Genomic DNA, 72,089 nt, shown 5'->3' on the forward strand with positions numbered 1-72,089 from the left:
TAAAATGAAATCATTCAACTCACCATAGTGCCGAATCAGTGGGAGCCCTGAGTATGTCACCTGCCACGTCGACTGCCACCAGATGCCATCAAGTGCCCCCAGCAGAGTCCGTCCTTGCATCAGGTGTCCCCAGTGGAGACCATCCTTACATCAGGTGCCCTCATCAGTGGAGCCTTTCTCACATCTGTGTCCCCAATAGCGGAGTCACTCCTTACATCTGGTATCCCCATCAGCAGAGGCCCTCCTTACATCTCGTGTCCCCATCAGCGGAGCCCTCTTTACATCTGTGTTCCCATCAGCGGAGCCCCTCCTTACATCTGATGACCCCATCAGCGGAGTTCCTCTTTACATCTGGTGTCCCCATCAGCGGAGCCAGCCCTTACATCTGGTGTCCCCATCAGCGGTGCCCTCCTTACATCGGTGTCCCCATCAGCAGAGCCCTCCCTACATCTGGTGTCCCCATCAGTGGAGCCCCTCCTTACATCTGGTGTCCCCATCAGCAGAGTCCTCCTTACATCTGTGTCCCCATCAGTCCTCCTTACATCTGTGTCCCCATCAGTCTGCCTTACATCTGGTGTCCCCATCAGTCCTCCTTACATGTGGTGTCCCCATCAGTCCTCCTTATATCTGGTGTCCCCATCAGTCCTCCGTACATGTGGTGTTCCCATCAGTCCTCCTTACATCTGGTGTCCCCATCAGTCCTCCTTACATCTGGTGCCCCCATCAGTCCTCCTTATATCTGGTGTCCCCATCAGTCCTCCTTACATGTGGTGTTCCCATCAGTCCTCTTTACATATGGTGTCCCCATCAGTCCTCCTTACATCTGGTGCCCCCATCAGTCCTCCTTACATCTGGTGTCCCCATCAGTCCTCCTTACATGTTGTGGTGTCCCCATCAGTCCTCTTTACATGTTGCGGTTTCCCCATCTATCAGTCCTCCTTACATGTCGTGGTGTCCCCGTCAGTCCTCCTTAAATGTTGTGATGTCCCCATCAGTCCTCATTACATGTTGTAGTGTCCCCATCTATCAGTCCTCCTTACATGTCGTGGTGTCCCCATCAGTCCTCCTTACATGCCGTGGCGTCCCCATCCATCAGTCCTCCTTACATGTTGTGGTGTCCCCATTCTTCAGTCCTCCTTACATCTGGTGTCCCCATAAGCCCTCCTTACATCTGGTATCCCCATCAGTCCTCCTTACATGTGGTATGCCCATCAGACCTCCTTACATGTGGTGTCCCCATCAGTCCTCCTTACATGTCCTGGTGTCCCCATCAGTCCTCCTTACATGTTACGGTGTACCCATCCATCAGCCCTCTTTACATGTCGTGGTGTCCCCACCAGTCCTCCTTACATGTCGTGGTCTCTCCATCAGTGCTCCTTACATGTCATGGTGTCCCCATCAGTCCTCCTTACATGTCATGGTGTCCCTATCAGTCCTCCTTACATGTTGTGGTGTCCCCATCAGTCCTCCTTACATGTTGCGGTGTACCCATCCATCAGTCCTCTTTACATGTCATGGTGTCCCCATCAATCCTCCTTACATGTCGTGGTCTCTCCATCAGTGCTCCTTACATGTCATGGTGTCCCCATCAGTCCTCCTTACATGTTGTGGTGTCCCCATCAGTCCTTCTTACATGTTGTGGTGTCCCCATTAGTCTTCCTTACATCTGGTGTCCCCATCAGTCCTCCTTACATGTCATGGTGTCCCCATCACTCCTCCTTACATGTCGTGGTGTCCCTATCAGTCCTCCTTAAATGTTGCAGTGTCCCCATCAGTCCTCCTTACATGATTCGGTGTCCCCATCAGTCCTCCTTGCAGGTTGTGGTGTCCCCATTATTCCTCCTTACATGTCATGGTGTCCCCATCAGTCCTCCTTACATGTTGCGGTGTCCCCATCAGTTCTCCTTACATCTGGTGTCCCCATCATTCCTCCTTACATGTCGTGGTGTCCCCATCCATCTATCCTCCTTACATGTCATGGTGTCATTCTTACATCTGGTGTACTCATCAGTCCTCCTTACATCTGGTGTCCCCATCAGTCTTTACATCTGGTGTCCCCATCAGTCCTCCTTACATGCCCATGGTGTCCCCATTAGCGGAGTCCTCCTCACATCAGCGTCAGTCCATCAGCGGAGCCAGCCTCACATCAATGTCCCCATCAGCAGAGTCCTCCTGTGTGTCCCTGGCAACAGAGCCCTCCTTCATGCCGCGTCGTCATGTCCCCTTCAGCGGCAGCTAGTGCATTCCCGGGTTTCTCTGTGTGTTCAGTGGAGAGGGGAGGGGGCCTACCCTCTCCCCTGAACACAGGGGCATTACTCCTCCCGGCAGCGACGGCCACATTTCCGACTTTCCCGGGACAAAAAGCAAAATCCCGGGAATTTAATCGGGACGAGCTCCGATCAGGACGAGGGTCCCAAAGTCAGGATTGGCCTGGGAAAATCGGGACTGTTGGCAAATATGAAGATGAGAGGACAATGATGTCTGTATACAGTGTCCCAGAAATGGATAGCCTTATCCCATATCCCTGTGGCACTACAAGTATCAGCAAGATGACTACCAGCAACAATGTCGGTATACCGTGTTCATACTCCTTCTATGGTGCAGTGTCTCTGTTCCCTGCAATTGGGCAAAATCCCCTCTCACCAAATCCTGTGGTCAAGGCCCAAAAGATTGTCCTGGAAAAGCAGGCTTTCCTTGTGATCTGACTAGTCACCTCACACTGGAACGCTTCACCGTCTGTGCAAGTGCGCCTCGATATGCTGGCTGTGGATTTCCTGATCCTGACCCTTATGTTGGTGGAGCCTAGGGTGGGTTGCAAAAGGCCTTTTAAGCCAGGCCAAGCATTCTCTGGAGTCAGGCTATCTCCCTGGGATCCTGGGAGAGGTATACCCAGCTAGAGGTGTCTGCAGTGATCCCATCTCAGTGAAACTACTAGCAAGGAACAACAAGTAGACAGACAGCCTAATGCCGCGTACACACGATCAAACAATCGGGTGGAAAAGTCCGGCAAACTCAAGTCCGCAGGACAATCCCCCCGTGTGTAGCCTCCAGCGGACTTTTTTTACCCGAAAGTACGGCAGACTTAGAAAGTAGTTTTGCACGCCAATCTTCCCGCCGGACTTGCATTTCGGCGGACAATCCGGCCGTACGTATGCCAGTCTGCCGTACTTTTGAAATGAACGGACTTTTCCCGCCCCGGAGAAAAGTCCGCTCATTTGGAGCGCGTCTCTAGGTAGGCGGGGCATGCGAAGGAGACGTCGCTGGCCCCGCCACCTGGAATGGACTTAAAGGGGAACCCCAACGGCGAAAAAATCGGCGTGGGCGTTCCCCCCAGGTCCACATAAGACCCTTGTCCGAGCACGCTACCAGGCCGGCCAGGAAAGGGGGGGACGAGCGAGCACCCCCCCTCCTGAGCCGTACCAGGCCGCGTGCTCTCAACATGGGGGGGTGCCACCCCAAAGCACCTTGTCCCCATGTTGATGAGGACAAGGGCCTCTTCCCGACAACCCTGGCCGTTGGTAGTCGGGGTCTGCGGGCAGGGGGCTTATCGGAATCCGGGAGCCCCCTTTAATAAGGGGGCCCCCGGATACCGGGACTGTGACATCATAATAGGCGGGGACATCATCCGGTGATGTCCCTATATAAGTCGCCGCGCGTCGGGTCTGTGCCATTGTGAGCGGAGGATGCGACGAGGCAACATCTGAAGAGAAGAAGAGAAGAACAGAAGAACAGAAGGCGGTGATGACAGCGGCGACAGAAGACCGGGCCACCGCCTGTAAAAGAGCTAGAAGAAGGCGCGGTGGCCCGACAAGAAGAACCGAAGAGGGGGACAAGACCCCCGAAGTCGGAAGAAGAGGGCGGCGACGAGGAAGAAAGCCGGGCTCCTCCGCTAGTAAAAGAGCTAGAAGAAGATAGCGGAGGGGCCGGCGAGAAGACCCCCAAAGACGGAAGACCCCTGGAGCTGTGCAATAAACTATTTTAACCCTTGTGTGTTGTGTTTTTTTGTACTTTATTTTACAGGTGAATGGGTAGGGGTACATTGTACCCCATACTCATTCACATAGGGTGGGGGGCCGGTATCCGGGGGCCCCCTTATTAAAGGGGGCTCCCAGATTCCGATAAGCCCCCTGCCCGCAGACCCCGACAACCAACGGCCAGGGTTGTCGGGAAGAGGCCCTTGTCCTCATCAACATGGGGACAAGGTGCTTTGGGGTAGGGGGGCCACGCGGCCTCCCCTTTCCCAAGGCACCCCCCATGTTGAGGGCACGCGGCCTGGTACGGCTCAGGAGGGGGGGTGCTCACTTGTCCCCCCCCTTTCCTGGCCGGCCGGGTAGCGTGCTCAGACAAGGGTCTGATGTGGACCTGGGGGGACCCCCACGCCGATTTTTTTGGCGTTGGGGTTCCCCTTTAAGTCCATACCAGGTGGCGGGGCCAGCAACGTCTCCTTCGCGGGCCCCGCCTACCTGGAGACGCGCTCAAAATGAGCGGACTTTCCTCCGCGTGTGTGGGCGAGTCCGTTCATTTAAAAAGTAGGACGGATAGTACGGCGGACTTAGTACGCGTATTAGTCCGCTGAAAAAGTGCCGTGTGTGGGCAAGTAGCCCGTTCGGAAAGTCCGGCGGACAGTCCGGCGGGAAGTTTTTCAGGTGCTTTAGCGTTAAAAAAGCGCATGTAAAGCGCTTGAAAGAAGCCACAACTGCAATCCCAATGTAAAAGCCCGAGTGCTTTCACACTGAGATCCCTTGTGAATACACCGCTCCTAAAGTGGCCCTTCCCATTGAAATCAATAGGAAGCGCCTGCAAAACGCCTGAAAAGCGCTTTTGGCAGCAGCGTTTTGTGGGCGTTTTAACCCTTTATTTGGCCACTAGCAGGGGTTAAAATCGCCCCAATAGCGCTTTAAAAATGCTGGTAAAGCGCTGCTAGTTTAAGCGGCGCTTTACGAGTGTTTTTTGGGCGCTGGCATTGTGAAAGGGCTCTTAAAGCACTTGAGCTTTCACATTGGGATTGCAGATGAGGCTTCTTTCAAGCGCTTCACAGGCTCTTTTTTAAACGCCTGAAAAACGCCCCAGTGTGAAAGGGGTCTTAAGGGGGCATGGCTGGGTGTGTGTCCTATGCCTACATACTTCTGCTAATAGGTGTCCCTTGTTCCTATCTCAAAAAGTTGGGAAGTATGTAACTGTGAATGTCAATAACATCAGAAAAGTGCAGAAGTTCTATCTTTGTGTGGGCATTCCTTCCTTTAGGATATGAAGGTTAATGGCCAGTGAAGGAGATGAGGGTACAAGATGTCAGAGGGTTACAGCCTTAAGCAGGTGGGTTTGTTCTGTAAGGCAAAATGTGGGGCAGTGACTTGTGCTCTTGGCCCCATTACTAGGCATTTGCAAGCCCCCTTACATAGTGGTTATGGAAAATGAATTTAACTATCTTAAACCTTTCTCATAGGTCCCGACTGTTCCTGATTTCGAGGGACTGTCCCTGATTTGGAGCAATGTCCCTCTGTCCCTCTTTCCTCCTCATTTGTCCCTCATTTTCTGATCCATATAGATGTATATAAAATGCACTTTTTATCTTTCAAAAGTGTTTCCCAGTGCTAAACCTGATTTCTAAATTGCTGCATTTGTGAATTCCAAAAGGCAATATAAAGGAATAGTAGTGGTAAAAAAAAGTCCTTCTGAATTTAATTAACCCTTTTTTTGGTTAATTTTCCTTTAAGGAGGTGTGGCAGGGGGCGTGTCCTATGCCTGCATACGTTTGTTAGTAGGAGTCCCTCATTCCCATCTCAAAATGTTGGGAGGTATGCCTTTCTTGTGATAAAAATTGGCACCTGATTAGCCCCATTATTTTATGCTTTATTCACAGTATTGTTTGGCAGATACAAACATAGGTATAGTACAGTATGTACTGAGAGAAGCAAAGTGTTGACTTTATTTTCAGGGATTGTATACAGCGACTTCCCCGTCATTATCCTTCTCTGCGCTGTGATTAATGCCTTCCTGTCACTGTGTGATTGCTGAGCACACGCAACTCTCTTCCCTTCTTGTGCAATAGAAACGTCTAAACCACAAACTTCTGCAAACTGACGCACGGCATATGGACTACCAAGGCGTGCACGGTTCTTTTTTTTTTGTACTTTGTGAGAGTATAAAGAGACTCAATGCTTTAACTACATAAAATGGTGCAATGAGCAAGACATACAGTATATATACAGTGCCTTAAAAAAGTATTCAATCCCCTTGAAATTTTCCACATTTTGTCATGTTACAAGCAAAATTGTAAATGTATTTTATTGGGATTTTATGTGATAGACCAACACAAAGTGGAACATAATTGTGAAGTGGAAGGAGAATGATGCTTTTCAACATTTTTTTACAAATAAATATCTGAAAAGTGTGGTGTGCATTTGTATTCATCCCCCTTTTACTCCGATACCCCTAATTACAATCTAGTGGAACCAATTGCCTTCAGAAGTCACCTAATTAGTAAATAGAGTCCACCTGTGTGTAATTTAATCTCAGTATAAATACAGCTGTTCTGTGAAGCCCTCGGAGGTTTGTTAGAGAATCTTAGTGAACAAACAGCATCATGAAGGCCAAGAAACACACCAGACAGGTCAGTGATAAAGTTGTGGAGAAGTTTAAAGCAGGGTTAGGTTATAAAAAAATATCCCAAGCTTTGAACATCTCACGGAGCAAAGTTCAATACATAATCTGAAAATGGAAAGAGTATGGCACAACTGCAAACCTACCAAGACATGGCCGTCCACCTAAACTGACAGGCCAGGCAAGGAGAGTTTTAATCAGAGAAGCAGCCAAGATGTCAATGGTGACTCTGGAGAAGCTACAGAGATCCACAACTCAGGTGAGAGAATCTGTCCACAGGACAACTATTAGTCATGCACTCCACAAATCTGGCTTTTATGGAAGAGTGGCAAGAAGAAAACCATTGTTGAAAGAAAGCCATAAAAGGTCTCGTTTGCAGTTTGCGAGTTGCCATGTGGGGGACACAGCAAACATGTGGAAGAAGGTGCTCTGGTTAGATGGGACTAAAATGTAACTATTTGGCCTAAAATCAAAATGCAATGCATGGTGGAAATCTACTACACTGCACATCACCCTGAACACACCATCCCCACCGTGAAACATGGTGGTGGTAGCTGTCAGGGCTGGCTTAGCCCTTCCTCCTCTGGGCTGGCTGCTCAGCTGTCGGCTAATTGCCAGCTCTCTCCACAGCTACCAGCTGTTCCTGATCATGCTCGTCTGATCTGCCTACTTAAAGCTGTCCAGCTCACTTCACCTCTGCCTTCGCCTTGGTCACATCATAAGAAACCATCTCCTGCGGTTCTGTTTAAAGACTGGCTCCTTATCCTGCTTGCTATTGCTCTACTTGAATCCCTGACTTCTGGCCTGGCTGATTACCCGATCTGGTTATTGAACTCTGGCCTGGCTGACTACTCTATCTGGTTACTGGACTCTGGCTATGCTTTGACTATGCTTTTTCTATTTACCTTTTTGTTTTTATTTAATAAACAAGTGTGATTTAATTGTACTTCTGTCTCGGTCTGATTCATGGTTTCTGACAGGTAGCATCATGTTGTGAGGATGCTTTTCTTCAGCAGGGACAGAGAAGCTGGTCAGAGTTGATGGGAAGATGGATGAAGCCAAATGCAGGGCAATCTTAGAAGAAAACTTGTTATGCCGCATACACAGGATCGGACGGAGTTCTGACGGAATTCCGCTGAAATGGACTTGCGCGCACACGATCACACCAAAGTCCGATCGGTTAGAACGCGGTGACGTACAACACGTATGACGGGACTAGAAAAAGGAAGTTAAATAGCCAGTAGCCAATAGCTGCCCTTGCGTCGTTTTTGGTCCGTCGGAATAGCATACAGATGAACGGTTTTCCTGATAGGAAAAGATTTAAAACATGTTCTATTTCTAGGTCAGTCAGAATTTTCAAAAGAAAAAGTCAGACGAAGCCCACACACGAAAATGTGAATGATTCTGTCAGACCTTTTCTGCCGGAAAGTCAGACCATGTGTAGCCGGCATTTGAGTCTGCAAAAGACTTGAGACTGGGTCAGAGATTCACCTACCAGCAGGGCAGCGACCCTAAACATACAGCCTGAGCTACAATGGAATAGTTTAGAACAAAGCATATTCATGTGTTAGAATGGCCCGGTCAAAGTCCAGACCTAAATCCAATTGAGAATCTGTGGACACAAAGACTTGAAAATTTCTGTTCACAGACGCTCCCCATCCAATCTGACAGAATTTAAGCTATTTTTCAAAGAAGAATGGGCAAAAATGTTACTCTCTAGATGTGCAAAGCTGGTAGAGACATCCCCAAAAAGACTTGCAGCTGTAATTGCAGTGAAAGGCGGTTCTACAAAGTATTGACTCAGGGGGGCTGAATACAAATTTACATCACCCTTTTCACATATTTATTTGCAAAAAAATGTAAAAACCATTTATCATTCTCCTTCCACTTCACAATTATGTGCCACTTTGTGTTGGTCTATCACATAAAATCCGAATTAAATTCCTTTTATGTTTTTGGTTTTAACATGACAAAATGTGGAAAATTGCAAGGGGTATGAATACTTTTTCAAGGCACTGTATAAGAAGAAATAAAAGAATAAGGAACATGGCATGCTTGACAGCCAAGGCTATCCTGTACAAAAAAATCTATTTCAGTAATAATAATGAAATTAAAGAAATGGTAATAATGGTGAGAAAAGGAGGAGGCTGAGAGCATTAGAAGGTACCTTTCTAATTTAAGAATACATACAGGAATAGATAAATTTTTTTCTGACCAGAGTTTAGTGTCACTTTAAGAACAGAGAAAAATAAATCAATAATCCATACTTGTGAGAGTTCTGTAAAATATATTGTTTCAGTAATTATAGTGTGTTTACATTATCAGTCGCTCTCCATGTACGGTAAGTAAAATTATTCACACCCCTTGACATTTTTCACATTTTGCCATGTCACAACCAGAAACCTAAATGCATTTTATTGGGATTTTATGTGATAGACTAACACAAAGTGGCACATAATTGTGATGTGAATGGAAAATGATAAATGCTTTTCAATTTTTTTTACAAATAAATATCTTAAAAGTGTGGCGTGCATTTGTATTCAGCCCCCTTTACTATGATACCCCTAACTAAAAGCTAGTGGAGCCAATTAAGGTCACCTAATTAGTAAACAGAGTGCACCTGTGTGTAATTTAATCTCAGTATAAATACAGCTGTTCTGTGCAGCCCTCAGAGGTTTGTTAGGAACCTTAGTGAACAAACAGCATGATGAAGGCCAAGGAACACACCAGACAGGTCAGGGATAAAGTTGTGGAGAAGTATAAAGCAGGGTTAGGTTATAAAAAAAATATCCCAAGCTTTGAACATCTCACGGAGCAAAGTTCAATACATAATCTGAAAATGGAAAGAGTATGGCACAACTGCAAACCTACCAAGACATGGCCGTCCACCTAAACTGACAGGCCAGGCAAGGAGAGCATTAATCAGAGAAGCAGCCAAGAGGCCCATGGGAACGCTGGAGGTGCTGCAGAGATCCACAGCTCAGGTGGAAGAATCTGTCCACAGGACAACCATTAGTCGTGCCCTCTACAAATCTGGCCGTTATGGAAGAGTGACAAAAAAAGCCATTGTTGTAAGAAAGCCATAAGCCATTTTCAGTTTGTGAGAAGCCATGTGGGGGACACAGCAGACATGTGGAAGAAGGTGCTCTGGTCAGATGAGACCAAAATTTAACTTTTTGGCCTAAAAGCAAAACGCTATGTGTGGAGGAAAACTAACGCTGCACATCACCCTGAACACACCATCCCCACCGTGAAACACGGTGGTGGCAGCATCATGTTGTGGGGATGCTTTTCTTCAGCAGGGACAGAGAAGCTGGTCAGAGTTAATAGGAAGATGGATGGAGACAAATACAGGGCAATCTAAAGCCGCATACACACGGGCGGACTGTATGGCCTACTTAGTCCGTCAAAACACATTTCAGCGGACAGTCCGCTCGTGTGTGGGCTTCAGCTGACTTTTTCAGCGTGCAGTCTGGCGTACTAAGTATTTCGGATTTTTCGAAATACTGTCCGTCATACTTTGGTTTCAGCGGACAATCCGCTCGTCAGTAGGCTAGTTCGACGGACTAAGAATGGCGCATGCTCAGAAAGGATTTACACGGCGAAAGGTTGCATTGCTGTGTATTGGACTTCCTATTTCTAGTCCCGTCGTACGTGCTGTACACGTCATCACGCAAGCTTTCGACGGACTGTTTGTGCATCCGTGTGTGGTCAAGTCCGTTCATTCGAAAATAGGACGGACTGTCCGTCGGATTGTATGGCGGACTAAGTAGGCCATACAATCCGCCCGTGTGTACGCGGCTTTAGAAGAAAACCTGTTAGCATCGGCAAAAGTCTTAAGACTGGGGCAGAGGTTCACCTTCCAGCAGGACAACGATCCTAAACATACAGCCAGAGCTACAATGGAATGGTTTAGATCAAAGCATATTCATGTGTTAGAATGGCCCAGTCAAAGTCCAGACTTAAATCCAATTGAGATTCTGTGGCAAGACTTGAAAATTGCTGTTCATAGACCCTCTCCATCCAATCTGACAGAGTTTGAGCTATTTTGAAAGATGTGTAAAGCTGGAAGAAACATACCCAAAAAGACTTGCAGCTGCAATTGCAGCCAAAGGTGGTTGTACAAAGTATTGACTCAGGGGGGCTGACTACAAATGCACACCACACTTTTCACATATTTATTTGTAAAAGATGTTGAAAATCATTCATCATTTTCCTTTCACTTCACAATTATTTGCCACTTTGTGTTGGTCTATCACAAAAAATCCCAATAAAATACATTTACGTATTTGGTTGTAACATGACAAAATGTGGAAAGTTTCAAGGGGTATGAATACTTTTTTCCGGGGGAATGTATATGGTCAAAAAGTTTTGGATATCTGAACATGACACCAACATATTTGGCCAAAAGTATGTGGACAGTTCTCCAAATGATTGCCTTTAGGTATTTTCAGTGAAAGTTATTTGTAATAATAAAGCATTCAAAGATATTTTAGACCAGGCTTAACTAAATTACTGACCATGGTCCGGATGCAGACAGAGTGAAAGTCCCTTCTAGACCACTGCCATTTAGGAGCCGGGTTTCTCTTTCATTCTGTCCTGGCCTCCATGTACATCCCTCTCCTGCTCCTTTCCCCACAGCCATCGCACTAGTATCACTGGAGTAAAGGACAGGAGAGGCAGCAGGTCTGGATGGAGAGCTTCAAGTGGCTGATTGGTTGCTAGGATGCTGGGCAGTCCTAGCAACCAATCACCAGCTTATTAACAAGAAATGTTTGACAGCTACCACCCTCTATCCAGACCTTCCCTGTGTAAGGTAGGCCTGAAAATGCTGCTGTGAAAAGAACAGGGGGCACTGCTATAAAGGTGGCTGTGGACACTGCTTTAAAAGGGCGAGGGCTGAGGACACTGGTATAAAGGGGGGCTGCAATAAAGAAGGAGGCTGAAGACACTGCTATAAAGAAGGGGGGTTGAGGGCACTGCTATAAAGTGGGCATGAGGACACTGCAATAAAGAGGGGCTGAGGAAACTGCTATACAGAAGGGGGCTGAGGACACACTATAAAAAGAGGGGGGGGGGGGCATTGCTCTAAAGGGGGCTGGACAGTGCTATAAGGGGGAGATAAGGACGATGCTATAAAGAGAGGGGGTGAGGACACTGCTATAAAGCGGGTTGGACAGTAGACATGTGCAGTTTGTTTTGTTCCGAATCGAATATCAGGCAAATTATTCAGAAATTCAGATGTTTCGTAATTTACGGAATTCAGTAGTGTAAATTTATAAGAATCCGAAATAACGAAACAAACTTTCGGACACAATTCAAACTGTTTTCAAATTATATTCAAATTGTTTTCTAATTTGAATTATTTTTGAATTCGAATCAAATAGTTTTTGAATTTGATTTAAATTTGAATTTCTGAACAAAATATAATAGAAAATAAAGGAATACAGGCATACCCCACTTTTAAGTACACAATGGGGTTTATTTACTAAAGCTTGAAAGTGCAAAATCAGGCTCACTTCTGCATAGAAACCAACAAGCTTCTAACCCCAGCTTGTTCAATTAAGCTTTGGTAATAAAACCTAGAAGTTCGTTGGTTTCTATGCAGAAGTGAGACTGATTTTGCACTTTCCATCTTTAGTAAATCAACCCTTATTGTGTACATAAAAGTGGGGTATGCCTGTAGAATACAAAATAATAGAATAGAATAGATTCAAATAGAACAAAAAATAAAGGAATAGAATAGAAAATAAAGCAATAGAATAGAACAGAGTAAAACAGAACAAAATTTAATTTAAAATAAAAGAACAGAATAAAATAGAAAATAAAGGAATATAATAGAATACAAAAGAATAAAGTAGAATAAAACAGAAAAGAATATAATCCTCTTCTGAAATTCGAATTACAAATAGAATACATTTGAATTGGAATATAATAGAAAATAATAGATTAAGATAGAATATGATGTACTAATTTTGATTCTGCTTTTAAATTTGAATTGATTGGAATTAGTAACAATTGGAATATTGGATTGTTATTCCAGTCAGCTCATTTAAACATTAACCTGAATACTGGATAATACTTTACTGCTCGGGGCATTTTTCAGCTTCCACAACAGATGATGCTGGGTCACTAGTATTACAGAGGTTTTGTGCAATGGTACACCGTGACCAGGGGCGTAACTATAGGGGGTGCAGCAGTAGCGACCGCAACCGGGCCCTGTGATGCAGGGGGCCCATGCAGCCCCCTCTACATATAGCTGGCAGCAGCATAGGCAGCTAGGGGTACCAGTTCACCATGCACACGGGTGGCTGGAGGTGGAGGGTGGCTAGCAGAGCTCCATGCTCGACTACCGCACTGGCTGCTCTTTAGTTGTGCATTCCCCGCATGACCTGTGTCCTCGGCCGGCTCCTCAGAGTACCCCTCTCCTGCTCCATGCATTGCCGCTCAGTCCGATGTCTGTTCTCCCCAACCAGAGTCCCGCCCCCCCGAGTCCGGCCCACACTGCACTGCATACTTCTCCCAGGTAAACAAACTTTAAACACACAGATGCAGTGCAGCCCTATGAGAGCCGGCTCCCCGGAGGACACTGCAGGCTTGTCTGCCAGCCCCCCTCCTCCCCTGTCATACACAGATGATGAAAGGTCTTTCTGGGAGATATGCTGATCACCTGTCCAGCACACTGGATGGAGCCCAGGCCAACATAGATGAGTGCGTGGCCTACAGCTTGGTCATGGTGAGTGAGAGGACCCCATCCCCCAAACACCATTACATACCCCCTCCATCTCCCCCTGGGGACAGGGACCCCTTCTCACGTGGAGACAGGGGCCCCCACCTCCCCTGGGGACGGGGACCCCTTCTCACCTGGGGGCAGTAACTTCATCTGCCCTGGAGAAAGGGACTTCATCTCTTCTGGGGATGGGGACCCCAATGGGGCACCTAAAAATGTAAAAAATATAATAAAAAAAAAAATACTGATACGAGTGGTGGAACTACATGGCTCACAAAGGTCATACCTGTGACCACGCCATGGAGTTCCACCGCCGGACTCGGAGGGAAGGGCCCTGGCTGGGGTTCAGGGGGGCCCTTCATGGTTTCTTGCATCGGGGCCCTGAAGGTTCTAGTTACGCCACTGACCGTGACATATGTTTTGGTGTGCGCTGGTACACATCGAGACAGATGTTGATGGGACACTAGTTGTACAGATGTTTTTGTACAGTATTATTAGTAGTAGTATTTATAGTTTTTTTTTATATTCTATTAATTTCTATTCTACTCCATGCTTTTTATTTTCTATTCTTGCTGATGAAAAAAATGATGGTCATTCTTCCTTTCTTAAAAGTCTTATCTCTAGGTCAGGTGTACTACGTGTGTCCCATCAACATCTGTCACAGTGCCCAAAAACATCTGTGGTAGTAGTAGTAGTGTGTGTCCAGTCAACATCCGTCAGAGCTTGCCAGTGCAGGCATGCTCCAGTGTACAAAAACATCTGTACAACTAGTGTCCCATCAACATCTGTCTCGATGTGTACCAGCGCACACCAAAACATCTGTCACCAGGGGCGTAACTATAGGGGGTGCAGCAGTCGCGACCGCAACCGGGCCCTGTGATGCAGGGGGCCCATGCAGCCCCCTCTACATATGACCAGCAGCAGCATAGGCAGCTAGGGGTACCAGTGCACCATGCACACAGGTGGTGGAGGTGGAGGGTGACTAGCAGAGCTCCATGCTCGACTATCGCACTGGCTGCTCTTTAGTTGTGCATTCCCCGCATGACCTGTGTCCTCGGCCGGCTCCTCAGAGTACCCCTCTCCTGCTCCATGCATTGCCGCTCAGTCCGATGTCTGTTATCCCCAGCCAGAGTCCCGCCCCCCCTGAGTCCGGCCCACACTGCACTGCATACTTCTCCCGGGTAAACAAACTTTAAGCACACAGATGCAGTGCAGCCCTATGAGAGCCCCCCAGAGGACACTGCAGGCTTGTCTGCCAGCCCCCCTCCTCCCCCGTCATACACAGATGATGAAAGGTCTTTCTGGGAGATATGCTGATCACCCGTTCAGCACACTGGATGGAGCCCAGGCCAACATGGATGAGTGTGCGAGCTACAGCTTGGTCATGGTGAGTGAGAAGACCTCATCCCCCACACACTATTACATACCCCCTCCATCTCCCCCTGGGTACAGGGACCCCTTCTCACGTGGGGACAGGGACCCCCTCCTCCCCTGGGGACAGGGACCCCTTCTCATCTGGGGTCAGTAACTTCATCTGCCCTGGAGAAAAGGACCTCATCTTTTCTGGGGACGGGGACCCCATCCTGCCTAAGGACTGTCCCCCAATGGGGCACCTAAAAATTTAAAAAATAATAGGCAAAAAACTACTGATACCAGTGGTGGAACTACAGGGCTCACAAAGGTCATACCTGGTACCACGCCCTGGAGTTCCACCGTCGGACTCGGAGGGAAGGGCCCTGGCTGGGGTTCAGGGGGGCCCTTTATGGTTTCTTGCATCGGGGCCCTGAAGGTTCTAGTTACGCCACTGTCTGTCACACACAGATTCGGTGCATAACTTTACATTTATGAACATTAAACCTCATTTGCCACTTAGTTTCCCAATTAGACAGAGCATTGAGGTCGGCTTGTAAGTTGGAGACATCCTGTAAGGACGTTATTTCACTGCAAAGCTTGGCATCACCTGCAAAGACTGAAATGTTACTTTTAATCTTAAACCCTACATCATTTATAAAGATATTAAAAAGTAAGGGTTCTAGCACTGAACCTTGGGGTACACCACTGATAACCTTAGACCATTCCGAGTAAGAATCATTAACCACTACTCCCTGAATTCTGCCTGTTTGCCCGTTTTCTATCCATTTACAAATTGATCTTTCCAAGCCTGTAGACTTTAGCTTACACATTAGCTGTCTGTGGGGAACTGTGTCAAAACCAGTGGCGTTGCTAGGGGGTGCAGGGGGTGCGGTCTGCACCCGGGTGCCATCCACTACAGGGGTCACACCATCCCGAGGGTGACAGAAGCCCTGGCTCTCTTTTGCAGTTTTTTTTTTCAGCCTGAAAACCCTCTTTCAGCACCGCGGCCATGCCTGGCCTGTGTTCTCCTACTTCTCCTCCCCTCCGTCTCTCACTACCGCGCTGTTGCCCAATCCTGTCACGGTCGATTCTCCACGTGGGCAGCACGGCTGCACACTGTCTTCTCCTCTCCAGCTGCCGCCCGGGTGTTCCATGTACCTGAGCCGCCCGAGCTCTGGTGCGGTAACGGGGGGGGAGCTGAGTGTCAGTTTGCGATGGGGGATTATTAATAGAGGGGTCTTTGCTCTGGGAGGTCTGTACTAATGGAGGGGGGGTGCTATGTCCTGGGGGTCTGTACTTATGGAGGGGGTTCTATGCCTTGGGTGGGGTCTGTACTAATAGAGGGGGTTCTTTGTCCTGGGGTCTGTACTAATAGAGGGGGGTGCTATGTCCTGGGGGTCTGTACTTATGGAGGGGGTGCTATGTCCTGGGGGGGTCTGTACTAATGGAGGGGGGTGCTATGTCCTGGGGGCGTCTGTACTAATGGAGGGGGGTACTATGTCCTGGGGGGTCTGTACTAATGGAGGGGGGTACTATGTCCTGGGGATCTGTACTAATGAAGGGGGTGCATTGTCCTGGGGGAGGTCTATACTTGGAAGGGCGTCTGTACTGATCGAGGTGGGGTCTATACTTATTGGCGGGGTCTGTACTGAGGGAGGACTATAATTGGTGAAGGGGGGCTTTACTGATGGAGGGGGTCTATACTTAGTGGAGGGGGGTCTACTGAAGGAAGGGGGTCTGTACTAAGGGGCAACTATATTTGGTGGAGGGGGTGACACCATGTTTTACCACACTGGGTGACACCAACCCTAGTGATGCCACTGGTCAAAACGCTTTTGAAAAAGCCATGTATACCACGTCCACAGCCGCCCCTCTATCCAAGGTTTTACTTACCTCCTCATAAAAATAAATCAGGTTTGTTTGACAACTTCTGTCTTTCATGAATCCATGCTGTCTGTTGCCTAAAATATTTTTTTTCCAGCAAGAACTCATCTATGTGGACTTTTATTAAACTCTCCGGTATCTTCCCGAATATAGAAGTTAAACTAACAGGTCTATAGTTACTTGATAAAGACTTTGATCTTTACTTGAAAAAGACTTTGATCTCACAGGGGCTGTGTGTGACACATCACTGATCACCGCTCCCGACAGTGTCACTAGGCAGAACAAGCATCTGAACAAGTGTAAACAAGTGTAAACAAGCATCTCCCCATTCTTCTTCACCGTGAGATGATCGCGGGTATGCCCACAGACATCGAGTTCGCGGGACCCACGACCACAGTCACGGAGGTCCCGGCGGGCGCGCACATGCCCACAAGCCGCCTCTTAAAGGGCAATGTACAGGTACGTTAATCTGCCTGTATGTGCCCTTCTGCCACAGTATATCTGCGTGAGGCGGTCGGGAAGTGATTAATGGGGTTGAAATGTTTTCTAATGCGGTTGAAATGTTTATTAATGCGGTTGAAATGTTTATTAATGCGGTTGAAATTTTTCTAGTGCTGTTAAAATGTTTTCGAATGCAGTTGAAGTAGAATACAAATAATCAAAATGAACTCGGAAACTAATTAAACAAATTAACAAATCTAAATGAAATTGTTTAAATAACTAATTGAAACTAAACACATCAAAGGGTTGGGATTTTAAAGGTACAAAAACACAAAACCATATTAGAAAAGTTTAGTGGGCACTTATCTACCTCGCTCTATGGTTTTACCAAATGATTATTCCCTTTGACTCTGGAGCTGTTAGATTCCTTCAAAATGTATCCATTGACTATAAAGGTAACTAACTGACCCAGGATTTGCAGCCTCTTTGTCGATTCAGGAAATTAAATTAAAGGTGTATCTATATGTTAAAGTTATGGTTGATGTGTTTTTTTATTTTTCAAAAAAAAATACTTTTTTATCTCTTTTTTATCTCTTGACCTTCAGTGACCATATGTACAGTGCCTGATAACAATTCTCCTGAAGAAGCCATGGGTGTGGCGAAACATGTAGAGATTCAATCAGTCTGCAACTGTCTATGTTTTGTATGGTCATTTGGACATCTTTATTAGGGATGAGCTTCGTGTTCGAGTCGAACGTACGTTCGACTCGAACATTGGCTGTTCGTCCGTTCGGCGAAATCTGAACTCTTGGTCCGTTCGCGTCAAAATTCGTGTGGCGCGCACAGCCCACAATGCACTGCGATGGCGCAGTGCATTGCTGGCTCATGATTGGCCAAGCATGCACTGTGACCCCGCATGCTTGGCCAATCGCAGCGCCAGCAGCGAGGAGAGCCATGATTGGCCACAGGCAGGATGCCTGTGGCCAATCATAGCTCAGGCTGTGTAGTGCACGCCCCACACTATATAAGGCCGCCTTTGAGGCGGCCTCGTGTAGTGTGTTGGCATCTGAAGCAGTGGGTGTTCTGTGTACCTTCAACACAGTTACACACCGATCGTTTTTGGCTGATTTCCTATCTTGCTCTTGTGTAGTGGTTATTGTCTGTGCCCTGACCGCAGTATACACCACTATATTCACCTCACCTATATAGCTAGTGATCTATCTTTAATAATAGAGCTTGCAGTCAGTAGTGTTAGGAGATAGTGCGTGCTGTCTGCGTGCTCTGTACCCAGTACATACCGCTATAATCCACCTACATAGCTGTTCTCTATTTGAGCCCAATTGCCATCTGCAGGAGTTATTGGAAGTTGTGTGTGCCTCCAGCACAGCACAGTATACATCTGTATATACCCCTTTATCTCTGCTGTTTTCTGGTTATTGTCTGCGTGCCCTGACCGCAGTATACACCGCGATATTCACCTCAGCCTAAGGCCCAATTTTTCTGCCCCTGTTTAACAGGGGCGTTTAAGTACAATTTTTGATGCAATGCTTTGCAGCAGGGCTAATTCCAGCAAAAAAACTAGAGTATATGGAAGAGGTTGCAGTGTGGTGGCACCAGCACCAGTGCCTAAGGCCAAATTTTTCTGCCCCTGTTTAACAGGGACATGTAATTACAATTCTTGATATAATATTTCACAGGAGGGCCCCTTCCTGTGCCCACCCAGAGTAACGGTGAGGACTTATAGTGTTGTGGCACCAGCACCACAACCACCAAAGGTCAATTTTTCTACCACTGTTCAACAATGGCATGTAATTACAATTCTTGATATAATCGTTCACAGCAGGGCGCTCCAGCGCCCACCAAGAGTCACTTTGAGGGCTTACAATGTTGTGGCAAAACCAACACCTTGTTCCGCCATTTCTGCAGAGCATATAGGGCAGGCCCCTACTTTCAAACATCCAACTTACAAACATCAGACAGCAGCAAGTGAGATGAAAAAAGATGGACGACAAAACAATATATACAGGGTGATAACCCTTCCCTATGTTTTCCAAAAAGCTTAAAAATAGTTTTTTTGACTGGAGCTACACTTTAAAAATGTACCAGTTGAAAATTACAAACAGATTCAACTTAACACAACAAACCTACACAGTCCCTGTCTTGTTTGCACCGCCTGTATACTGCTGTTCTGAGTATATAGGGCCTGGGGGCCACACGCATTTCCTTTTTTTAATATGGGTACAGGGTTCCCCTTAATATGCGTACAAGACCCAAATAGGCTGGTAATGGGAAGGGAGGGCTACCCATGCCATTTTTCTCAATGATTTTCAACCATATTGCAGGAACCAGATATAACATTAAAACCGCAAGCAGTTTTAAATGACGTTATTTCCGTTTAATGTCATTTTGTGCAGGGACTGTTCTAAACACGGGAAACACGTGGCACTTCACAGGCATACTACAGACACCCCCCAGGCACCATATTTAAAGGAATATTTCACTTTTTTTTTTCACTTTAATCGTCATTTAAATCAGTGCTCCCGCCAAAACGGCCGTTTTTAACACTTTTTTTTGCATTGACCCATGTCCCCTGAGGCAGGAGTCAGGTCCCCAAACCCTTTTTAGGACAGTATCTTGCATATTAGCCGTTAAAATTAGCACTTTCCATTTCGAACGTTCGAGTCCCATAGACTTCAATGGGGTTCTAACGTTCGTAACGAACGCGGGGTCCGTTCGAAAGTTCTGGTGCTAACCGAACCGGGGGGTGTTCGGCTCATCCCTAATCTTTATGTCTCTATATTGATTTTAATGTTTCTTAAATAAAATTATATATTTTTCTAATATGGTTTTGTGTTTTTGCACCTTTAAAATCCCAACCCTTTGATCTCTGATGTCCTATTCTTTAATGTGGTTGAAATGTTTTCTAATGTGGTTGAAATTTTTTCTAATGAGATTGAAATGTTTATTATAGCGATTAAAATGTTTATTAATGCGGTTGAAATGTTTTCTAATGCGGTTGAAATGTTTATTAATGTGGTTGAAATGTTTTCGAATGCAGTCGAATTTGAATATGAATAATCAAAATAAACTCAGAAACGAATTTAAACAATTTAACGAATCTAAATGAAATTGGTTAAATAACGAATCAAAACGAAGCGAAACTAAACATTTTTTTTTGCACATGTCTATAATGGACACTGCTATAAATGGGGATGAGGACACTGCTATAAATGGGGGTGAGGACACTGCTATAAAGGAGGGGCCGAGGACACTGCTATAAAGACACTGATATAAAGAGGGGCTGATAAAACTGCTTTACAGAAGGGGGCTGAGGACACTGCTATAAAGTGGGGGTGAGGACATTGCTCTAAAGGGGGCTGGACAGTGCTATAAGGGGGGCTGAGGACAATGCTAAAAAGAGAGGGGATGAGGACACTGCTCTAAAGGGGGCTGAGGACACTGCTGTAAAGGGGGTTTAGGACACTGCTATAAGGGGTGCTGAGGGCACTGCTATAAAGGGGGGGGGGTGAGGAAACTGTTATAAAGGGGGCTGAGGACACTGCTATATACGGGCTGTAGTGCTGTAAGGGGGAGGACACTGTTATAAAAGGGGGGAGAGTGAAAACACTATAATAAAGGGGGGCCGGGGACCTGCTATAAAGAAGGGGGCAGAGGACACTTCTATAAAGGGGATCGAGGACACTGCTATAAAGGGGGGCTGGAGACAGGGGGCTGAGGACACTCCTATAAAGGGGGGCTGAGGCCACTGCTATAAAGAAGCCTGGGCAGTGCTATAATGGGGGCTGTTATAAAAAAAGGGGGGTGCGGACAATGCTATAAAGAAGGGGGCTGAGGACACTGCTATAAAGGGGGGCTGAGGACAGTGCTATGAAGGGAGGTGAAGACACTGCTATGAAGGGGGGGCTAAGCTGGTGGGGTGCATTGACATAAAGGGGGTAACTATGATGCAGAGGGGAGCTGCGATGTAAGAGTGGTGACTGTGAAGTAAAGGGGGGCCTGTGATGTGGGGGGGGGAGGGAACTGTGATGTAAAGCGGGGGAAACTGAGATGTAACATGCCTCATTGTACAAGCATGAGTTTCGGACCTCTGCAGGAAAAAAGATTTACTGACCACACCTCCAGGTTAACAATTGCTGTTGTGCACCCACCAAGCTGGTTGTGAAAGGCTGGTGGCCAGTACTGGTTTACAACAGAACATGACATTGGGCAATGGTGTCAAGGAGCTGGTTTTAATGGTTGTATCAGAATTCATGTATGTTTTGAAGAATTGGTGTCTAAATTATATTATCGTTATTATCCCAAAAGCTGAGGCCATGGCACTATAATGAAAATCATTTGTGTCATAGTGTGTTATTTATGATGTTTAATGTGTTTGGTTTTGATGTTCAATACCACTTTGCCTTCTCAGCCCTATCAGGGCATAGTTTGATGAGTTTAGTGTGGAAGAACTTTAGAGTCCTGACCTCAACCCTACTGAACAACACTTTTGAGATAAGGAATTTAACATGTAAGTTGACCTTTACCAAAAGCTCACTATGCTGTCCCATATGGGTATAGCAACATAGTGTGCTAAACATACCTATCAGCTAGGATTCAATTTCTGTTTAATGAAGTCCAAAACTGCATTTAAAATTCTATGCAGCCTGTGGTGGCTCTTTCCCGAATTGTTGTAAGGATGGAGCAGCAGTTTAGATCAATGTAACATTTCCATGTAGCATCAGACATCCATGCCATTTGACATTGCAGCATTGTTTGTATTTCTTTGTCCAGTACATAGAATAAATGTGTCATATGCTGAAATTACTGAAATTATCATTGTGAAAAATAATATGTAGTATAGCCGCAGACTGCCTTTAGTAGCTTTATTCCTGTGACCTCTAGTGCAGCAATTCATTCAGAATAAAAATATAGTAAGGACACAGTATAGTATATAACTTCCTTCCAGTAGTGTCCACTGTCATCCAAAAATCAGACTTACAGCCCGACTGGATAGGCAAAAACAGGAAAATACAAGCAGCCATAATTTACAGTGAAATCCAGTGTCACAAACCAACCAAATAAAATATTATACATGAACTGAGTAATTAACAAAACATGCATCACACCGTTTTCTTGCAATTCTACTTGAAAGTGGAGTTATTGCAAAATACCACCATGATGTCTTCAAAATTGTGTTTTACAATTCATAAGAAAAATTTTTCTTACAATTGTGTTTTTTTCCTGACCATATTTAACAGAGGTATAACATATATACAAAATAACTATACATTTTCTTTAAAAGGAAAAACAGAAAGTGAAAAATCGTAAATTCTGAAATTTGTTGGTGCTTTGGTATACATTTGGGGGTGGTCCTCCACTAAGGTGACCTTCTACCTGCATTAGTGCTCGGCCCTAAATGGCCACTTGAGAGACCCGAGAAGTGCTACATGAGGGGCAGTGATGTCATTCATCCATGTAAGTTCCAGAGCTTGCTCAGGGTGGACTTCTGTGGCAGGGAGGCAACAATGGGTGAGTATACCCCGCTGAGGGAATGGATGAAGTGGTAGTGCCTTTTTAAAATACAATGAAATATGGGGGCTGTCATTCTTGACCTGCTCCTAAAAATGCTAAATGGTTTGCTGTCTCTGGCTTCAACATTTTTTAATCACTGACCAGTAACAAGAATACAGATTGGAATGTCAGTGTGGAGTCAGAACTCCTGACCTGAGATGGAAAGTATTGATTGCATTGGATCAACACTTTTGGCCTTTTTTGGCAATAGTCATCCCACCATAGGGGGTCACTGTGGCTGAGTTTTCTTGTTGTAACTTGCAGTCCTCTTGCTGTAGATTCACCACTGCAACTTTGCTCTTGCTAGAGACTTGCCACACAAATTTGCTACAAATTGGAAACGTGCCAACTAGAACTTGTGCTTCAAGTGCTCTGCAAGTGTACAACATGTGAGACTTACAATTCTACACTGCCACATATTTTTGTCAAGTTATCCTTGCTATCTGGGTTCATATGTCAAATAGAGCTCATGTATACACAGTTTTCCCTGTTAATGGCAGTGGATTGTCTGGCACAATGCAACCCATAGCACAAGTAAAACACCCCAAATGTGGTAAATCTGATAATCCATTAAAAAACACAAAAAAGTGATGCTTTTTCCCTTTTAGATGTTAATATCTTTTATATTATCCTTTCTAGCCATTAAAAATGTTTTGTTTTTTTTTGCCATTGGGAAAATGTGGACACGTGGAACTTCCTGTATTAAAATATTGGGCAACCAGCTTTAGCTTAGCCTACATGTGGCATTATTGACGATCAAGCCAAGTAGGTTGTTTAAGCCATGTAGTATATGCCATGACAGCTTTTAAGGTCGACAGGTATCTGCTTGGGTATCTTATAGCAGAGTTGGAAGTCAAATACAGTACCGTCATGTGAAAGGTATGCAGTGTTCTTTTTATCCCTCACATGATCTGGAAGTCCAAATTGCACCAGGCAGTCCAATCTGTACATGACTACCCACTCTTACTAAACAAAGAACCGCATAGCCACAAACTTTGAACATTTTCCACTGGAAGCAAAAGAAGCCCAAGCTTTACTAGGCATGGTATAAACCAACATAGATGATAACTATTATTTACAAACACTTGACTGCACTTTTAACCCTGCATCTCCAATATAGTGTCCACCTAACCGAAAAGGGTACCTCTGTGAACTACTACCTACTGTAGTCACTGCCCAATCTGTCTGTGGACAGCCTCAGTACTGCAAAGCAACAGGTTTGCTTTAATGCCAACCCCCACCGCTGCACATTGACTGCCCTCTACTCCCTCTAGTCACATACCTGTCACTTGTAAGTATGGAGAACACGTGGCACATTCTTCTCCCCACAGTGTCAGTGCATGGCCCCTCAGACTCTCAGTGCTGTCACATGGAAAGGAAAAAAAATTGTTGTGGAGGTTGGCAGTAAAGTACACCATTTGATTTAACCTACTTGGCCAAAACACAGGTTCGCTTTAAGAAATAAGGTCATCTGCAGCTGTTGAGAAGCGGCAATGAGCCATATTTGTGACACCCATATTTGACTGGTTGCTCATCAATACCTTAGATGATTCACCTACACTTTAGTAAAATCTACTATTGTCTAATTATGGTGAAAAAAAGAAACAAGGAACATGTTCATCAACAAAGGTTTTGAAGGAGATGAAGGCCAGTCTCCTTCATTCCTCAACCCTCACCGACTTCCTCCCACCTCGGGAGTGATTATTGTCATATTCGTGCTTCTTGAAGATGAAACACTTTCTCTGTCCCCTTCATCTTCTTCAGTCTCTACACTATCCCCGCAACTGCCAGACAATGGGGACACAATTCCATGGAACTCCTTGGCTTTCTGCTTTTCTTGGAAGTTTTCCTCAGGGCTAAGACTTTCTTTAACTTTCTGCGCACGGTCACAGACAGTCTGTGGGAGTCTCATCTTGGTGGGAGCTGTTTTGGAGGTTTGGTTGTGCTGGTCACTCAGGAGAGTAACCAGGAAGGTGATGTATCGCATGGCCAAGCGGAGGATCTCATTCTTGCTCAGCTTTTTATCAGGAGGGTGTGTGGGAATAAGCTTCCGTAGCTCAGCAAAGGCCCCGTTGACATTCTGCTGCCTCCATCGTTCGCGGCTGTTTGTGAAGACACGGCGGGCGACTTTCTGTGGCTGCCTGACTGCGGAATGGAACAAAAGAGTTAAATTGGCAGTGCATTTAAAGGGAACAAAGCACTTTTTATATCAAAGCATAAGTTTGATTTTAAACAGGACCGTAGCTATGTGCAATGAGTCCCTACAGCAAGGTTATTAAAAGTGGTGGGCTTCTCAAAAGTCATCTCCTCTAGTGATACAAAATAATTGCTTTCATAGCAGTTACTGTACATAGAGGTCCTCATATACAATGGCATAAATATAGCCAAAAAGGCCTAGGTGGCTGCCATGGGGCCAGGGGAGAAAGGGGCTCATAGCAGCCACTTCCCCTACTTTTTAGTAGATTTCTGGTCTTTGGAGTTTCTGTTCATCCTGGCTTTGATTGTTATCAATCTTAGATGCTCAAAGAAAAACTAAAGGCAAAACTTAATTTTTCATTTTGGATAGAGCAAGGGAGGGTAATAAGCCCTGTCAGAATTTTTTCTTCGCTATCTGTGTCCCATTGCGGAGTTTTCCCTTCACTTTCTGTCCCATAGCCAAACAGGAAGTAAGAGGAAATCCCTGTAAACCAAGGGAATTCCTTGGGGATCCCAAGGTCACCAGATTTAGTGTCCCCATTGGAAGATCTCCCCTCTATTACCTTGCAGTATGGGAGCACTACCTTAGGACTGGACATATGTTACTGGTAGGACCACCAGGTGAAAATGAAATGAGAAAAGCCTGACGTAAAAATAATGCAGCCACAACATCCAAGGACTGGTAAGCTGAAAAATCACAGTTTACCAGCTGACCAGCATTTGGCACCTGCACCACCAAGTAAGATGCCTGTGTATACAGAACTGCATAGAAGGGAGGCAGGGCAGGTCGGGACTAGGGAAGCAGATTTTCCCGTGCACAGCTCTGCCCATTACTTCCCACTCCAGCTCTACAGTTTAGTGTTTAAAAACAGCTGTCGAGGCTGTACTAGAAAACTACAGAAATAGTGGTTGCCTTCCCATGCCTGGCTGCACTTTTTTTTTTTACAAACTAGGCGGCTCTGCTGTCCTTTTCCTTCTCTCTGCTGACAGGAGTAGTGAGTGGGGCTGCTGTCACATCTCCTGCCAGTCTATAATGGTAGAGCCTAATGCAAGATTATCATGGGGCCAGGGCCAGGACAAGGAGTGGGCAGGAGGGTCGGCCGCTCTGGGCGAAATGGTATAATGTAGGGATATGGGAATCCTGACCCTAACCCTAAGGGAAAGGGGGGGGGGGGGGGTGCAGTTTGACATCTTTGCCAAAACGGATAGTTTATTGCATGATCACAACACAAGAAGAGTGCAACGTTTCGGAGTCACGCAGGACCCCTTCATCAGGCATGTGATTCTGAAACATTGCACTCTCTTGTGTTGTGATCATGCAATAAACTATCTGTTTGGATGCTACTTTGTGTTGATTCATGGTGTGCTGGCAAATATCTACTTTGTGACTTAAACCTGTATCCAGCTGGTTGTTGGTGCAGCACCCACATTTTGAGAGTTTATCCAGGAACTTGTACGATGGGAATATGAAGTATTATTGTAAGTGACGTCAAATGCACACCCAAACGGGAAACCCAGGTTCGGCCTTCTTGGAATTGGGCTTTGCATTGTTGTCTTGCAGATGTAAGCATGTAGATGTGAAAATAAATATTTTAATGTTTTTAATTGCTACACTATGGTCCTTCTTTGAATTTCTTTGCATGGTTACCACTTAATATACTTATGGGGGATCTGATAAGAGTGAGCAGTGAAAATTGTATTGGATAAAGTGTGCATATACAGCCCTAAATAGTGGTGGGCTTTTAAGTCTGGTAAGGTGCACTATTTTACTGGGGTGTTTGTACGCACTTTGTGGATGGTTAGCAATTAGAATTGGGAATTGGATGATTGTTTTTGGAACCATAACCTATATTACAATGATTTTATGTTAGTAACATCTGAAGCCTTTATCATACTAATATAGCATACTATATTATATAGTATACTAATATATTATACTAATATATCGTTTTGGGATTTTTTGGTTAATCCAACGGTGGGCGAGGATATTGGTGGGAAGAATTTGCTGGGGAGCATATGATATCTGCTAGATATAACCCTTATTGGGTAAGAGTAGATAACACAAGGGCAAAACGACATGCACTGGGTTACGAGTTATTCAATTAAATGTGAGCACAATAAAATTTGATTTGTGGGTTTTTACAGTTAAGGCATACTACAATATATATTTTTTTGGTTTGTTTGTTTATTGTTTTCTTGCTGGATGGAATTATGTTTTCAGGAAGAGAAGAAGACGATGGAATAAAGAAGCAAGAACAAGACGCACTTCAAAAATAGTTTCATCGAGTTTTATTTTGACCCATATGTGTAAAGAGTCTTATCTGGTGAGAATTTAAGAAAAAAACACATGGATCATAATTAAATATTGGCATAGATTTGGGAGCGCTGATTTTTGATTTGGATGTTTTGTTCCTGCCCAGGGGGGCATTGTGTTGTCTGTGGTCATTTCTTATTTTCTGTGTGCTGATATTTACATTTTTGTACTTCCATTCTAAGCCTACTATACCTACCCTGTAAAGGAAAGATGCCTATACTTACCCATGCTGATGGCTCTCCAGGCCGGTCACATGGTCTCTCCAGCGGCTCACTTCAGTGAAGAAGAGAGATCGCCAACAACGGCTGCAGAGACTATGTGGAGATGTCATCCATAGGCTGAATATGGGGCATCTGTTGTTGGCTGTCCCTCTCTATACTGGACCTGGCGCTGGGAGACGATCATGTGACTGGACCAGAGCACCCTCAGAAGAGGTAAGGATAGACATCTTTTTAGAAGTTAAAAGTCAAAGGATAGACATCTTTCAATCACAGGTTAGTTAGAAAAGGGGCTTATAATGGGGGTTCGAGCATGTTTAAGCATAGACAGGATTTGACTGGACTTCCACTTCAAGTTCTGCTAATTTGATTAATCTATCTTAGTGCATTTACAAATACATTTATTATATTTTATTTAATATGTGATTGCATTAAATGATTTTACCTCCCTGGAGTTCTGCTTACTGTTTGACACATACTGTAATCTACCATGTCCGTTCTGTGCCTCTCAGCAGGTTTGTTGGCCACCACATTTAGAAATTACATGAAATCTTCCTTCATTGGTCTTCCCCACATCTCTCTGGTCTTTCTACTTTTATGTGTTACACATCACACATTACTCAGCGGAAGACAAGATTGATAGATAACAGAATCTGTAAACCCACAAGACCACATCTTCCTTCAGGCAACCGCCAATAAACACATAGCTCTCCGATTCTATGGCAGGTGCAGTCCTCCACCAAGACTGAGCAGTGTACTAAATTCCAGAATCCAGAAAACAACCAGATCTGGGTATGTTCACACACATACATAAGCTACTACTATATTAGGGCTCTCTCTTCTATCAAAGCAGTGGCGGTCAACTTTCTTGATATGATAGGCCTCAAGTGTGGTCCTCGACATCACCAAAAGGCCATACATAAAATTCTGTGAATATTCAATGTCAGAGACATCAGAAAAACAACAGGATAAAGTTAAAGACTAAAGGCTTGATACAGGAGATGGTCATAGACTGCAGATATAATACAGGAGATGGTCATAGACTGCAGACATGATACAGGAGATGGTCAGAGACTGCATAAACGATACAGGAGATGGTCAGAGACTGCAGACATGATACAGGAGATGGCCAGAGACTGGAGATATGATACAGGAGATGGTCAGCGACTGCAGACATGATACAAGAGATGGTCAGAGATTGCAGACATGATATAGGAGATGGCCAGAGACTGCAGAGATGATACAGGAGATGTTCAGTGACTGCGGACATGATACAAGAGATGGTCAGAGATTGCAGACATGCTGCAGGAGACTGCATACATGGTATTGGAGGTGGTCAATGACTGCAAACATGTTGGGGCCCGGCGGGCTGAAAAAAAAGTGGCAAATGGCCACATAGGGCTCCCAGGTTGCGGGTTGGACACCAGGGTATTAAAGGGTAATTATAATAATTTGAGTCAAATCTATTTATTTTTTAGGTTTTAAAACAAATCCTTTTGTTAGCTGTTTATAGACATTCTGCATCTCCAAGTTGTTCTATGTTGATTCCTCCTTTTCTGGTCAATATGTCATCAGTGTGTCCCATCAGACCTTGAGGTAGTGGCTTAGCATTATGTATGGACACTGCAGAGCCATAGACAGCATAATCTGTGGAATTTCCACAACCAAGGTGGGGTTTGAAACACTAAACCAGGCAACCATGTGCAGTTTTTTAGATCATGTTGCCATTATTGCATTGCGGTATCGTGCGGTATCGTGCCACATCTTACCAACCAAGGTATGCCATGCTTAAGTGCAAAGCGTGGCAAAGATCCAACATGCGTTGCAATTTGGTCTGCTGTCAAAAATGGTGCCGGTCCAATTTCTGGACCCCTGAGGTGTGTGCCAGACCATTAATTTTTAATAAGCTGCCAACGCGTGTTAATGTGTGAAAAAACACGTCAGTGGTTAGGTGTGAACCTACACACACACTACAGCTCCCAGCATAAAATGCTTTGCCATGATAATATCACAAGGTGACTCAACAAATAATTACAAATAAAGGGTGCAATGTGCAATCTGCACATTCCTAGTATTTCTTGGACCACCACATCCAGCATATACATTTTCCTATAATGGTAAAATGGTATCTTCCTTTCCTATTTTCCATTGTTTGTGCAGGCCAATTCCCAGTTCTAACTATGTCTGCGGACTTGTAACCATGGCATGTGCATCTGTGCATTGACCAGAGTGGTATTCTTCATAAATCAAAAAAAGGAATCCAGATAGTTTGTAGGGGAAACTGAGCAAATGCTGTGAAAAAGCATCCCAGTTTACCTGCTTAAATACCCAGGTACTTTCATATATGGGGAGCATGTAACTCTCCCCTATCTCCCAGGTGCCTATGGGGGCAATTGCCAGGGCCAAGCACATGATACCTACATATGCTCTGATAAGGCTGCCATGAAGCTTACAAAGGGCTCTTTTTACCTGGCTCCAAGAGGTGAACAGAAGTTACAGTAAGTCACAAGCTGCAGGGTTTTTATCTCTATCCAGGACTCATAAGATAGCTTTCCTCTGACGTCCTCTCTGCCCTTACTAGACAGGAAATAAGGGTAAATCTCCAACAGCAACACATAAAGCAATTATAATGTTTTTCTGTCCAGTATGAGAAGGATTAAACCTCTGTCCTGTTTGTCTGTGCGTAGGGATCCCGTCCTAGGCCAATTTGACCCCAACAAAATTTAGTGGGTTTGTTCCTAGGCTGTAATCAGCTTGTGCTCTACAGGTATTCCCTAAGCTAGGTGAGCTGATTCTGTCTGTTACTGTGAATCATTAATTAGAGTGGGAAGGGCAATCACTGAGATATGAATTTGACCCAACCAATCCCTGAGGTCTCTGTTCAGGGCATGGGCGTCCGCAGGTAGGGGCAAGGGGGGTCAAGTGCCCCCCCCCGGAATCAGATCTTAAATTCAGCACAGTTGGGTTGCTATCGAGGTGCCAGTGGGGTGACATCATTAAGGTGCTGTCAAGCTCCCCCATCAGTGTAGTGTGACTTCGGGCTCTTTTCCCTGCTCAGTCCAGCAGAGAACTCTGCGGCGCTGTGACAGGAGAAAGGCAAGCTGTGGGCTATCAGAGGTTTCCCCCGCTCGCTCCACCCATTCTCCTGTCAGGGAGAAGAGATGGCGGCTCTCACCAGGTTCCCCGCCGAGCTTCCTGCCTGCTCCATTCCTTCCCTAATGGCCATAACTGAGGGCCAATCAAAGGGGACTAGGAGAGGAGAGCACCATGGGACAGGTAGTCCCAAAGATTGGTGGCCCAATTTTCCACAAGGAGGAGGCTACAGCTCGATCAAGAGAGAGATTGAGAGTAGACTGCAGCCTGGAAAAAAGCTGAGGGAGAGAGTGCTACAGGAAAAAGAATGAGGAGTGTGCTGGGTGGAAGCCAGAGAGAGAGCCACACTGCCCAGCGCCACCAGAGAGAGAGCCATACTGCCCAGCGCCACCAGAGAGTGAAAGACTGAGCCTCTACCAGGGTACAGACATGCTACACTACTGACCAGATTTGCCCCGGGGAACCCAGAGTGACCGATCGTCCAGCCAGAGGAATCACTGCTGTATTTTCGCTGGGTCTGGTAAGAGGGCCTGTTGACCATTATACAATACTTATCCTAGGGACTGTACTACGTCTGCAGTCTCTGACCATCATAATGTGATAATGACATTGTCGAAAAGGGGCGGCACATGGGTGACCCTAAAATGATGCCCCCCCCAAAAAAAAGTTCTGCGGACGCCTATGGTTCAGGGGTATGGTTTGGAAGATAATACATATTTGGGTCACCTTCCCAGAGTGTTCTGTACCTCCTAAGCTTCTGCCTGTAGAGGATGTATCTGCATTTTGACCTTGTGCCATGTGCTGTAATCTCAAAGACTTAAACTACCTGCTGGAGTAAATGTTTAAAGGTAGTTGGACTGGAAAAGGAACATCTTGCTGAAGAATGTCATAGAGGAACAGGGTAGAAGCTACCATTGACACTGTGAGAATGATTCATCTTTAACCGCTATCAGTAGGTCAAGGGACACATTGGTTAGAGAACTATCCACTACTAATGAAAGACAGTGAAATTTATAGATCAGTCTGGCTGCTCTCACAAGGTTACCAATTACCAAGAGGCTGAACTTAAAGTGTCTACGACTGCTGTCCTGTCCTGTTTGTGTGCTATTTTTGGGTATCCCACATCCCCAAACCCTCCCTGTCCTAGAAATTAGATCTGTAACAAAAGGTAAAAAGACCCAACTTAGTTTTCACCACACTATAAACCAAGAACCAAACCCTGAGATTGAAATGTTAGCCTGGCACACTACATTAGGGGGTATTCCACATCACCCTAAAAGAAGAAGAGCTACAAGTGTATCTGTTACATATTTTCCCTTACTTTCTATCAAATGAAACCATTCTGACCAAGACAGTAACTGAGGGAAAATCCCTCTAACAGAGCCCCGAATAGCACTAAAAACCCTCCAGGGGTTCTTTCTTCCTTATACTATCCAATAATAAAAAATATAATTTGGGCTGGACATACACTGTAAGTAATTCCATTGTCCTAAATAGGCAAAAAGCAGGATCACTTTAAACATACACCATTTCACAACAGAACATGAAAGAGAAGACATCGTCCCACACTACATTTTATTAGGCCAGACAGTAGTCTAAGGACTCTTTCAAACCAGTGGACCGATCGGGTCCGCCTGTCCATTTTTCAGGTGGACCTGATCTGAACACCCATTGTTCTCTATGGAGCTGCTGATTATGTGTCCGCTGACACCCACTGATCACTCCACTAAAAATAGACGGATGTAGAGGCTGATCAGATCGGCTGACAATCGGAAGGAAATGGAAAGGTGGTCCGTTTACATCCGACTGCCCCATAGAGAACAGCGGGCTGTGTCCTTCTCTGCTCTGCATAGCAGAGTGGACAAGAACCTGTCATCTGCCTCATCAGCGGGGATCAGTGGAGAGATCCCCGCTGAGCAGGCAGATCCACTTGATGGAGTCAGCCTCATGGGAAAAGGGCCCAAGTCAGAGATGCAATCCAAATAAGTGATTCTTTTCTATAGTTTAACAATGTTTTATACCCTAAAATCTGTTTCTCGGAAGAACTCAGTGGAAATAAATCACAGGCTTTTTCAACCATGGTGCCTTCAGGTTTCCTCAGGGTTTCCTTGCCAAAATGCTAAAAATTGCCCACCAATTTTATATAAACCAACAGGTGGATGAAGCCTGCATTAAGCCTGTTACACAAAGCCACAGGTATTCAATGTGTGCCTTTACAACATTCCAGCCCCAGCATCCCAACAACCAATGACTTATTAATTGATATGGAGGACATTGTGCGCCTGTACAGCATCCTTGTTTGCCCCTTTTCTGCCTCTTTCCATCAGCACTGGGCTTACATTATCTGAGTGAGGGAGAGAAACTGAGTGAGAAGAGAAGCACTGGAATACTAATAAGTACCAGTTTTTGCAACGGTGTATTTACTTTGGAAGAATAAATTACCTCCGAGGTTGGCTGTCCTATGTCTGTGGATGTTGTTGTTTTATCTAAAACTGTTAAGCCCTGTACACACGATCAGGAATTCTGCCAGTTAAAGCCGGATGTGAGCTTTTGGTCAGAAATTACGACCATGTGTATGCTCCATCGGACTTTTGCTGGCAGAATTCCAGCCAGCAAATAACTGAGAGCAGGTTCTCTTTCTTTCGGTCAGAAAAAGTTCAGATCGGAAATTCCAATCATCTGTACAAATTCCGACATGCAAAATTCCTACGCATGTTCGGAAACAATTCAACGCATGCTCGGAAGCATTGAACTTCATTTTCTCAGCTTGTCGTAGTGTTGTACGTCACCGCATTCTTGAAGGTCGAAAGTTCAGAGAACTTTTGAGTGACTGTGTGTATACAAGCCAAGCTTGAGCGGAATTCCTTCGGAAAAACCATCCAAGTTTTTTCCAACGGAAAATCCGCTCGTGTGTACGGGGCATAAGTTTAGTTTTTTACATTTTAGAATGGGGTGCATAATTTTAAAGGGTGCCTTAACTGAAAAAAGGTTGAGAAACACTGATCTATCACAGTCTTCTTGATCCATGTTTGGGCAGTAGAGGACAGCGGTGCATACACAGTCAAAAGAAACAATAGCATACCTAAGAATGGCGGCTCCACAACTTCAGTATGACTTCTCCTCTTAAATCTCCCAGAAAAGAGGGGAATCAGACTCGAGGCACAGATAAAAGGACTGAAAAACAGAAACATAGAAAAATGTTGTTTTTAGTTTATTGAATATATCAAATAATATACTTGCAACATAAAAATAATACTATTTATTTTTAGGCCTCATGCAGCACATTAGTTTCTTGTAAACACTCTTTCTCCTGATAGGAGAAAATCAGCATTATAAACTCACCTAAGCTGCATTTTTTCAAACCAATTTAGGCGAGTTTAGCAGAGTTTAGCACTGTTTAGAATTTGGGCATTTATTTATTTCAACGGCCAGAATTTTAATTCATTCTGGCCATCAAAATAAAAAAACGCTGAAGTGCAAAGGTGTTGAACAGCGTTTGCATGCGTTTATCAGCGTTCAGCGTTTTTTTTTTGGCCCAAAATTCCTTCTCCTGAACCCCAGTTTAGGGTATTCAGAAAACATCCTCTAAACTCCCCTGCTACTAAACTGCTAAAAATGTCCATATGTCCAGGATAACATTGGGGGAGTTTAAGGCCTAAATTCACAAAAAACATGAGTTTAACAGCAGCAGTGTGCATGGGGCCTTAAAGTGTCTATCGTGGAGCAATTATCTGCAATGATCACCCCTGGACGAAGACTGTCGCAGGTAATCGATCCAGGAGCAATTACATGTGAGCGGCCACAATGAGCTGCAGGAGCTCTCAGCCTCCCATTACTTTGACTCACAGCTAATCGCCAGGAACCCCCCAGTTGGGTCTACCACATGTAGTCACTACTGGCCCCCTTGCAAGTGTGAATGAGGCCTAATACTTTTTCAGGCATTGACATGGAACTAGCAAACAGATCTGGCTTTACTTACTGCACATTCATAAGGCATGAGCCTGAAAGAGTGAAGAGACCTACATTTTTTCAGATCAGCAGCGTACATTTTTGTTGCAGTACAGATTTCCTTAACGTGTCTTTACCATTATGTAGCAAGGTCCCAGGCCTCCTTTAGTCTAATGAGAAGGTCCCAGGCCTCCTTTAGTCTAGGCCTCCTTTATTCTAATGAGAAGGTCCCAGGCCTCCTTTAGTCTAGGCCTTCTTTAGTCTAATGAAAACCTCCAGAGCCAGGGACAACTGAAATCCTTCTGTGTAGAGTGGGTTGCAAGGCATAATGGGTGTAATGTAAGGTAGATTCATGGGTGCTATGACACTTCTTGAATGCAAAGAGATTTATTTTCTTTTGAACAGATCAGTGGGAGAGAGGGTTTAGGGCCAGGACACCCTTAGGTGGTTGCCAATTGGCAGACTCAGAGACTTCTACAGGTAGACAGCCATGCAGGGAAAGGCATCCAATAAGACGCCACATCTGCATGTGTAGGAGTGTTGTCTCCTATGGCAACAGTCTTAGAACAGTTCCTAACACAATTGTAACAAACTCCTTTACTTTTATACAGTCACTTCTTGTAGATTCTCAGCCCACTGAGAACCCAGTCTCTCTCACTATTGCTGATTCACTGCCACTGAATCCTGTGAGCTCTTCTAATCTTCTTACTTTAGTATCTTCCTCAAGTGCCACCCCCACTTCCCTGCTGGCTCCCTGGCTTGGCACTCCAGATACTCCTCAAGTGTCACCCCACTGGCTGGGTCTCTGGCTTGAAGTTTTCAGATTCTTCACTGTCCCCTGTTGGTGAGAATACTGCTCCGGTACTTGCTACAGCTACTCACTGTGGTCCCTGGTAACAAGGTCATTGGTCCCTTAGTGGCGACAGCTTTCCCTCTATCTCCGACCATAACAGATTCTCTGGCCGGCAGAACCGTCACTTCTGGTTGGACTGCAAGTCACAATTCCAAACCTACACTGCTCTCTTGCTTCTGGATAGGCCCTCAGACAGCCTAGCAGCCAGATGTGCCTGGGATAGGTCTAAACTCTGGCCTAGCAGCCCGGGCAACACAACACATATCCACCCAGACAGCCGTCCAGGTGGCACAGAACACAGATCACCGAAATAAACAGGCTTACCCAGCAGGCCAGCGGATTTAAGAAAACCCCTGCCCAATGGCATTGCTAGGTAGAAAAAAGACCAGGGGTTTCAGCCCCAAGTCCGAGCATGGGGAGGTGTTGTGTGGCCGGAGGGGGGTTAAGCTCACTTGCTGGTTGCTGCCTGGCTTACCAGTGCCCATCAACACTGGTAAGCCAGGCAGAAACCCACACTGACCTACCTGACACACAGTGACCATTACACTGACCTACCTGACCCACACCGACACACACTGACCATTACACTGACCTACTTGACCCACACTGACACACACTGACCATTTCACTGACCCACACTGAAACACACTTACCTACCTGATGCACACTGACCATTATACTGACCCACACTGACCTACCTGATGCACACAGACCTACCTGATGCACACTGATCTACCTGACCCACCTGACCATTCACTGATCTACCTGACCCACACTGACCTACTTGACACACACTGACCTACCTGACACACGCCGACCATTACACTGACCCACACTGACCTAACTGAGCCACACTGACCTTCCTGACGCACACTGACCTACCTGACCATTACACTGATCTACCTGACACACACTGACCATTATACTGGCATTATACTGGCCTACCTGACACACACTGACCATTACACTGACCTACCTGACCCACACTGATCGTTGCATTGACCTATCTGATGCACACTGACACACACTGACCTACCTGACGCACGCTGACCTACCTGATGCATACTGACCTACCTGACCCACACTGATCATTATACTGACCCACATTGACCTACCTGATGCACACGGACCTACCTGACACATACTGACCATTACGCTGACCCACACTGACCTGCTTGACACAAACTGACCTACCTGGCGCACACTGACCTACCTGCGCACACTGACCATTACACTGACCCACATTAACCTACCTGACACACAATGACATGAACTGACCTACCTAAACATTACACGTCAGACTTCAGGTGACCATGACCTCCTCCTGCAGCTCAGCCATAGTGTGCGGCGCACCCATCCCAGTAGACAGCAGGCAGGCAGAGACAGGAGCGGGCAGGAGAGGAGAGACACCCGCCCAAGTGCTAGAGCGGGGATCTCATAGTGCTCTACTGGGCCGTATTGTAATTCCCACCTTCTGGAGCCTGCAGCGCCTATGATGGATGTCACGCGTCCCGCGGTCCCAACATTGGACCAGTCGGACGTCCATCATAGGCGCTGCAGGCACCAGAAGGCAGGACCTGCTATGTCATTTGGCCGAGCTACGAGTCAGATCGATCCCCGCTCAAGCTTGAGGCTAATAATAGATTTGTGAATGCCTGAGAGCCGGGGCTTTTTGGGGGCCCGCTCTGGGCTCCAGCCCCCCTCCCGATGCCACTGCCCCTGCCCATTGGCTGAGATACTCCATATACTCATAATCTGTCCTTGCTTTGCCCTTGTGTTATTTAATGTCACTAGGTACCCGGCCACCTAGCGGCAGAAGTGAGAAGTGCAATAATTCCAGACTTAGGGTGAACTCAACTGATCCCTAAAAATTGGCCAAGGCAAATACACCTGGCAGGTAAATTTAGGAGCAATCCTGCCTAGACGTTACGGTGCTACATCTTAAACAAAAATGAGCAAACCTGTGTGTATTTTAGTATACTTATTTTTTTAATTTAGATTTCAGCACAAAAATTAGTGCATATACTAAACTTCTTACACATGGGCACCGGACCCCATGCAACACAAATTTTGGCATAGTTACCCTGGCTGAGAAGCCTAGGTATTGTGTACAGCCACTTATAGACCAATGAATGGCTGTATTTGGATTTTTTAAAATATGCCTATGCTTACACGAGTACCGCTGTATACCCATGTACAGGTGCACAGCCATTCATGTATAGGCAATTTGTCCAGCAGTAAACTGATGGATGCCTAAACCCTTTGATATTGCTTTGTAGCCCTTATGCTGATCAACTACTCTTGATAATATGTATTCAGAGAGCTCCTTTTTTGCAAGGCATGGTTTACATCAGCTGATGCTTCTTACGACCAGCACTCTTAAAATGTTTGAGTATCTTTTATCAATCAAAGTAGCTCTAAACCACACTTCCAAACTCATTTCATTAATTGGACTCCAGGTGTGCAAACTACTGACTTCAATTAGTTTTCGTTAAAATAATTAGTCTATGGGTTCACTTATTTTTTTCCTCCAACACTGGGAATGTTTAATGGATGTGTTCAATAAAAACACAAGAAATTAGAATTGTTTGTGTGTTCCGCTTAAGCACATTGGACTCCATTTACAAAGCGGTATCTACCACTTTTTCTACGACCCTGCAGCATATTCATACAAAATACTAGTCAAAGGGAAGCTGCTTTCACAGGACACAAGTGGCATATCAAAAACAACAAAGTTAAATTAAAGTATAGCTAAAGGCAAAACTTTTTTTTTTAGTTCTGGATAGAGGGGACAGCAGTAAAAACCTAATAGGTGTTCTAATACCTCTCAGCCTTATCCAAAACTAAAAAAAAAAAAAAGTTTTAAATTTAGTTATTCTTTAAGTAAATACAAAATATCTTTATAAATGTCAAATACTGAAAGAAAATAGTATAAAAAAGTCAGACCCATAAATACCCTTCTGCCACCAATAAAAAATACAACGTTGTAGAAAAAGGGTCTTTATATATGTGTGTGGTTTTTGATACTATTTTCATTCAATATTTTATATTTTGTATTTAATTGAAGTAGAACTATAGGAAAAACTCTTTTTCTTTTCATTTTGGATAGAGCAAGGGAGGGTTATAACACCTGTCAAGTTTTCTTTCGCCATGTTTGTCCCATTGCGGAGATTTCCCTTCACTTCCTGTACCATAGCCAAACAGGAAGTGAGAGGAAATCCCTGCAAATTAACCACTTAAGCCCCAGACCATTTTGCAGGCCAAAGACCAAAGTACTTTTTGCGATTCGGCACTGCGTCGCTTTAACTGACAATTGCGCGGTCGTGCCACGTGGCTTCCAAACAAAACGTCCTTTTATTCCCACAAATAGAGCTTTCTTTTGGTGGTATTTGATCACCTCTGCAGTTTTCATTGTTTGCGCTATAAACAAAAAAAGCGTCAATTTTGAAAAAAGCGCATTATTTTTTACATTTTGCTATTATAAATATCCCCCAAAAATATATTTAAAAAAAATGTCCCTCAGTTTAGGCTGATACATATTCTTCTACATATTTTTGATTTAAAAAATTGCAATAAGCGATTATCAATTGGTTTGCGCAAAAGTTATAGCATTTACAAAAGAGAGTATAGTTTTATGGCATTTTTATTAATAATTATAATTTTTTTACTAGTAATGGTGTTGATCAGCAATTTTTATCGTGACTGCCACATTATGGCGGACACATCGGACATTTTTGACACATTTTTGGGACCATTGTCATTTATACAGCAATCAGTGCTATACAAATGCACTGATTCCTGTGTAAATGACGCTGTCAGTGAAGGAGTTAACCACTAGGTGGCAGTGTAGGGGTTAAGTGTGTCCTAACTGTGGCGGGGCTTGGCTATTGTATGACATATCACTGATCTCTGCTCCGCTCACAGGGAGCAGAGATCAGTGACACTGTCACTAGGCAGAACGGGGAGATGCTTGTTTACATTAGCGGGACCCGAGATCGGACTCAAAGAGGTTCCAGCCGGCGCTCGCGCGTGCAATGGCATGGTAGCAAATTTGAAGGGACGTACCTGTACGCCCATTTGCCTGTCCATGCCATTCTGCCGATGTACATGCGCCATCGACAAGTGGTTAAGAGAATTCCTTGGGAACCCCCAGGTCACCAGAACTGGTGTCCCCATTGGAAGATTTCCCTTCTATTACTTTTCTGGCGACAACCCAAAATTTGGGATTTTCTTTTACTTTCAATTTCAATGATAATAGTAAACAGGAAAAATATAGAAGGTGGGCAGTAAACAGGAAAAATATAGAAGGTGGGCACATACAGCAATATAAACCTGATAGGTGTTCTAATCTCTCTCCATTCTATCCAAAACTAAAAAAAGTTTTTCCTTCAGTTACACTTTAAGTAAATCAACCACAATAATTTCCATATTTCCATATTTAGATTTCTGTGCATTATTGTTGAGAGAACTGATCCAAAAAGGCAAAGACTACTTAAAATAGGCTATTATATTTTTATATCCCTAAATACCACATGCCTTGGCCACTACTTAATTAACGCATCTATTTAATGATTTATTTCATTCTGTGAATTTATTTAAATGTCTTTTCATGCGTTATTTACCAAGCGTTTTCAGTGTTTTGCCGTAAATACCGCAAAACAGCATAGTAAATTGACAGTTTGTGAATGGAGCCCATTGTGTTTGTCTATTATTGTGACTTAGATGGGGTTTAGATCACATTTTATGGCAAATTACTGCAGAAAACGGTCAGTCCCAAGGGGTTCACATACTTTTCCTTGTCATTGTAATTTGTGCTCCACTTTCATGTTTCTAAGGGAAACAGACGCATTGATATGGCAGACTTTGAAATTAGATTTAATCTTTTTGGTGGGCAAGATTGCGATCTAATCATTTTTTGTAAAAAGGGCTGTTCATAGGAAAGATCAGTGACATATTTGGAGACCAGTGGCTAACAGTTACACACATTTGACAATTTCACATCAAGGTTTTTCCAATCTTATTGGAAATTTTCAAAGTATATATTAATCTTTCACTTTCGTGATATCGCCACAGCATTTGCTGTTTATATTTGATTTGACCCAAATTTCAATATAAACTTATTGCATAATTCATTATGTACAACCACACTAAAGATAAATTTAAAATTTCCAACCCGTCCTATTATTTGCACTTCCATTTAAACATAAAAAAATATAAGAAAAATGTACCCTAATATTCTCAATGTTTTGGGCAGTTCAGTGGAAAATCTAAAAGACCAGATTATTTAAAAAAATTAACATTTATGCAGCCATCTTTATGTCTAAAGAATAGGTTGTCATACATAAGTTACGTGTACTTTTATGGTTACTGTGTCAATAAAGTATATCTAAACCTAAGCACAAAAATTATATATATTGCAGCTAACAAGTCCTTACTAATGCTGGTTGCATTAGTCTTCTTATTTCAGAATTTTCCAAATTTTTTCACCTGATAATCTAGCAAAGAAAGAAATTTTCGGACCCTTCATAGCTACATTCACTCCTCCACTGTATTTATGGATGGAAGAATGCTTGTTACCCAGGTTGGACATCAAACATTGTATATAATATGAATCTCCTGCACTCTAAATTATAGTAAATAATTGTAAACAATACTGCTGCTTATAAGCATAAATATCAAAAACGGTGAAATAAAATATATAAACAAAAGTGCTTATATGAGAATTCACAGTAGCGCAACAATAACATCTAATTAATTCAGTGCTCAATACAAAAATAAAAGTGATTTAAAAATAAATAAAAATAAATAAAATAAATAAATATATATATATATACATATATATATATATATATGTACATGTATATATATGTATATATATATATAATATCTAATATCTAATATCTAATATATATATATATATATATATATATATATATATATATATACATATTCTATGTAAAATCAAAATATGAAAAAAAAACAAAAAGGAGAAATGTCCAATAACAGTCCTCTTTGACCAGCGAAATTCATACAGGATAATAATTCCCAGTGATATCCTAATTAGGAAAACCCCTGAAAGAAATCCACCAACGCTGGGTGTCACATCTGACCCACTCCTATCAGATGGCAACTCACCAAATCTCAAATCTACCATTCTCATGGTTAGGCTAATATGCCATAATAATCGGTTGTTAAAAGATTCCTTAGTAAGCATCCTCTAACAAACTCGTAAGGGAGGAAACGCATTGGCTGTAGGGCAAACAGAATCATTGCATCAACCTTGTGAGAGCGATAGGCGTCTCCCTGGATAGTCATCAGCTGGGGTGGAGGTGGCGAGACTGAAGGAGATCCTTTTACTATGCTATGAGCTGTACAATGTTTGATACAAGATGTTTTACATGTGAGTGGACTAGATACTGGTTTTAGATTTTATATTGTGCTTTGACAATATTACGCTAGTGGAGCCTTTCTTTTTTATGTTTACCCATAGATGTGCACCTTTAATGCAAAAGTGGTGGAAAAGTGGATTGGCTTACTAAGGAATCTTTTAACAACTGATTCTTATGGCGTATTAGCCTAACCATGAGAATGGTAGGCAAAAGTATATATTTTTATCTTTTTATTTTTGTATTGAGCACTAAATTAATTAGGTGTTATTGGTACGCTACTGTGAATTCTCATATATGCACTTTTGTATATATATATTTTATGTCACTGTTTTTAATGTTGGACTTCAAACATGTCTGCCTCTGTCCACCTCTAGGTCCGGACTTACCCCTTCCATTGTCACGGTTTCCTCGGCTTCTCCTCCCAGCTAATCCAGTCTTAAGATATGCGTCCTGCTCTAATTGGCCGCAGCATTCTGCGCCCCAAGCCCAACCTTTTTGAAGCAAATTAGAGCCTCAGGCTCTAATCATGTGCTTCCAAAAATAAAACCTCATAGAGACCTATGAGTATGGCACCCAGCATAGAAAGTAGGGGGGCAGCGCCCCTGTGCCCCTTATGGACTGGTCGCAGCTGTAGGGAATGATGGGATTAGTAGTTTAGGACAAAAAGATAAGATTGTTTTGCTATCTGTTCATCTCACACAAAATTTCTGGCAAGGTCAACAAATATTTTCTAAACTTGCTGAAAATGTTTTTAGCCTGAAAAAAAGAAAACAAATGCAGCACTGATTCTAGAGGCCAGTTATCTCAAATATATTACATTTTCGGGGAAAGTGGCAGTGGGGCCCGTATTAGATAAGACACCTCATCCCATAAATTGGTTATTGGGGGATTGAAGAAATGGGGATTATTACGGTGCCAACAACTCAAATAAATTATAGTGTTAAGAATATATATATTTTTATTACAGCATATAAAAAAAAACACATTATACAGTATTCATTTAAAATTTGGGGAGCACATCAAAAGTCAATGCAGGGCCAAAAAGGTGTAGGCCTTGGTATGCTTTCGGGTCAGGTCTTCCCTACAGGTTTTGGCAAACCATTGGCTTCCTCAGGGGAATGGGACATGACCAATATTTGAAAAAGAATTCTACAGATTTATTTGTTTTCTTTATTTTGTCAAATTATTTTTTCAAATATTGGTCACGTCCCATTCCCCTGAGGAAGCCAATGCTTTGGCGAAACATGTAGAGAAGACCTGACCCGAAAGCATACCAAGGCCTACACCATTCCGGCCCTGCATTGACTTTTGATGTGCTCCCCAAATTTTAAATAAATACTGTATAATGTTTTTTTTTTTTTAATATGCTGTAATGAAATATATATATATATTCTTAACACTGTAATTTATTTGAGTCGTTGGCACCGCAATAATCCCCATTTCCTCAAACCCCAACTTTTGTATTATATTTTTGTTTTCAGCTGTAGATGTACTTAAAGTCATTGGTGTTTCCTTTTTGAAACCCATTCACATCATAATGCAGTGCTCTGCAATAAACACGTTTTGGGCATTGAGGAGCATTGCATTAGACAGACTTTTCAAAATGAATAGGCTGTCATCAAACCTAAACACATGGAAAAAACTACGTCCTACATAATGTTTTTAAGCACATGGCAACGCAACACACAGCTGTGCACATCAGTGTGATGTAATAAAGAGGTGCATTGGCGTGAAATGAACTTGTATTGCACATCTATGGCGCGTTGTAGTAATGAGCCTTAATATGTGGGTCACGGAGCACATTATACCATGTGTTATAGTATGAATGAGCCCTTAGTAGCATACTGAGATCCAATACTGTACATAAGGCAAACTTACTTATGGAATAACTTGTGCTATGTCCTGTAAAAGAAGAATTGTAGAGTCGTAAAAGTTAAAGAAATCTGTAGACAGCTATAATTATCTAAGATTGCTCAAAAATGCAAATATTGCTTGCCTACAACCATGGCAGTGTTCTGTACTCTGCTGTGTACGGGATGTCCCCAGAAACCTAATTTCCTGCTTGAGTCATTGCTTTTCCCATTAGTCCAGTGACAAGCATCCTCTGCAATTCGTTCTTGGTGAGATACTTTCTAAGACAAAAGCATGCCTAATAAAATGCTGAGGCTGCAACTTCTTGCAGACTGATCAGTTGGTGGTAATGAGAGTAAATTCCGCAGTTTGATAAAACCTGATAAAAGCTTGTAGGACATGTGAATTAAGGACTTTCCATTATTTTGAATTCCTCCTTGGGCCCAGAGGAAGACTATACAATATGTGCAACTGTGGCCCTGATTTGGCTTGTTCTACCATACCCTTGGACCAGTTTGAATGTAGGGTCAATAGTAGATAGAGGGTGCAGGATGGATTTAGTAAAACATTTATCTCAAAAATGTAGGGATGAGCTTGGGTTCATCTCTGGGATCAGTCCAAACCTGGGAAACAGCTGTCAATGCTAGGCCAATGAACTTCGGGCAGGAGATTGTGGCCATATTATGTCAGTGATGTCATGAGCGTCCTTGTCCCTTTGTGTACATAAAGCTATGGAGCGGGAGTCTCCCACCCACAGCACATTGGCCCGCCAATGAGAATAGTTGTTCCTTTGCATACATGAAACTATGGGGAGGGGAAGCCTCCACCCATAGCTCTTTGGCTCAAGCATTTATAGCTGCCTTTAGGGTTTGACTGAACCCAGTCTTAATCCCTACTAAACATATAACAATATAGTATTTCGAATGCAGATTGCTAAAGAATGTGAGCAAAAAAATGAAGGTGGATACATTTATAATTAAAAATACAAGATCCAGAGACAAGAAGAAATTTAGAAAAGTTCTCTTCCCAAGTCTTGTGAGCAGGTGCCTTCACTGAATGTAATGGCATATATGTTGAAGAAGCAGTAAAGATGGGCACAGCTCTAATTAGGCCCCTTTCACACGACCGTTCCTATCAGTTTTTCAGGCGGACTTCATTGGATCCTCCATTCACCCGTATGGACTGGTGGGTGTAAACGGACTTGTGACACTCATCTGGACTCACTCTTAGCCCTTGTACACACGATCGGAGATTCCGACGGAATGTGTCCAATCGGAGCGTTTTGTCGGATATTCCGACTGTGTGTGGTCTGCATCGGACTGTTTCCATCCCAATATCCGTCGGACCAACTTTTCCAACTTGCCGGAAATATTTTCCGACAAAATGCTCCGATTGGACATACTCCGATCATGTGTAGAGAATTCCGATCGGACAAAGTGCATTGCAAAGCTATTGTTTATACAGTGATCATCACTGTATAAGAAAAACCAACATAAAATAAAAGAAAATCCCTGATCATACCCCCAGATTAGTACAGTATCACTATGGTTACACTACATTTTTACTCTAAAGACAGGATAAAAATGAAAAAAAAAAAAAAAAATTAAAAATTTTTTACATACTGTCACCAGTATGTAAAAGAAATTGAGAAAAAAAAAAAACTTTATCTAATTTTTTTATTTTCCCAAAAAAGTGACAAAAAATTACAACTTCATAAAAACTCGCCATTGGACTATCTACTTTTCAAAAAAGGGATTTCCATTTGGGGATGTATTTGTACTGTACTGGCCATTTTAAGGGCCTCAAGAAATGATACTGCCAGTACATCAGGATCGATCAGTTTTCAAATATATATACCATAGTTTGTAGACTTTCACACAAACCAATTAATATACACTTATTGGGATTTTTTGATTTTTTTATCCAAGGACATGTAGAAGAATACATTTTGGCCTAAATTTGTGAAGAAATTAGCTTTTATTGGATATGATTTATAACAGAAAGTAAAAAAATATTGTTTTTTTTTTTTTCATTTATATAATAAAAAATAAAAAACCTATTGGTAACCAAAATGCCACCAAAAGAAAGCTCTTTGTGTGATTTTTTTAAAATAAAATGTCGTTTGCATATAGTGTTGCCTGACCATGCAATTGCCAGCTAACCACTTAAGGACCAAGCCTCTTTTTGAGATTTGTTGTTTACAAGTTAAAAACAGTTTTTTTTGCTAGAAAATTACTTAGAGCCCCCAAACATTATACATTTTTTTCTAACACCCTATAAATCCACCCAATAAAATGGCGGTCGTTGCAATACTTTCTATCACAGCATATTTTCACAGCGGTCTTACAAGCACACTTTTTTTGGAAAAAATACAAATACAAAAATATTCAAAATTGCGCCCGCTCGTGGAATGGAGACAAACTTTTACCCTTAAAAATCTCCATAGGCAACGTTTAAAAAATTCTACAGGTTGCATGTTTAGTTGAGCTTCTCGTTCGCTTCTGCGCGCAAGCTCGGCGGGACGGGGCACGTTTAAAAAAAAATAAAAAATTATTTATTTATTTATTTTACCTTTTATTTTGTTATTTTTACACTGTTTCTTTACACTGTTTCTTTTTTTGTTTTTTTTAAAGTGTCAGTTTTATTCCTATTACAAGGAATGTAAACATCCCTTGTAATAGAAAAAAAATCATGACAGGACCTCTTAAATATGAGATCTGGGGTCAAAAATGCAATAAAAAAAATGGCCCTCTAAGAGCTATGGGTGGAAGTGACATTTTCGCCCAGCAATCATATGGAGACAGGTGGGGGCCATCTTCCCCTCACTTGTCTCCATACCCAGCATGGATCAACATCCAATCGCCTCCGCCGCTGCCGCTGCCGATGGCTCCGGTAAGTAGCGGAGGGCACCGGAGTGCGGCGGGAGGGGGCCCCCTCTCTCTCTGCCGATAAATGTGATCTTGCAGCGAATCCGCCACAGAGACCACTATTAACGTAAACTGGACCGCCGGCCGAAAAAGAGGATACTGGGGTTATGGCAGCTAGTTGCTGCCATAACAACGATATTCCTCTGCAAATTTAGGATGTATATCGGCGTGCGGGGGTCCAGAAGTGGTTAAAGTAGCTGAATAGTAAAAAATGCCCTGGTCCATGAAGAGGGTAAAATCATCCACATGTCAAGTGGTTAAAGAATTACTGTATAATGCACCAAAGTAAGGGTCAATGCAGGGTCATCATAGTGTAGCCAGCAAATATCCTTGGTGTGGGCTCTGATCAGGTAACTCACAGTATATACTCACATTCAAGATGTATGTCATGCCGCGTACACACGATCGGACTTTCCGGCAGAATAGGTCTGACAGAATCATTCCATCGGATATTCCGATCGTGTGTGGAATAATCCGATCGTTTTTCTTAAAAAAATTCCGACTGACCTAGAAATAGAACATGTTTCAAATCTGTCCGACGGACTCAATTCCTATCTGGAAAATCGTTCGTCTGTATGCTGGTCCAACGGACCAAAGATGATGCAAGGGCTGCTATTGGCTACTGGCTATTGAACTTCCTTTTCTAGTCCCGTCTTATGTCATTGCGTTCACAACGAACAGACTTTTCGAACATTTGTGTGTGGTCAAGTCTGTTCGTTCGGAAGTCCGTCGTAACTCTGTCGAAAGTACGTCGGGAAGACCGTCTGACCTTTTCTGTCGTAAAGTCTGGTCCTGTTTACGTGGCACCTCCAGCAAATCCAGCACTGAATGTACTGTATATAATGGCAAGATGTGCTGAGGTGTGCTTCAGGATCTATTGATGTTGGCTGCTGGGGGATCTGTTGTTGCTGGAGGGGGGACTATTTTTGTGTGGTTGTCTACTGTTGCTGGAGAGGTCTGTTGTTGCTGGTGGGGGATCCATTGTTGCTGAGGGTCGCTTGTTTCTAGAAGGGAATTACTGTTGATGCTACTGGGGGGGGGGGGTATTTGGCTGCTGAGAGATCTGTTGTTGCTGCTGAGGGGTGCAAGGGTCCATTGCTACTGAGGGAATCTATTGTTGCTGGAGGGGCGTCTATTGTTGCTGGCTACAAGGGATCTATTTTACTGCTTTTCTTTTATCATTACAAATTCCATACAAATTACTTAGCAACACAAAATGGTGCTTGGCTCTTTATTCTCTAAAAGGGGCCGTACTGGGAGGTGGGTAGGGGGTGGAAACAAAGGATGGTGCTCAGAGGTGGGCAAGGAGCGGAGACAAGAAATGACTCAGTAGGGGGGAGTTCCTGCAGCTAATCTCTGAGAAAAAAAAGGGTTCAGGGCATTTGTAAAAGAGCTGGGACACTTTTGGTTGCCCCAAGGAGAGCTGAAATCCCGTGTGCGTACAGTGAGTGTGGCCAAATTGTGAGTGTTATGCATGGAATGCAGGGGTCAGGAATACTTAATGTACAGAATGCAGGGAACAGGAGTATGTAATGCAAAGTAGGAGTCATGAGTACAAAACAAAAATAGGATGGGGAGAGTTGGAATTTGGGAGAGGAGAGGGCTCAGGGGCAGACTGACAACTCACTGGCCCTCAGGGCAATTTGAGATCATGTCATGCCCCCTGTGTCCCCTGCCTACACTCAAGCCACACTCACACAAAGCACCACCTACATATTGCACTGCCAACATTACATGCGTTCATCATTTCCACCTTTAGCTGCAGAGGCAGCAGCCAGGGCCGTCTTTAATATCGATTGGACCCTGGGCAAAATTTTTCTTGCCCCCCCCCCATGCAGTTTCACTCTTCACCTGCTCTGAGACATACAATAAATAGCAGCTACACTTAAAATCTGTTTACTATATCAGATCAGGCAGCAATTGCGATTGGCAGCGGTTACAGCATATCATTACTGCTTACTGACTGGTTGCTAGCGGTTACAACACACATTACGGTTCACTGATTAGTTGCTAGAGGTTACAGCAAATGATTTCTGCTTGTTGATTGGTTACTAGAGATTACTGTACAGTATTACTGCTCACTGATTGGTTGCTAGAGGTTACAGCACATAATCTCTTCACTGCAAGGGGGCATGATATACATATGAATGCCCCTTTATTTACATCTCAATGCCATCAGCCGCCGCTATTTACGTATGAATGGTTATTTACATGTAAACACAGGATCTGCAGGTGAGTCATCTGTACACAACAATAAGGCAGAGCTGGGCAGCATTAGTACCAGCACTTCACACTGAGATATTGGGACACAGCACAGGACTAAAACTTCAAAGGACAAGGGAATTTAAACTGGGATAGTTGGCAAATATGAGGCAGCTGCTTTGGGCCCCACAACAATGACAGGGCCCAGGGCAGCTTCCCCTTTGCCCTGCCTTAAAGATGGCCCTGGCAGCAGCTGAGGATTTACACTTGCTGCCGCAGGAATTTTACACCCTGTTGCTTTTGGTGGGTAATCGCGACCCATTCAAGTGAATAGGGCCACTTTGCAAACACCCTGCAACCATGTGCAATGCACGCAGTTGCAGTATGCAAGTGTGGGATCCAAGGGGTTAAAGCAGGTGATGAGGAGGTGATACAATGCCTCATTACCGCCTGCTTTAACCTTGTAGTGTACTGCACAAAGTCACGCTTGGCAGGCACTACACATGCAAAGCATGACGGGGAGTATAATTCCTGCTGCAGCTGCGACATGTGCACACCCCACACCCCCAGTTAAAAGGGGTGCAGTGGGGGGAGAAAACAGTGCTCAACTATGGAGTTTTACCTCCCCAAACTGCAAATGCAAATGTAAAGAAGGCGTTACTGTCCTTGTCCTAAACCTCAAATCACAGTTGCTTTTAGGGGACCCCTTGGTTGAGGACAGAGTGGGAGCCCTGAGATAAGGACAGAGAGGGGCCACTGGGATGAGATCAGAGAGGGGCCCTGGGATTAGCGGCAGAGAGGGGCCTTGGGATAGGGGCAGAGAGGGGCCCTGGGATAGGGGCAGAGAGGGGCCCTGGGTTGGGGGCAGAGAATGACCCTGGGATTGGCGCAGAGAGGGAACCCTGTGATGGGGCAGAGAGGGGCCCTGGAATGGGGGCAGAGAAGGGACCCTGGCATGGGGCAGAGAGGGGCCCTGGGATAGGGGCAGAGAGGGGCTCCTGAAATTAAGACAGAGAGTGGCAGGTGACATCTTTTTGATTTGGGGGAGGAGGGGTAAGAGGATATGTATTGGGGGGTGCTTTCGGGGGGAAAGAACCCCCCTTTCATAAAGAGTTATCTCCTCTCCAAAAGCACCCACCAACACATACCCTCTTACCCCCCATCACTCCTCCATGTGTGCATCCTTGTTACCTGCCCCTCCCCCCCCATCCAAACTATCCACACTCAGAAAATCAGCGCGGCTATTGCAGTGTGGGATCTCCCCTCCGTGGCTCTTCCTCCTCCTGTCTGTGTACATCGAAGCCGAGGAGTAGAATCAGAGAGCTCTGTATGATGTGCAGGCTGAGGGGGGAGAGAATCTGGTGACAGCTGCCGCAAAGGGTGATTGCTGCTGTGATAGACTCACCCAGGGCAGGGGCTTTTGGAGGGGACTGAATGCTATAATTTTGCCTACCAATTATGGGCCCTGGATTTTAAGGGAACAATACTCTTTGTGAGGTGTATGTCTGGGGACCTTTTTTTTGGAAAAAAAAAACAGTTTTGTGCTTTAAAAACAAAACAGTAAAGTTAGCCCAATGTTTTTGCATAATGTGAAAGATGAAGTTACGCCGAGTAAACAGATACCCAACATGTCACCCTTCAAAATTGCACACACTCGTGGAATGGCGTCAAACTTCGCTACTCAAAAATCCCCATAGTCGACGCTTTAAAATTTTTTTACTGGTTAAATGTTTTGAGTTACAGAGGAAGTCTAGGGCCAAAATTATTGCTCTCACTCTAACGTTCGCAGCGATACCTCATATGTGGGCGGGACTTACGTATGCGTTCACTTCTGCATGCAAGCACACGGGGCAGGGGCGCTTTAAAAAAAAAATATTTTTATTGTTCATTTTACTTTATTTATTTCCATTTGACACTTTTTTCCCCAAAAAAAATTTTTTTTATCACTTTTACACCAATTACAAAGAATGTAAACATCCCTTGTAATAGGAATATGGCATGACAGGTCCTCTTTACAGTGAGATATGGGGTCAATAAGACCCCACATCTTACCTCTAGACTGGGAAGCCTGAAATAAAAAAATGTAAAAAAATGATTCTGGCTTTGATCGTAGCGGTGAGTCGGTAAAAGCGAGAGGGGGGGACGTCCCCTCTTGCCTCCCGTAAGAATGATCAAGCAGTGGAACAGCTGCTATGATCATTCTTATGGCGTAGGGAATCGCCGGCTGAAAAAGCTGCTATCTGAATGATGCCTGTAGCTGCACCCATCATTCAGATATCCCCGCACAAAGTTAAGGACGTTATATGACGGTCAGCGGGCGGGAAGTGGTTAAAGTGCATTTTTTTAACACAAAGTTGTCCATTTATACAATATTTCTAACACATACCATGTACATACCAAAAATGACAACCCAAAATAGAGTCTCCTACTCCTCCTGAGTACGGTGATACCACATGTGTGAGACTTACACAGCCTGGCCACATACAGAGGCCGAGTACAGAGGAGTATGGCTGAGCATGGCCGAGTATGGCCGAGCATGGCTGGGTATGGCTGGGTATGGCTGAGCATGGCCAAGCATGGCTGGGTATCACTGAGTATGGCTGAGCATGGCCGAGTATGGCTGGGTATTGCAGAGTATGGCTGGGTATTGCAGAGTATGACTGGTTATTGCAGAGTATTGGCAGGGAATTGCTGGGTATTGCAGAGTATTGGCAGGGCATCGCTGGGTATTGCAGAGTATTGACAGGGTATTGCAGAGTATTGCAGGGTATGGCTGAGTATTGGCAGGCCATTGCTGGGTATTGCAGAGTATTGCAGGGTTAATTGTTATGGAGCAGCGCTGTGGGCACTACAGATCTAGCCCACAGAGCTGCTGCCACCAATCTCTCCCCTCCACTGTACCGATCGGTACAGAGAGTGATCGCTCCGTCATTTGCGGCCGTCATCGCGGCCGTTTACCGTGATCCATGATGCGCCGGGTCCTATGGACCCGGTGGTCAAAAAGTGTCCGGCCAATGGATAGTGTCCGCCCCGTACTGCGCAGGCGCATCGCTTGCACAGTACAGAGGAGAAGAAGACTCCAAAAGTCTTCGAAGAAGAACGGTGCCTGAGTCCAGGTGCAAGCCCCACCATACAAGTGGACATACGGTTGCACATAGTAACAGGGCTCCTTGCGGGCTCGCTTCGCTCTCCACGCTTCGGGCACGGCCTCTCTTCGCTCGGCTATTTTTTATTCTAACTCTATGTCCACCTGGATGGTGGGGCTTGAACCTGGACTCACAGCGCAGGCGCTGTTCTTCTTTGGAGACTTTCGGAATGTCCTTGTCCTCCGTACTGCGATCGATACATCACCGGTTGTTAATCGGTTAAATAAAACATTTTAGAAAATTACTAGTAGGTAAATCAAACAAGAATGAAAGATGGAAATCTACATATTCCTGGCTATTAAACAAACAATGGCATCAGATTTGAAACAACCAATTGTGTACTTCCAAGAAGTTAAACAGAGAAAAATAGGCACTACAATACTGGAGAAGTCGGCCTGACCGATACCCAACAAACTATCTTTAAACGTGACCTTCTTGGATAGACTACCATCAATGAACTTGAGTGGATTTAGAACTATTACTTTTATGAAAAGTCATATTTTGCACCCCCAGTCAGGTCCCTGCAAGAGTCTCCCACTCGACCGATTTACCGACCTACTTCTCTAAAAGAAGTGACTTTAGCAGAATGATCTTAATAAGGGCACCAAACATTTTGTGACTACAGGTTGTGAAAATCAGAACCTTCCAACAGCATGAGGTATTCCAGCACATATTTATAACTGTATTTTATATATTTATATACACTTGATTGCAAATGGGATACCTTGGGCAAAGGCAACCACAACCTTACTGAATGACGCACATTATAATTAGGTTTAGTCTTCTAGGTTTACGTCTTACCTGGATAGATAAGGGTGAGCATGGAACTGTGGAGAAAATATTGGTGTCCGTATCCCTGGAAGTGTCAGCATTAGAGGGGGAACGGGGCGTAAAGTAGTGAGTTCTGGCCGCAGTGCCACCCGGCTATGTCCCAAGCTGATGACAGGCACATGGGCAGGTAGTTCATCTTTTGGTCGCTTTTCATCTGTGGCAGGCTTAGAAGGAGAAGATGGAGAGCCACATGGATGGGGAGCAACTGGTGTACTGATTGTCACATCAGATTGTCTCTCTGCAGGGCTACCATCTTCATCCATTGTAGCATGTGGGTAGTCCAGAGGTACGCTCTTGTCATCAGTAGGACACATGGGCACACAGTTCACCTGAGAAGGAACATAACAGATCAGATAAATTATCCTTGCCGTGAACCCCCCCCCCCCCCCCCCCCCGAGTACCTTATGACCAGTCTAGGTTATATACACTGCCTGCTATCAAACATCAGGTATCCTTAAGCTGACCATACACTAGTTTAATTTTGTTTAAAATTTTAATTTTAAGAACGTTTGTTCAATTTTCAAATTTAGTGAGTTCCAACCATTTTTGGCCGAGGTAACAAGAAAATATGAAGGAGCAGGATGCAACATTTTTCTTGAATAAACTATTTTTTAACAGTGGTAGATAGAATAAGGGCCCATAATGGAACCAGTGTGTGGTTAGCAGAGGCACTCATTCAATAAAAAGGTGCTTCCAAGTGGATTCTTCAGAAAGGTTGGTATTTATTGAGCATGAAAACAGGTTAAAACACCATCAATGTGTTTTGTGACTCTTTAGTGGTCACTTCATCAGTAATAGGTAGGTGGCACAGTGGTGTAGTGGGTAGCACTTTCGACTAACAGTAAAAAGGGTCACTGGTTGAAATCCCCACCATGACACTAGCTACCCGGAGTTTGCATATTCTTCCTGTGTGGGTTTCCTCCCACACTCCAAAGACATGCTGGTAAGTTAATTGGCTTTTGTCTAAATTGGCCCTAGTATATGAAGGTGAGTTAGGGACCTTTGTTTGTAAGTGCTGCGTAAATTGACGGCACTATATAAGTACCTTAATAATAATAAAAGGTGTACACTTTAAAGTGTAGGGATCTGTATGCATCCCTTCGGCCCAGAGTATGGTGTTTTTGTAAAAACTGTATTCTCTGGGCTGAAGCAACGCACACAGATCCCTATCCCTATTCTGATTGGTTTCTACGGGATGCTGCAATTATTAAATGAGGGGGGTTTATTATATTGGAGCTTCTATAGTAACATTTACAGTATGACATCATGACTGCGTGTATGATTGAATACAAGAAATGCATGGGCTCGGAACACGTGGCCTAAGCACTGCACGCGGCCTGAGCCAGGAATCAGGAAATTCATATAGTTTTGCTTTTCTTATTTTTTCTAATATTTACACACTATTATGCAACCATATATTACAATCTCATCTAACATAATAACGCGTACTGGGTTTTGTTTCTATTGTCATTGTTTAATTACTATTCTTTTTAAAAACAAATAGGAATTTCATATACTGTATACACAAAGTCCTTGATTAAACAAAAATGATAAATAATCTATGAAAAAAATATTGCACAAGTAAATGTACACATTACCCACAGCAGATTCCAGCTGTAATTTTTAAAGGTTACAAAATAAAAATATACCTCAGAGATAGATAGATAGATAGATAGATAGATAGATAGATAGATAGATAGATAGATAGATACAGTACCTTGAAAAAATATTCATACCCCTTCAAATTTTCCACATTTAGTCATGTTACAACCAAAAACGTAAATGTATTCTATTGGGATTTAATATGATAGACCAACACAAAGTGGCACATAATTGTGAAATGAAAGGAAAATGATAAATGGTTTTCAAAATTTTTTTACAAATAAAATGTGAAAAGTGTGGGGTACATTTGTATTCAGCCCCCCTGAGTAAATACTTTGTAGAACCGCCTTTCACTACAATTACAGATTAATATGATAGATTCATTTTAGAAATATATAATAAAGAAATAGATACACACAGATATGTGCACGGGTCAGCTATATATTACACAAATAAAATAGAATAGCTGACTAGTTGCTCAGTTGGGTTTTGCACAGACATCGGTAAATAATGTGCCCTGTGAGGATCTGTTGGCTGTGCGCAGCATGCCACCAACTGTCATCAGGTGGGTGCATGTATTGTGTGTGCCATGTGTCGTTGTGCAGGGTGTGTGAAGTGGTTAACAGTCTGCACACATGAAAACTTCCTCTCACAGTTCTCTTTTCCACTAAGAATAGATTTCTGGAGGCCGCCACACGCTCTGATCGTAACAACATTCTGATTTAACCCACCGCACACTACACCCAGCAAATACAACAGGACGCCGAGTATGAGAAATCACCACCCAATGATGACAGAGATCAACATAAATCACTTATTATTTATTTATTATATTTATCCTTACAGCTCCATTGGATTCTGATATACCATGTACCCTACACAACACAGCAAGTATAATGTCCTACCACACAACCAGGCCAAACAGGAGGGTCCAACAAACTGCTAATAATCTAATAGCTAAACAGACAAAACATGTGACTACTAAAGATGGTTGATGGACGGGTGGATGGATGGAAAGATAAATAGCTAGGTAGAAAGATACATAGATAGATAGATAGATAGATAGATAGATAGATAGATAGATAGATAGATAGATAGATAGATAGAACATATGCAGCAATACTATATTATCTAACTATAATTATACATTTTAAAAGATACATCCAAGGCAAAGTTAGATAACAGAAAGTAAAAATAAAGTATTAAAGTGGCTAGCTTAAGAGAGAGATAGATAGATAGATAGATAGATAGATAGATAGATAGATAGATAGATAGATAGATAGATAGATAGATAGATAGATAGATAGATAGTTTGCAGCACTGAGAACGACCCTTACAAATAGATGTAGATTCCTAAATTATGGTATGTCTGCATTTATAACATATAATAACTATGAATTCTATAATTCAATTAATAATTTGATTTAATTATATAATTAAATTAATTATATAATTCACTTAAATACATTGATAAGACAAAAAGATAATAGAAAATTATATAAAACAAATTTTTCAATTAATAAATAGCTAAGACAAAAAAAAAAGAGGAATTAATAGAAAATAAACAGAGAAACTAAAAATGATCAATGCTGTATTCTAGGGAAAATTGGGCATGACCCTTATGATAGATAGGTAGATAGGCAGATAGATTGATAGATAGATAGATAGATAGATAGATAGATAGATAGATAGATAGATAGATAGATAGATAGATAGATAGATAGATAGATAGATAGATAGATAGACTACACTATAGGGGAGACTGAAAATGATCCTTTAGGATGATGGATGGATACCTAACATATAGTACATCTGCGGCAATACTATCTAATCTATTTACCGGCATTATATATTTCAAAAGATAAATACCAAAGACAAAAGCTAAAAAACCTGAAATAAGATAGATAGATAGATAGATAGATAGATAGATAGATAGATAGATAGATAGATCAATCGATCGATAGACAGATATATAGACAGATATATAGACAGATAGTTTTCAGGACTGAGAACAATCCTTACAAATTCTATGTAAATTCCTAAACTATGGTATGTCTGCCAACTATTAATTCTATAATTTAATTAATAATTACATTTAATGATATAATTAAATTAATACATAAAAAAGACAAAAAGATAATAGACAATTATATAAAATTGATTATTCAAATAATAAATAGCTAAGACTAAAAGAAAAATAAATTATTAGAAACTAAACAGATAGAGAGACTAAAAATGATCAGTGCCGTATTCTAGGGAAAATTGGACGTGACCCGTATGATAGATAGATAGATAGATAGATAGATAGATAGATAGATAGATAGATAGATAGATAGATAGATAGAACATGATCCTTACAAATGAGTGACAGGTAGATGGATGGATAGAGACATAGATAGATACCTAAAATAAAATACATCTGCAATAACACTATGCAATCTAACTACGGTAATGATATATTTCAATAGATAAATATCCTAGATAAAAATTTGGATAACATAAAGTTAAAAATAAAATATTAAGGTGGCTAAATGAATAGATAGATAGCTAGATAGCTAGATAGCTAGATAGCTAGATAGATAGATAGATAGATAGATAGATAGATAGATAGATAGATAGATAGATAGATAGATAGATAGATAATTAGAAGACAACACATGGACATAGCGCCCATAGACTTACCCGTGTCACTGTCCATACACCAGCAATACACTACATGACCTTTCTCTTTATCAGGATGGGGGGGTGACAGCGACATACATTCTGTGGGGTCGGTGGAGTATCTTCGTCACCAAGTTTTGTGGGCTCTAGGCGAATTTCTCCTGCATGGTTGATAGAAGTAGAGAATCCACTTTAGAAAGGGAAGGTGGAGTTAGTCTCCAGTAAGGGGAGGGCAGGTTAGTGGAGTCCAGTGCGAGAGGATGGGGGGGGGGGCATTTCCTCCTCTCCATGGTCTGAGGAAGTCTGGGTCTATAGATAAGAGGCAGGGGTCCGGTCTGTCCAGACTGATAAGAACACAATCCTTCCAATCCCTCCCTCCATTCCACACTCATCAGGGACATTTTATACACTCCTATTATTTCTGCATCACACTTTTTTTTTAAAATTCAAAACTAATATCTGAGTTATGGATATTTCTGTGGAATGGCCTTGGATATGTACTAGGTTTAGTCTGGATATGTACTGGCCTGGGTTTAGTCTGTGCACAGTAATTTGTGCACAGGTTGTACGTGTCTTTTTTTTTTTTTAACAAAGTTGATAAACTGCCAAAATCACCATAAGCGTCATTTATTACCAGGCAGGAGATTGATGAGACCCATAGCAACCAGTCAGAAATCAGCAGACCAGACAATTACAGAGTATCTAAACCCAAGAACAAAAATGGAATATATTGCAGATTAACAATCTTTAGATGTGATGGGTACGTTAGGTTTTTCAGGCTTTTGCCTCTTTATTTTTACCTACTAGTAACACACTTCCTGTTTTAGGGTGACAACGCTCATTCACCAAACTGTATCTATAGAGTGTTGTCACCTAAAGTGCTTTAGGGCTACAGAACATTCCCCAATCTTCATATGATGGGGTGGGGGTTTGGGGTGAGAATTTGGAACAATACTAAATAATAGGCAGAGATCATAGGACCAACACTTATTTTTTTCTACTTATTGACCAAACATAACAAAACCCTTTAATTGATATAATAACCACTTGACCTGCGGAAGATTTCATAACCAGGCCATTTTTTGCTATACGGCACTGCGTTAATTTAACTCACAACTGCGCAGTCGTGTGACGCTGTACCCAAATATGTCATTTTTTCCCCCACAAATAGAGCTTACTTTTGGTAGTATTTAAGCACCGCTTTTTTTTTTTTTGTTTTGTTTTTTGCGCTATAAACAAAAAACTGACAATTAAAATAAATAAATAAATAATAATAATATTTTTTTACTTTCTGCTATGATCTATTCAATAAAAATAAATTGAGAAATCGAATTTCTTCATCAATTTAGGCCAATATGTATTCTGCTACATATTTTTGGTAAATGAAATAATATAAGCATATATTGATTGGTCGTGATCAGCACTTTATAGCGGGACTGTGATATTGTGGCGGACATTCTGACGCTAAGGCCTCATGCACATAGGGCGTTAAAAAAATGAGCTGCAAATCCATTTTGCTTTGGCTTTAATGTGCGCTTTAGTCCGTTAGTCCTTAGCAGCGTTTCTCTGCCCTCTTCTATTTTCCACTCCCAAATCCAATTACTACAGCTTAAAAACGCTTCAAGCGGCTTAACACTGTATACAGCGTTAAGGTGCGTTTAGCCCCGTCAGGCATTTTTACAGCTTCAACGCTGCTGCTCCAAAAGCCCTGGAGTTTTTTTGAAGCTTTAACCGCTTTAGGACCGTGATAGAGTGCACTGACACCAGCACCGAGATATAGAGCACTGACACCAGCACCGTGTTATAGAGCACTGACACCAGCACCGTGATAGAGAGCACTGACACCAGCACTGAGATAGAGAGCACTGACACCAGCACCGTGATATAGAGCACTGACACCAGAACCCGTGATATAGAGCACTGACACCAGCACTGAGATATAGAGCATTGACACCAGCACCGAGATATAGAGCACTGACACCAGCACCGTAATATAGAGCACTGACACCAGCACCGAGATAGAGAGCACTGACACCAGCACTGTGATATAGAGCACTGACACCAGCACCGTGATATAGAGCACTGACACCAGCACCGAGATAGAGAGCACTGACACCAGCACTGTAATATAGAGCACTGACACCAGCACCGTGATATAGAGCACTGACACCAGCACCGTGATAGAGTGCACTGACACCAGCATCGTGATATACAGCACTGACACCAGCACCGAGATAGAGAGCACTGACACCAGCACCGAGATAGAGAGCACTGAGACCACACCAGCACTGAGATCGAGAGCACTGACACCACACCAGCCCCGAGATAGAGAGAGAGCACTGACACCACCCCCGAGATAGAGAGCAGCACTGATACCAGCAACCCCCCAAAAATGTGACACCGCTCACCCTCTATAAACAGGAGGGTACGGGCATATAGTACGGTGTGCTTTTTTTGTACAATCAAGTGAGCCAAATGTAGAAAAAAGGTCTGTGTGCTCGATTAAAAAAATAGTTTATAGAGATATACATGGTCTACTGCACCATTAAAATTAGAGATCTCAGAGTAGGCAGCAACAGCGGGGACCAACCTCCTCCTTGGGCTGATCTGGGTACTGTCGTCAGACTGCTGAGTGGCGGTTGTTGCTACTTCCTCTTACTGATCCAAAGCCAAGAGTGGCTGCGCATCGGAAATGTCTTGATATGGATCGGAAAATAATTCCTGTGACTCAAGCGGAAGGTATATGGTGGTAGTGGTGTTGGTGGTAGTGTCTTTGGGGGTGCACATAGCAGAGAGTGAAGAAGAGGGTGCAGATCGAGAGGATGAGGAGGGTGCAGAAGAGTAAGGCTGAGTGAGCCACTCAACCAAGTCTGGTGCATCCTTTGACGTAATCGCACGCACCTTCTGCAATTTGCCACTTTGGCTCAAGCCTGTTGCTCCTGCCCTACCCCTACCACCCCTGCGGAAGGGCCTGCCTCTTCCTCTGCCTGTCATTTTTTAAATGACCCTGTTCTCTAGAGAAGGTCAGTATGTATGCTTCAATCTGTAGTTTTTGGGGGCCACTGGTCTATCACACCAGTTATAATACTTTTTTTTTTTTATTGTGTTTGTCACTCTTTGTAGTATCGCTGCAGAACCGCTCAGCAGTCACAATGCTGCAGAGTGGAAATGCACTATACTATGCTTTCTATATGTGTAAGTATTTTATACGTGTATTACACACCTATATACTGCACACCAAATAGTACACCTATACCAGTCCTTAAAAGGACCTTTGTGAACCTAGTAGCTAGTGATTTGCAGATAGTCCCTCAGTCCCTACACTGATAAAAGACAGCTGCAGAATAGGGCAGCAGTCAGCAGCAGTGCACCAGCACCCTATATATTGTACACCTATACCAGTCCTTAAAAGGACCTTTGTGGACCTAGCAGCTAGTGATTTACAGACAGTCCCTCAATCCCTACACTGATAAAAGACAGCTGCAGAAACAAGCAGTAATCTGCAGCACAGCAGTGCACCAGCATCCTATATATTGTACACCTATACCAGTCCTTAAAAGGACCTTTGTGGACCTAGTAGCTAGTGATTTGCAGACAGTCCCTCAGTCCCTACACTGATAAAAGACTGCTGCAGAATATGGCAGTAGTCAGCAGCGGTGCACCAGCACCCTATATATTGTACACCTATACCAGTCCTTAAAAGGACCTTTGTGGACCTAGTAGCTAGTGATTTGCAGACAGTCCCTCAGTCCCTACACTGATAAAAGACTGCTGCAGAATAGGGCAGCAGTCAGCAGCAGTGCACCAGCACCCTATATACTGTACACCTATACCAGTCCTTAAAAGGGCCTTTGTGGACTTAGTAGTAATAGCTAGCTAGTGATAAAACTGACTGTCCCTGCTCCACACAGCGTCCTGTCCCTACACTAACAAAAGACAGCTGCAATCACCAGCATAGCAGTGCACTGAACCCTATATACTGTACCACACCTATACCAGTCCTTAAAAGGACTTTTTTGGACCTAATATCTAGTGATTTGTGTCACTACAGTCTCTCCCTGCTGCACACAGCGTCCTGTCCCTACACTGACATAAGACAGAATGTAAAATGGCCGCCAGATCAGGTCTATTTATAAGGTAGGGGGTATGTCCAATTGTCCATGTGCTGAAATGTCTCAATTGGCTGTCCTGTACCCCATGATGGATGTGTCATCATGGGCCAAAGTTCTTAAACACATATGTCCACCGGGCGAACAGCAGCAATAGTTCATCGGTTTGGCGAATCGCGAACACGCACAATTCGCCGCGAACCGACTGATGGGCGAACAGTTCGGCCATCCCTATTAAGGACCACCTCCTGCACATTTACGTCGGCAGAATGGCACGGCTGGGCACATCAACGTACAGGTACGTTGCTCTTTAAGTGCCCAACCGTGGGTCGTGCGCGCGCTGGCCGTGGCGCGCACGCGACCCAGACCTAAACCCCGTGACCGTGGCCGTGGGAACTGGCGATCGAGTCACAGAGCTGAAGAACAAGGAGAGGTATGTGTAAACAAACCTCTCCCGCACTGATTGCTGTATAAATGACAATGGTCCCAAAAATGTGTCAAAAATGTCTGATGTGTCCGCCATAATGTAGCAGTCCCAATAAAAATCGCTGATCACCGCCATTACTAGTAAAAAAAAAATATTAATAAAAATGCTATAAAACCATCCCCTATTTTGTAAACGCTATAACTTTTTTTCAACCAAAAATATGTAGAAGAATACATATCGGCCTTTTATATATTTTTGGGGGATATTTATTATAGCAAAAAGTAAAAAATATTGCATTTTTTTCGAAATTGTCGCTCTATTTTTGTTTATAGCACAAAAAAGAAAAACCGCAGAGGTGATCAAATACCACCAAAAGAAAGCTCTATTTGTGGGAAAAAAAGGACACCAATTTTGTTTGGGAGCCATGTCACCTGACCGCATAATTGTCAGTTAAAGCGACGCAGTGCCGAATCGCAAAAAGGGGCCTGGTCCTTTGGCTGCAAATTGGTCCGGGGCTTAAGTGGTTAAAAAGCCTAGGCCACTTAGAGCTGCTAAAAGCCTATGAGTGCATGGATGCACAGAATGACACAGAGAGGCATAATCACTTCAGCCCCGGAAGGATTTACCCCCTTCCTGACCAGAGCACTTCTTGATGACAGGGAGCAGTGATCTCTGTTGTGTCAATAGGCATAACGGGGAAATGCCTTGTTTAAACATCTAAACCAGGGATATGCAATTAGCGGACCTCCAGCTGTTGCAGAACTACAAGTCCCATGAGGCATAGCAAGACTGACAGCCACAAAGATGAAACCCGGATGCAGAGGCATGATGGGAGTTGTAGTTTTACAACAGCTGGAGGTCCGCTAATTGCATATCCCTGATCTAAACATTCAGACAGAGTTCTAAGTACTGTATTTCACTATATAAACTCACTTTACTGTGTGTAAAAATAAGTGTAAAATGCCAAGCTCCGGTGGGTATAACAAGATGTCCGCTTTCCCCCTTCTCAGTGTATCCTTACTGTAGAGGAATGCAGGGTGTAGCAAGATGGCGGCAATGAAACGTCACTTCCATTACACATTCTGATGGGTCACCTAATCTGATGAAACACCTGCCTTCTGATCTACAGAGGAGCTGGGAGGAGGAGTTTCAGAAAGTCAGAACAGGAATCGCTGCTTGCAGGCAGCGAGGTACCATGGGATATGTAGTCCTTAGACATTGAGGAGAAGCTGCAAAGCATGCTGGTAATCCAGGAAGTTATGGAAAGAGATGACCAGCAGGCAGGCAGAACTCACAACATGAAAGGAGATTTTTCAAGTAAACTTATATTGGATTATTGTCTGATATAACAATTGTTATTACAATGCCACTCTTGTAAAATGAAAGTGTATGCTGTGATCTGAGAACTAATTAGGCTATTGTACCCATCCGCAGAAAAGAACATTAAACAGCTAAAGACCTCTAAAAATTTTCTTGCTCCTTGTATAAGGTTTCGACGCTCAGAATCATCAAGGCATGGCTTTGGACTGGGGCTGCTCTGTGTCTATGGTTTTCTAAATGCAGATGTTTGCAAGCTACCTTCATAAATGCATTGTAACACTGTTGTTACAATGTATTGTTTTCATGTTTGTCTCATCCACATCCAATGACAGTGAGCTCAAGCAAATTTGCAAATTTTTTTTTTTTTTATGCTTTTCCCATTAACCACTTCAGCCCCGGACCAATAAACACCCTAAGGACCAGAGGTCTTTTTACAATTTTGCACTGCGCTGCTTTAACTGGTAATTGCGCGGTCATGCAATATTGCACCCAAACAAAATTTGCGTCCTTTTCTTCCCACAAATAGAGCTTTCTTTTGATGGTATTTGATTGCCTCTGCGATTTTTATTTTTTGCGATATAAATGGAAAAAGACCGAAAATTTTGAGAAAAAATGATATTTTCTACTTTTTGTTATAAGAAAAATTGAATAAACTCAATTTTAGTCATACATTTAGGGCAAAATGTATTCAGCCACATGTCTTTAGTAAAAAAAAATGTCAATAAGCGTATATTTATTGGTTTGCGCAAAAGTTATAGCGTCTACAAACTAGAGTACATTTTCTGGAATTTACACAGCTTTTAATTTACGACTGTCTATCTCATTTCTTGAGGTGCTAAAATGGCAGGGCAGTACAAACCCCCCCCCCCAAATGACCCCATTTTGGAAAGTAGACACCCCAAGGAAGTTGTGGAGAGGCACATTAAGCCCATTGAATATTTTTTTTTTTGTCCCAAGTGATTGAATAATGACACAAAAATAAAATAAAAAAAAGTTTACAAAAAGTTGTCACTAAATGATATATTGCTCACACATGCCATAGTTATATGTGGAATTGCGCCCCAAAATATATTCTGCTGCTTCTCCTGAGTACGGGGATACCACATATGTGGGACTTTTTGGGAGTCTAGCCGCGTACGGCACCCCGAAAACCAATCACTGCCTTCAGGATTTCTAAGGGTGCAAATTTTTGATTTCACTCCTCACTACCTATCACAGTTTCGAAGGCCATAAAATGCCAAAATAACACAAAACCCCCCCAAATGACCCCATTTTGGAAAGAAGACACCCCAAGGAAGTTGTGGAGAGGCATGTTGAGCCCATTGAATATTTTCTTTTTGTCCCAAGTGATTGAATAATGACACAAAAAAAAAAAAAAAGTTTACAAAAAGTTGTCACTAAATGATATATTGCTCACACATGCCATAGTTATATGTGGAATTGCACCCCAAAATATATTCTGCTGCTTCTCCTGAGTACGGGGATACCACATATGTGGGACTTTTTGGGAGTCTAGCCGCGTACGGCACCCCGAAAACCAATCACTGCCTTCAGGATTTCTAAGGGTGCAAATTTTTGATTTCACTCCTCACAACCTATCACAGTTTCGAAGGCCATAAAATGCCAAAATAACACAAAACCCCCCAAATGACCCCATTTTGGAAAGAAGACACCCCAAGGAAGTTGTGGAGAGGCATGTTGAGCCCATTGAATATTTTCTTTTTGTCCCAAGTGATTGAATAATGACACAAAAAAAATAAAATAAAGTTTACAAAAAGTTGTCACTAAATGATATATTGCTCACACATGCCATAGTTATATGTGGAATTGCACCCCAAAATATATTCTGCTGCTTCTCCTGAGTACGGGGATACCACATATGTGGGACTTTTTGGGAGTCTAGCCGCGTACGGCACCCCGAAAACCAATCACTGCCTTCATGATTTCTAAGGGTGCAAATTTTTGATTTCACTCCTCACAACCTATCACAATTTCGAAGGCCATAAAATGCCAAAATAACACAAAACCCCCCCAAATGACCCCATTTTGGAAAGAAGACACCTCAAGGAAGTTGTGGAGAGGCATGTTGAGCCCATTGAATATTTTTTTTTTGTCCCAAGTGATTGAATAATGACACAAAAAAAAAAAAGTTTACAAAAAGTTGTCACTAAATGATATATTGCTCACACATGCCATAGTTATATGTGGAATTGCACCCCAAAATATATTCTGCTGCTTCTCCTGAGTACGAGGATACCACATATGTGGGACTTTTTGGGAGTCTAGCTGCGTACGGCCCCCCCGAAACCAATCACTGCCTTCAGGGTTTCTAAGGGTGCAAATTTTTGATTTCACTCCTCACTACCTATCACAGTTTCGAAGGCCATAAAATGCCAAAATAGCACAAACCCCCCCCAAATGACCCCATTTTGGAAAGTAGACACCCCAAGCTATTTACTGAGAGGCATGTTGAGTCCATGAAATATTTTATATTTTGCCACAAGTTACAGGAATTTAAAATTTTTTTTTTTTTTTGCACAAAGTTGTCACTAAATGATATATTGCTCACACATGCTATGGGCATACGTCAAATTAGACCCCAAAATAAATTCTGCTGCTTCTCCGGAGTACGGGGATACCACATGTGGGGGACTTTTTGGGAGCCTAGCCACGTACGGGACCCCGAAAACCAAGCACTGCCTTCCGGATTTAAATATAAAATGCTACCAAAAAAAACTTAGCGATCGCAGGGATCAGGCCTGACTCTGCGATCGCTGCAGTTATGTGTTTAGTGTTTTGTAAGTGACAGTGATCGATCGATACTGCACTTGGGTGGGCTGGGCAGAGGGGCAAAAGGCAGGTGCCAGCAGGTATCTGGGCTGATCCCGCTAACAATGTGTTTTTTTGGAACCCTAAACTGCTGGGGACGCTAGTATAGATCTGATTAGATCAGATATTGATCTGTTCAGATTCTATACCACTACGGGAGGTGTATGCTTTGCGCGTGGGTGTTAGTGGTACTGGCACTAACCTAGCGCTGCCTGGGGCGACGCAGACCCTAACCCTAAAACCTAATTGATATCACCCGCCGGGTGATCAGGGGGTTAAACCTTTATTGGGTAATAAATGGTGGGTGCCCTGATGCTATAAAAAGCAAACTAACCAGAGCCACCCGTAACACTTATACGGTGATCACTGGTGAAAGGGTTAACTAGGGGCAATCAGGGGGTTCAAATTTTTATTAGGTAGTATATGGGGGTCCCTGGCGCTATATAAAAACCTGACGGGGAACCTAAATAACGAACTGGCTAACCAGCGTCACCAGTGACACTTATACTGTGATCGCTGGTGAAAGGGTTAACTAGGGGCAATCAGGGGGTTAAAACCATTATTGGGTAGTATATGGGGGTACCTAGTGCTATAAAAACCTGGCGGTGAACCTAAAAAAATAACTAGCTACCTAGCGACACTAGCGACACTAATGCAGCGATCAGAAAAATGATCGCTTAGTAACACTGGCAAAAGGGGGTGAAAGGGTTAACTAGGGGCAATCAGGGGGTTAAAACCATTATTGGGTAGTATATCGGGGTACCTAGCGCTATAAAAACCTGGCGGTGAACCTAAAAAAATAACTAGCTACCTAGCGACAATAGCGACACTAATGCAGCGATCAGAAAAATGATCGCTTAGTGACACTGGCAAAAGGGGGTGAAAGGGTTAACTAGGGGCAATCAGGGGGTTAAAACCATTATTGGGTAGTATATCGGGGTACCTAGCGCTATAAAAACCTGGCGGTGAACCTAAAAAAATAACTAACTACCTAGCGACACTAGCGACACTAATGCAGCGATCAGAAAAATGATCGCTTAGTGACACTGGCAAAAGGGGGTGAAAGGGTTAACTAGGGGCAATCAGGGGGTTAAAACCATTATTGGGTAGTATATCGGGGTACCTAGCGCTATAAAAACCTGGGGGTGAACCTAAAAAATAACTAGCTACCTAGCGACAATAGCGACACTAATCCAGCGATCAGAAAAATTATCGCTTAGTGACACTGGCAAAAGGGGGTGAAAGGGGTAACTCTAGGGGCAATCAGGGGGTTAAAACCATTATTGGGTAGTATATCGGGGTACCTAGCGCTATAAAAACCTGGCGGTGAACCTAAAAAAATAACTAGCTACCTAGCGACAATAGCGACACTAATGCAGCGATCAGAAAAATGATCGCTTAGTGACACTGGCAAAAGGGGGTGAAAGGGTTAACTAGGGGCAATCAGGGGGTTAAAACCATTATTGGGTAGTATATCGGGGTACCCATCACTATAAAAACCTGGCGGCAAACCTAAAAAAATAACTAGCTACCTATGTGTCAGTGTAGTGTTTTGGTTCACTTACTTTGTGTCTTCTCCTCGTAGTCCGGTCAAAAAGACTGCTCCGAGGAGAATGACATCACTTCCTCCTTCCTGTGTATACAATACACAGTGGGAGGAAGCTCGTCATTGGCCAGGAGCAATCCAGAGGGGGTGGCCAGAAACCAACGGCCATCCCCTCATCACGGATTGCTCCTGCAGCGAACCGGACCGCCGTATCCAGCGGGAGGGGGTCCGATCGGACCCCCCACCCGCTGGAAGGCAGGCACGTACATGTACGTGCTTGTGCCTGCCTGTGCCATTGTAATGACGAACAATGGCAATACGGCGGTCCTTAAGTGGTTAACCCTTTATAAAACCTGAGACGATCCTATTAGCCCTATTTAAAACAGACCAATCCCCCTCCCCAGAAAAAAAAAATGAAAAGGTGAACACAGTGGGTGTAGTGGTTAGCACTTTCACCTAGCAGTAAGAAGGGTCGTTGGTTCAAATCCCAACCACGACGCTACCTGCCTGGAGTTTGCATGTTCTCCCTGTGCCTGCGTGGGTTTCCTCCCACAATCCAAAGACATGCAGGTAGGCTAATTGGCTCCTGTCCAAAATTGGCCCTAGTATATGAATGGGGACCTTGGATTGTGGGCTCCTTGAGGATAGGGACTGATGTGAGTGTGCAATGTACAGGGATAGGGACAATTGTAGGCACTCACTCAGGTTGAACTGGATGGACTGTTGTCTTTATTCAACCTTACTAACTATGAAACAATGAAACACACTGTACAGCTGTATTGTGCGGCCATTGCTCTGTATTTTGCTGGCATTACACTGTATGATGTGGGCATCGCTCTGTATTGTGCGGGCATTACTGTGTATTGTGTAGTATTGCTCTGTATTGTGTGGGAATTGCTCTGCATTGTGCTAGCATTGCTCTGTATTATGTGGGCACTGTTCTGTATTGTGTGGGCATTGCTCTGTATAGTGTGGGCATTGTTCTGTATTGTGTGGGCATTGCTGTGTGTAGTGTGGGCATTGATCTGTGTAGTGTGGGCATTGATCTGTGTAGTGTGGGCATTGCTTTGTGTAGTGTGGGCATTGATCTGTGTAGCATGGGCATTGATCTGTGTAGTGTGGGCATTGTTCTGTATTATTTGGGCATTGCTAGGTAACGCTAAACATTTTTCGGAACACTAATACCAGAAGGTAATTCTTATCACTGGCAATAAAATAGGTGGGAAAGGTGATGAATGCTCTTTCCTTGGAGCATGACGCAAAGATATTGATGCTGATTAACTAAATAAAATAAATAGGAGCGGGAATAAGCTATGTGAGTGAGATTGCTTTTTGTGCCTGCAATGAACGTGTATGAACATGATCCAAGAACCTATTTAGCTGCTGCCAGAATTGGTACGTCCCATGTGTATGTGTATGGTGCAGTCTCAGTTTGTTGTGTACTTTGAGCTTGTCGACGGCCGACCCGAACCTGGCTCCTCCTCAGTGGCTTCCTTCTCATCGCGAAAGCGTTTGCACCAACAATTCATGCATCTCCATTGCTGGTTTCCCCAATTTGTAGCAGAACTTGATGTTCACTCGTGGCTTCATTGCACTGTGACCCTACTTCTCACACTGAATATGTTAGACTGGCTGAAGTGGGTTTACCCTGACGATCACGTGTACTCTGCGCTAGGTGCCACTTCTGGACCTGTCTCTGGATAGCCATGCATGCGCAGTCACCTGGCCCATGTTGCCGTTGAGATATTGGACAACTTATCAAACTTTTTTAGACACACCTCGTATGTCATACCTGTAGGATCCCTCTAAAAACTAAAAATCACTGTATTAGACACCACTACTCCAATGATATCCACTATCTTCCAGGTTCCGTGCTGAGTGGCTGTCAACAGAGGGTGTGTCACCTCCCTAACCCTCCACCTTGTCCAATCAGAGAATGCTTTGCAGTCATTGAGAAAATATTCTCTGTATTCTCTGAACGGTGCCTGTGCCAAGTGTCCGACCTCCTGTGTTCAGAGTACGGCAGGATGGCCGCTCGGCCCAGGACCTAGAAGCAAGTGGAGATCACCAGAGTAGCAATGCCTACTACAATGATTTCAAGCTTTTAGAGGGATCCCACAGGTATTGTACATGCATAGTTACAAGCTGGATCATCAAGAACAGATGAATGTCAATCTATTTATGGGCAGGCTGCTTCTACCGATCAACTTTTGTACAAACAGCTCTCTGGTTTTTACCAAACAATCAGTGCTGTTGGCTGGAAGTCTACCAGCCAACAGAACACAATAGCACAGTTGGAGTGATTCCCCCCATCCACATCTGATGTGGATGGGGGGAATCAGGTTTTTCAAGCAGCTGGTTGATTGAAAAAAAGATTAGTTAACCACTTCACCTCCAAAAGATTTACCCCCTTCATGACCAGGTAATTTTTTTGCATTACGGTACCACATTACTTTAACTGACAATTACCCAAATAAAATGTATGTCCTTTTTTCCCACAAATAGAGCTTTTTTTTGGTGGTATTTGATCACCTCTGTGTTTTTTATGTTTTTTGCGCTATAAACAAAAAATGGCCAAGAATTTTGAAAAAAACAAAACAATATTTTTTACTTTATTTTTCTAGGTAGGTAGGTGCTAGAGTAGGATATTTTTAGGTTAGGTAAATGTAGGCATGCCTGGCTGGCAGTTAGGCCTGTTTGTTTTGATTTGGTCTGGGCTGGGAGTGGCTCGGGGTAGCAGCTGGTGACTCACAGGCAGCATCACTGGGACCTCCCTCTTCTTTCCAGAAGGTTCTGGAAAGAGGGGAGGAGAGTGGAGTTGCCTGGGGTATTCTGAGGAGCCCTGACCAATCCCCTACTGATGGTCTTCAGTGTATTTTTTATTTTATTTTTTTTTTATTATTTTTACAATTTAACCTTTTCAATATTTCTTTATTACAATTCTTCTTTTTTTTGGGGGGTGGCTTTGGTGAGATATCAGGGGTGTTAACAGACACCTAACATCTCCCTTTTGAAACAGGGAAGGGGACCGAGGACACAGATCCCCAGTCCCTTTCTCTGCAGCTTCAGCTGCACTGAAGATGAAGGGACAGGAGTTAGTGGCTCCTCCCCATTCATAAACTGAAGCATCGTAAATCCCAGTTTATGATGCTCAGTGACAGTTATGAATGAACAGAGTCAATGATTACAGACTCTGTGCATTCGGAAAAGAAAGGAGCCAGTAAATAACAGATTTACCGACTCCTTCCTCCGCTTTCCATTCTGACACCCAGTATTCCCACACTTTTCAAAGTGAAATTAAAAATGTTGTGAAATGTTTAACCAGTTCCCGACCAGTGCATGACGATGTACATCGGCAGAATGGCCCGGGCAGGCAAATTGGAGTACAGGTATGTCCATTTGTATTTGCCGCCCTGCCATCGCGTGCGCACCACCAGCGGTGCGAGCGTGTGCCAGTCGGGACCCCCGTTAGTCCGGTCGTGGGTCCCACCGACTCGATCGCCCTGGGGATACCCGCGATCATCACACGGGGAGGCTGAACGGGGAGATGCCGATGTAAACAGCATCTCCCCGTTCTGCCTAGCAACAAGTGACACTGATCTCTGCTCCCTATGATTGGAGCAGAGATCAATGTTCACTAAGACAGAGCCCAGCCCCCCACAGTTAGTAACACGCCCCTAGGACACACTTAACCCCTACATTGCCACCCCCTGGTTAACCCCTTCACTGCCAGTGTCATTTACACAGGAATCAGTGCATTTGTATAGCACTGATTGCTGTATAAATGACAATGGTCCCAAAAATGTGTCAAAAATGTCCGATGTGTCCGCCATAATGTCGCAGTCACAATAAAAGTCGCTAATCGCCGCCATTACTAGTAAAAAAAATTATTTAAAAAAATGCCATAAAACTATCCCTTATTTTGTAAACGCTATAAATTTTGCGCAAACCAATCAATAATCACTTATTGCGTTTTTTTTTTTATACCAAAAATATGTAGAAGAATACGTATCGGCCTAAACTGAGGGAAAAAATGTTTTTTTATATATTTTTGGGGGATATTTATTATAGCAAAAAGTAAAAAATAATGTGTTTTTTTCAAAATTTTCACTCTTTTTTTGTTTATAGCGCAAAAAATAAAAACCGCAGGGGTGATCAAATACCACCAAAAGAAAGCTCTCTTTGTGGGAAAAAAAGGACATCAATTTTGTTTGGGAGCCACGTCGCACGACCGCGCAATTGTCAGTTGAATCGACGCAGTGCCGAATTGCAAAAAGTAGTCAAATGGTCCAGTCTGAAAGTGGTTAATAAAAGTTGGGGACAGTCTTAGGTGAAAATATGTTAAATAGTCCCTTAAGTCAACATGTTTGTTTTTTGATTTGATCTTTCAGAGCATGGAGATATGATTAAATTAAAATGAAGGAAATATTTGGAAATATTTGAATAAATTGTAAAATTGAAAACATCATGCTAAAGACCATCAAAGAAAAAAAACTTCCATATAGAACCTACCATTCCCATTGAGTCAGGAAAGATAGTTTCTCATTCAGACCCCACTAGCTATGAACACAACACATTCATCCATCCTTTCTTCCTTCCATCCTTCAATCTTTACTGAATATAATAGCACCCACTGCTTTGCTTTGGATTCTTTAGAACAGTTTAGACTGTTGTGAAACTACAAGTCCCATGAGGCATTGCAAGGCTGACAGTTACAAGCATAACTCCCACAGGCAGAGGCATGATGGAACTTGTAGTTTTGCAACAGCTGGAGGGCCACCAGTTTGAGATACCTGATTTACAGTGATTCTTGTTTCATCTTGGAGCAAATCAGGAATCTACTTTAAATGTATGTTATTTGTTTGTATAGAATTGTGAGGGGCTAGGGAAGGGGAAGTTGAAATGTTTTCTTTCTAAAGTAGGGGTCTCCAAACTTGCTAAGCAAAGGACCAGTTTCTTATCCTTTTGGGCTTTAGGGGGCCTTGCTGTGGCCAATGGGACTAAACAATCCTCCATTGGTGATTTTAAAGGGAGGAATAGTGCCCCAT

General features: G+C 43.4%; 1 protein-coding gene across 1 annotated transcript; it reads right to left on the reverse strand.

Annotated features, from left to right (window-relative positions):
• Positions 1-21,877: 21,877 nt before the first annotated feature.
• On the reverse strand, positions 21,878-57,027 carry LYL1 (LYL1 basic helix-loop-helix family member). Its single transcript, XM_077470327.1, has 4 exons — positions 56,832-57,027; positions 52,518-52,876; positions 33,483-33,574; positions 21,878-24,724 (listed from the first exon to the last, which is right to left on the reverse strand). Exons 2-4 carry the CDS (start codon positions 52,859-52,861, stop codon positions 24,252-24,254), a joined length of 909 nt encoding a protein of 302 aa, XP_077326453.1. The 5' UTR covers positions 52,862-52,876; positions 56,832-57,027; the 3' UTR covers positions 21,878-24,251.
• Between the last annotated feature and the right edge of the window lie 15,062 nt (positions 57,028-72,089).

Source organism: Lithobates pipiens, unplaced genomic scaffold (assembly GCF_037356315.1).
Source record: "Lithobates pipiens isolate NorthernLeopardFrog02 unplaced genomic scaffold, aLitPip1_a1.2 Scaffold_8, whole genome shotgun sequence".
Taxonomy (NCBI): domain Eukaryota; kingdom Metazoa; phylum Chordata; class Amphibia; order Anura; family Ranidae; genus Lithobates; species Lithobates pipiens.

What these genes read in the sequence shown, in the direction of transcription:
- LYL1 (XM_077470327.1), bottom strand. Translation starts at nt 52,861, where the DNA reads ATGTGTCCTACTGATGACAAGAGCGTACCTCTGGACTACCCACATGCT. An exon ending in GCTCACCCTTATCTATCCAG is followed by an intron (nt 33,575 to 52,517) that starts GTAAGACGTAAA and finishes TCTGTTTTTCAG; the next exon opens with TCCTTTTATCTGTGCCTCGA. An exon ending in TGTGGAGCCGCCATTCTTAG is followed by an intron (nt 24,725 to 33,482) that starts GTATGCTATTGT and finishes TCCATTCCGCAG; the next exon opens with TCAGGCAGCCACAGAAAGTC.